Here is a 65,492-nt window from a genome sequence, read left to right on the forward strand (position 1 = left end):
ACTTCATAGTCACACTGCGGAGGTGAGAATGAGTCTTCTGTCCCCCTTGAGGTTTGAGAAATCAACAATAACGAGATGAGGAACAAACACAAGTAAAACTTATAACTTGAGATTCGACGCAGAATTCCCACATCGCCACTTGCTAAGACACTTTTCCGCCTGCTTTCCAGATTCTAGAGAAGAATGGGTCCGTGTTGACCAGAAAACAGATTTAACAGTCAATCCCATTAAAGTATACATAAAGACAATTGCAGCCGACCGTTGAGAAATCACAAGTACCAGCACAATAACGCACACACTGGGAATTAAGACTGCGGAACAACTAGCAGTCTTCTGCTGAGGGTCTGGATATTCACCTCCCCTCTGAGTGACAGGCATTCATTTCTGCCTGGCTTCACAGATGACTTTACAGTTCCTCTGGAACTGACCAAGACTGTTTAGATGTTACCGCATCTAAAAATGTTGTTCTTATTACTTTTTGTCACAACAGCTACCCAGCTGAGACTTCTTAGTTTCATTACAATATTAACTGAGTCTCTGATTGCTTGAAAGGTGGAAGATTTTTTGCACTGTGATATTATTTACGCACATTTCCCTCTGATGTTTCATTAACAATGTAAAATAAACTGTGTAAATGTCTTAGGCAACTAGTGTTTTCACCAACAAAAAATGGTTTAAGTCAGTTATTTCTGTTTTGCTGCAGTGTGTAAGTAGTAAATATCAGTTTATATTTCCAAACATTATTTTTGCCATTAAATGTAATAATCAAGTGAGATTTTTGTTTGCACAAGGAGTCTGACGGAAGCCAGTACAGTCTGTCTGGAATAACATGAAGAAACAGAACAAACTGAGACCAACTCAATCACGAAGAACTGCTGCAATGTCTCCAAAATGCTTCAGGACACCTGCAAAGCTACAGTACTGTGCAAAGTTTTAGGCACTTGTCTAAAAATGCTGGAAAGTGAGGATGCCGTCAAAACTAATGCCATAGATAGATTTTATTAATTAACTTCTATTAACTTAACTAAATTAAATCAACATTTGGTGTGATCACACTATGTGTTAAAAAAAGCTTTTGTCCTACAGTAGGTGCACTTGCGCATTGTTTTTCAGGTAGCTTTGCAGGTTTCTTGAAGTGTCTTGGAGACGTTGCCACATATGAATTACTCACCATCATGTCAATCCAAACCTGTAAGACATTTGCTCACCATCAGAACACAAATTAAGATATTTTTGATCAAATCTAAGAGCTTTCTGACCTTCCATAGACAGCAAGTTAGTTATCCTGCTCCTTGACATATCAGCGTGACCTGCTACACATTTACATGACCTTACAAAACGTCCCAATAACGGTTCAGGTTAATTATGCTTTTTAGCAGGTACTCTCCCATCATGCATTTTAACCTGAAGTGTTTACGTAACTCTGCATAGCTTTCACATCCATAGGGGCGACAACAGGGTTCTTTTTCCTTTCCTTTAATCTTTTCATCTTTAAACTTGAGAAAGACATATGTAGTCTCTAGTTTAACATTAGAGTAAGTATAATCATTTCTAGATTGTTGGATTCTGCTATAAATTATCATCTTTTAATGATTAAAGTTTGCTATTATACAATTTGGACATCATTCTCTAATTTTTGACTAATGCAATATATAGTAAATATAAAAACACAAATATATACATATTTAATTAACAAATACAAAAAAAAATTGTGTGTGTATATATATATATATTTATATGTGTATTATTATTTATATGTATTCACATGCTTGGCACAATGTGAAATCTCACCTATGATCTATTAATGATGTTAAAATAAGAGACATAATAAACCTGTGTTAAGTCTTGAAAATACACACCCAGAGAGCTGCCTGAGGCCTCACACAGACACTCTCTTTTAAAAAGGAAAACAACATGCTAAAATAGACCAATTAAAGGAGAACAAGCATTGCAAGTGCTTTGTCATCATTAAACGGGAACAGTTTTATGGTACCTGCTTGCACCCTCTGGAATTAGCTTTACTGTCACCAGCCTGCTGGGAATGAAAGGGCAGCTCACAGCTCAGGGTCAACGAAGGTCACAGGTCAGCGGCAGGGCAGCGGGAAACCTGTGGACATGCACAGACACGCAAACGCAGCTTCAACCCACCTTGACTTATTAGTGTACCACAAAACCTACAAAAACACACCAAAACAGGCTACAGCTCCGAACGAAATGGAGTGTGAAATGCTGATCATAAACTGGCAGTCATTTTGTCTTTGTCTTGATTGAAGGGGTGAACACATGCCCGAGGCCAGATGCCGTTGACTGACATTTGAGTGTAGAATGACGTTTGTGTCCCGCCCTGTGGCAGAGTCACCACAACTGTCGTCACACTCGCATGCCGTCCCGAGACACACGGCACTCCATGAGAATCAGGTCTGAGGCCTACAAGAGATTAATGGAGCTTCAGAAGCATACATTCAATGATTTAACCCCACAGAGGCAGAGGGGTCAGTTCACAGCAGATCAGCTCTCTGTGGGCTTTTGGCACTACTGTGAAAAAATGATTCACATAAAGGTGAAGGACACCTCCCCCACATAAACACACCTCTTCAACAGTTTGGAATAATCTCTGATTTGAGAGCAGGATAAGAGGTGAGTAACAACTAGAATGGCCCTAAAAGACATTTGACCATATACTAGAAAAAACATTTGATCAGACAAAAATAGCAAGTAGAATTATTTTGTCGGTTTTCCCAAATAAGTCATTTTAAATGTTTATATATCTGCTAGAGGTGTTAAATGGTGTATATACTAATATAGACAGCCTCAAAGCCTAAAAAAAAATCTTTGGAAATCATTGGGGCCTAAAAAATGTTTCACAGCCAGATACCATAGAGGAAATGAAATAAGTGCTTTAAAACCCAGATACCAGATTATCTGGAGCATAATGTAACCATATACCATATATAACACATAAGCCAAATATATACTGCAAATAGTTCTTGATAACAAGAGCGTATAGCATCTAAAGTTAAAAATGTGCAAGAACACATCATTTTAAGTCTGGGGTTTTGATATCAGGTCAAATCTCTACCAAAAAAAAAAAAAAGAACCATGAAATGCATTAAAAAACAAAACCAGATTTTTTGGGGGGTCTTAATTTCATAGGTATAATTTTTTTATTCTGAGAGAGAAAATAATACTTTTATTCAACAGTTGAATTACACTGAAGAATGGTAACAGTAAAAACATTTATAATGTAATGAAGGATTTCTATTTCAAATCTATTAAATCTATTAAATCTTTCTATTAAACAAGAAAAAAAAACATGACCTTTACACACACACACACACACACACACACACAAAGAAAAAGTCATAAAGGAAAACTTTTTGCACAACTTTTTTCAACATTGCCACCAAATCAGCATATTAGAATTATTTTTGAAGGACCAAGTGACACTGAAAAGAGGAGTAATGACTATTAAAAATGTATCTTTCCCATCACAGGAATAATTAACATTTTAAAATATATTCAAAAAGCAAAATTATATTAAACTGTAATATTTCACAATATTACTGGATTTTTGGTCAAATAAAATAAAGCCTTGGTGAACATAAGGGAGTTCAATCTTACAGACCCTAAACTTTTAAACAGTAGTGTATGTGATGCTTTTATGAAATAAATAATAGTTCAAAAACGTTTCTGTCCATTTTATGTCAGAAAGCCACATGCAGAAAGGTTCAAAGTTATTATTCAGTGTACCACCCATAGCTTTAGATAAATCGATCTGCTGACCCCTTAGCATGTAGTCCAATCTTAATGGGATTAATTTGTCTCTGCCGATAAAAGCGAATCTTGACTTTGACGGCAACATTTTAAAGCAGTCCATCTTTGAAGAACTTAAAATTCAAGATAAAATCAGTGATGACGGTAGCAATATTCTGGCTGGTGTGCTGCGAGACTAATAAAGGCCACAGAGGTCAACGTGCTCTCATACCTTAGCGGGATGAGAGGGGGTGAGAGGTCGCCCGGCGCAGGGGCAAACTGTTTCACTTTTTGACTAAAGGGCGTCAAACATTCAGTGGGTCAGAAAGGAGGGCGAGAGGTCGTGACCTATGGGTTCAGATTCCGAACACACCGGGGTTCAAAGGTCAGCGCAGGCATGTGAGGTGCCCGGGGGAGCGATGTCCTCTCCTCACCTCACTCACCTCTTGAAGGGTTATCAGGACAGGAGCCTCAATACACTGAGTCTAAATCTTCCCCTCCAACAGAAAATAACTTTGTGTGATGCCCTTGAGGTGACAGGTGATGTTGTTCCTCAAAAATATTGGTGATGGATTGATGTTTTTTCTTTCTCTCCCGCAGTCCGGCTCACGAACCACAGCTCGAATCATTCCTGCCCATGAATCTTTTTGACACCAGCGCAGATCAAACTGCGGTCTGTGTGTCCTTCTGAAACCATTTCTGCTCCATCAGGATCCAGCTAGACTGTGTAATCCTTCATCACAGAGACTAAACACTGCCAAGGCTCCTCGGAGACATACATTATGTGTGACGGGGTAAAAGAACAGCGTTAAAGAATATAGACTGAGTTAAATCATGAAGCTTAAATCATGAATCATCAGCAAGTTGTAAAAACAACTTTTGTAAAGTTCAAAATGTCTGGTTTTTTAAATTGTCTTAAAAAAGTTTTTCTTGGTTATGCGAATGTTAAGGAAACATTCAGTTTCTTCAGTTTGCAAGCATTATGGAAACATAACTTTTAAATGTTCACCAAACATTCTGAAACAAGTAATAACATTAACACGCAAATGTTAAAAAAAAAGGTTTCAGAAAAGAAAATAAAAAAAATCTATGACCAATTAATGAATTGTTACAAATTTTTAAATGCATATTTTAAATGCATGACCAATAAACAATGTGAGAATATTATTAAAACCAGATAACTTTAAGAAAACCTTGCCAAAATTTCTGACAATATTCCCTGCTAGCTGAGATTCCCTTAACCTTCACAAAATGCTTTTTAAACATAAAGAAATATATATATATATACAAATGTATGTTACTTCCAGAAATAATGTTTATTTTGTTAGCTGGTGATGGCTGGGAAATAGGATGCTAAATGAGAAGTGAGATTCATGTATGTTTTTAGTTGATCTTTAATTTCTAAAATATAGTGAACACCTTTTCATCATCCGAGAGAGAGAATCTGACGCAAACAGACTTCTTCTCGGTTCAGATCTGAGTCAAGGCTGGGGCTAAGGCAAAAAGCAAAGGCCAGACTGAACAATTTACGAATTCTGAACAAGGACAGACAAAATCAATGTCGCGGCGGCTCTGCACATCATCTGTGGCTGTGGGACCACACGCCTGCACATATATCAAACTCCAGAGATCACCTGTCTCACTCTCTCTCACTCCTGATTTTTACTGGCAGAGAGAGAGATTTGACCACCTTTCCTTATTTACCATTCATATTTCATTTTCATGTTTAACAAATAATGGACAACAACTATTTAATAAACCAGCACCAATATATTATCCCATGAAAATTTGATCGAAAGCAGTCATTACAAAAACCAGAACATTAACATGCTACACATATGTGGCTCACATTTCAGAACTTTGATATAAGTGGATCTGGTTTAGATTATAGTAGGAGCTACAGCTCCCTCAAGTGGGAAAGAGTTTAAAAGACAAGGCAGAGTGTGCTTCCTCACACTTGACTGAAAATAATGTTTTGATATATAAGCCATAAAAAGTTTAATACTCATATCTGAAATTATATATTAAGTATATATATTAAGGCTTATTTTAAGGGAATTTAGTTATGTTGATCTTGTAATATAGCCCTATTATTTTCTAGAGACATGTTTTTTTTGTTTTTTTTTTAACAAGCAGTTAATTCAAGTTTATTGTATTCTGAAATCTGGTCTTGTACATTGAAACACAAAATTGAATGCAATGAGTGAACAAAAGAAAACAATTACCAAAATCGCAAGTAAAATCATGATATCAATTTAAAGAGTAAAAATGTAAATATTTTTGGTTCGTAATATTACACAAGAGACACACACACACACCTACACAACCAGAGTATTCTTAGAACATTCACAATTCTACAGTTGTTGTTGTTTTTTAAATTGAGATTATGCAAATGCAAATGATCTGTGACATCACAGCCAGGATTCTAAGCAGAAGCTATAAATAGAGCAGGTGTACCCAAGAGCCTCATAGCAGCATTTGAGACAGATCAAGCAGTTTATGGTTTACCAGTAGATTACCAGACCAGTAGATAAGTTCAGATAAGATTGGACATCTGCACCATTTCTAAATATTCGACGGATTCCCTCAGCTCAAGCTGTTCCAGTTTGAACCTAAATGCAGTTCGTCAGATTGAGATGAGACGGGGTGTTGAAAGAAAAGGGGAGAATTTCAGCAGTCCAGAGATCAGAGAACAGAAAAGGATCAAATTAGTCCTCTGCTCTAAATCTGATTATTCAATGGGTTCCCTCAGCTCAGGCTGTTGTTCTCCAGCATCACCTGGAGACACGTCCAGGTTTCTTCTAAGTGCAGGTCATCAGATTGAGATGAGACGGGGTGTTAAAAGAATGAGGGAGAAATCCGGCAGATCAAAAAGCATAGAAAGGAAAAGGAGAAGATTAGACCACCAGTCTGATTCTGTGACTGATTCCCTCATCTATGCGTTTTCTCACATGTATATTATTGCTCCACCAGCAGCAAGTGAGGAGATGTCTATGGAAACTCCAACGAAGATGAAAAACAGCCTGGACCAACAATAGTGAGGTCAGACCTGGATGATCACAAATGTAAGGGTACAGTGTAAGATGGACAGTGAGCAGTGAATGGAAAAGGGAAAAAAAATTATCCTCCAGCATTACATGGAGACGCACAATAAAAAAAAGACTGTAAATACAGATTTGTAGTTGAATAATCAAATATAAATGGTGCATAAACAAAATGGTGCATAGTCTTCATCATATATTTTTTTTTTAAATAAACTACTAAAAGTTATTCAGTCAAAAGCAGTGATGTGTGTTTTTTGACTAACTTGATGCAGACAGCAGCAGTTTTACTAGGCTGCTGTCAGTTTACAGACAGTGCTGGAGCTTGAGTTTTATACATGGGGTGGCAAAGGCTAATTCAGGGGGTCAACAGACCACGGCATAAAATTGCTTGAATAAATCCTACAATTCCTGACTATTTCACATTCCCCCCTCATTAGCTATACATTCCTACTGTAACTTCTGGAAAATTGGAACTTATTTCTCTTATTTCTAATAAATCAGTAGTTGGAGCAAGAGATCTAACATGAACTTACACAAGTGAATTTTGTAAATGTTGTTTAGGAAACATAACACTTCAGCTTACTTCAAGCAGGTCTGCCAACTTTTGAGTTCGTCCTGGAGTGAGAATTATTCAGGAATAATTAAAAAGCTTTCAATTAAGTGCATGATATTTTTAATCAATAGTCAAACACTAAACTTTAGTGAACCCAGTTGTTATCTCTATGCTGGTAGGTAGATGAACTACTTTTGTAAATGCTGCACAGGATGGAGTCCTGAGTTTGGTTTAAAATAAACACTAATAAGTAAAAATAATATTTCTGGTATTATGTTTTGTCTATTTCTATTTGTTTTGAGCGGATCCTTGTTAGCACTTATTTTGGGTAAACAATTACTGTAATTGGATATTCCTGTTGGAAATAACTTTATTATAATAATTATAATTACTATAATAATAAAAACACAATAATTTCAGGTTATTAATCATCTGATGTATAGAAAATGAGACTATTATACAGTTTTTAATACTATTTTTTTTTAATGCCTTTCAATATTGATATGATTATACCAAAATAACTGTCAGGTCTAGCAAAGAAGGATCCTATCTTACAAAAATATGTTTCTTTGCATTTATTTTAGTTCTATTAGGCTTGTAGATCACCTGACTAGGGTACTTTTTACTATGCTTGGATGACTGTCAGCCACCATCGAAGAACCTGATACAATATCAATAACAAACGGAAATAAATAAATACAAAAATAGTGAAAAAAAACACACCTGAAGCTCCAAGATGGTGGCATGTTAAGGTAAGTTTTAGTAGCTCTGCTGACAAAAACAAATATTATAAATCACGTAAACTGTATTCATGGGCATAGAATGTGGGGACGTGGTAATGTATTTATGTTTAAATATTGTTTTGATTATAAAACTATTTAATACAATTTTAACGATGCATTTTCATATTAAACTATATAAAAAAATCTGATTCATTTATTAATTATTATTTAACTTGTTACCTCTCAATAACCTTGGCTTGAATAAACAAATAATATATATATTTTCTATGTGAATTTGCCCAGAAGGGGGCGCTAACAGCTGAAAAATGCAATGACCTGTCACCAACACTGTCAGAACCATAAAGAGAAGGAATAATTACCACAAACACCTCTCCGACCTTGTTCACACTTAAGCAGGAAACTGACTTTCAGCATCAGCTGTTTTTGTTTGCACTCAGAAGAGTTATCTCACGTGCAAGCATCCAGATTGCAGATTATTGCATTTCAATAAATTATAATGTTGTGGAAAAGTTTATTTATTTATTTCAGCAATTCAACTCAAATTGTGAATTTTGTGTATTAAATAAATTCAACGCACACAGACTGAAGTAGTTTAAGTCTTTGGTTCTTTTAATTGTGATGATTTTGGCTCACATTTAAAAAAATACCCAACAAAAAAACTTTTTTTAGTGAATTGTTGGCCTTCTGGGAAGTATGTTAATTTACTGTGCATGTACTCAATACTTGGAAAGGGCTCCTTCTGCTTTAATTACTGCCTCAGTTTTGTGAGGCATAGAGGTGATCAGTTTGTGCCACTGCTGAGGTGGTCTGGAAGCCCAGGTTTCTTAGCCAGTGGCCTTCAGCTCCTCTCCATTGTTTTTGGTCTCTTGTTTCTCATTTTCCTCTTGACATTACTTTAAGTCTGGTGAGTTTGCTGGCCAGGTCAAGCACACCAACACCATGGTCATTTAACCAACTTTTGGTGCTTTTGGCAGTGTGGGCAGGGGCCAAATCCTGCTGGAAAATAAAATCAGCATCTTCAAAAAGCTGGTCCGCAGAAGAAAGCACGAAGTTCTCCAAAATTTCTTGGTAAACTGGTGTTGTGACTTTGGTTTTCACAATGAAACACAATGGACCAACACCAGCAGATGACATTGTTCCCCAAATCATCACAGACTGTGGAAACTTAACACTGGACTTCAAGCAACTTGGGCTATGAGCTTCTCCACCCTTCCTCCAGACTCTAGGACTTTGGTTTCGAAATGAAATAAAAAAAACTTGCTCTCATCTGAAAAAAGCACTTTGGACCACTGGGCAACAGTCCAGTTCTTCTTCTCCTTAGCTCAGGTAAGATGCCTCTGACGTTGTCTGTGGTTCAGCAAATTCCTTGACACGTCTGTGTGTGGTGGTTCTTGATGCCTTGACCCCAGCCTCAGTTCATTCCTTGTGCAGTTCACTCAAATTCTTGAATCCAGTTTGATTGACAATCCTCATAAAGCTGCAGTTCTGTAAGTTGGTTGTGCGTCTTTTTTTTCCACATTTTTTCCTACCACTTAACTTTCTGTCAACATGCTTGGATACAGCACTCTGTGAACAGCCAGCTTCTCTGGCAATTCATGTTTGTGGCTTACCCTCCTTGTGAAGGGTGTCAGTGATTGTCTTCTGGACTACTGTCAGATCAGTGTCTTCCCCATGATTGTGTAGCCTAGTAAACCAAACTGAGAGACCATTTTGAAGGCTCAGGAAACCTTTGTTTTGAGTTGGTTAGCTGATTGACATGTCACCATGTTCTAATTTGTTGAGATGAATTGGTGGGTTTTTGTTAAATGCCCAAATCATCAAGATTAAATGAACCAAAGACTTAAACTACTTCAGTTTGTATGCATTGAATTTATTTAATACACAAGTTTCACAATTTGAGTTGAATTACTGAAATAAACTTTCCCACAACATTCTGATTTATTGAGATGCTCCTGTACATACTTCAAGAAGCCTACAAGCTCGAAACCTTCATGATCATGAAACATTTCCATTTGAGAAGTGTTTAGGCATTCACTTTCACTATTTCAATCAACAGGACAGATCTTCTGTGACCGACTTACCTTGACTTACCTTACTTACCTTAACTTTTTCCAGGATGAGTATAAGAAAAGTACTTATGGTCCATAATCAAAAATAAACCAGCTGGACCTGACTAATGTTGTGTTGAAAACAATAAGAGCCAAATGCAATTAAGTACCATGGAAATAAAAAAAATCTTTTGAAAATTTTATGGATTCAGTTTTCTTTTTAATACTTACCTTACAATGGTAATATCTTGTTTAACACGTTGATACACCACTGGTCAAAAGTCTCTTATTGTAACCGAGACAGCATTTAATTTAAAGTCATAAAAGTCCAAATATAACTTTGCCAGTAATTTCTCTGTATAGGCCAAACTCACTCTGCAAAATGCACTTTTCAATACTCAAATAATGCAACTACAAACCCAACAGAAATCATGTCAAAGGGCTGTCCACCTCTGCCTCGTGTCCTGCTGTCCTCCACTGACAGCACATGGACAGCACGTTTGCTTTGATGGGAACGTTGGGGTATTTGCAGCTCATTAGCAGGCAGTGCCGGGGCACCTAAAGAGTGACGGCCCACTGCTGCTATTGGATTATGGGAGGGATTTTCAACTTGCATTAATCTGTGAGTCCACAGACAGTACAACAGCCACTCAATCCCAGCGCTCTTTGTGTGTGAGAGCTCACACACTCTCTCACATATATGCAACTCTCTGATTAAAGTGAGTGAAGCCGCAAGGACACAGACTAAGACTTGGAAAATGAACCTCTTCTGCTTTACTTTGGTAAGAGAAAGTTTCTTGCTCATTCTTTTATATGCATTGGACAGTTGGATATGGATATGTTTTTTTATATATATATATATCAGCTATTCTAGAGGATTCAAAGAAATGAGAGTTGGACATCTCATGATCTGAATTGATTCACGCCGGCCGACTGTATGCCATATCAGATTGAACTGATTATCTGTGTCTCTGTCGGTAGAAGAACAAGATTAGATCCTTGATTCCACTGGTGTTGGGTCAACTTGAGCTGTACTTTTACATTTGTGTAACAACAGTGGTTTAATATACTCAAGTAAGTACTTGAAACTTTTATATTACAAACCAGTTTTTCTGAAAAAGTTGCTAAAATGCTAATTTTAGCTGCAGATATCATGACATTATCTTATGCCGAGAGAAAGTGGGATTGTATGGAAACGTTAGGTAAGGATTACTGAGAGACAGAGAGCTCCTTACAGCAGATCATGGATCGGCAGAAAGGAAAATATCCTATTCATAGATCAGGGGCACAACAGCACCTCTGAAGGTCCTGAGAGGCCACTACATTCCCCGAATCCTGATAGAATCATCCAACAACTGACCGTAGCTCCTGAACATGAATGAATAAGGTCTCTGGACAACTCATACCTGGTTTTCATAGCTGTAAAAATCTAAGATCACACATCTATTACATAGTTATTGTATAATTGCAGAAATATTGTGCATATGATGAGTATGTTGGAGATTAATAATAGCAATATGGATAATTGTAAAATAATATAAACAATAATAAACTAAATGTATACAACAATATACTAGTATTACAAATAATACAAACAATAATATATTATAGATATTATTAGAAGTGGAATTGCTAAAAAAATTAATCTAATATTAATAACAATAATAATTAGTGGAGTATGACTTGTTAAAAAAAAAAAAAGGCTCATATTACTTAGAATAAATATTCTTATTTTGTGTTTGGTACAGGATGGTTCTACAGACAGCCTGTACGAGGCGGCTCAGATTGGCCAGAACACTCAAGATTTATTACCAAGAAGGCTGCCCAGTCCCAACCCTGTGAAGAACATTAGTGTGTGGAGTGGATCTGAGCCCTGCATCAACATGGTGGGTTCATCCGCACGTGCCTAGAAATGCAAGGGAAATCACATGCTCTTACATGAGACACCGAGCTGCAGTTATGTCTGATGTGACATTGACGAAAATATTAATATGGAAAAGTGCTGCCTCCTGTATAACTGCTGATTAATCTGTGAGTGACGTGCGTGGGGTACAGCAGGTCGCACTCATTAGGAAATTACCTAAATCCCAGCAGGACTTTTTATCCAGATAAAATACTGCATGAGGTCATGGACATATGATGTGTCAGATATCATGATGCACTAAATATATTCTATTTATACATTTTATTCTAGAAGCTTCCAGAGACTCCCACAAGTAAGACTCAAGAAAATAAGATTTTGGAAAAGGCAAAGAGAAAGTAAGTTCTGGATCTTTTGGTCTGTAAATGATATTTCAAGACCTGTATATCATGTTAATACATTTCTCAAAATTACACTTTAGGAGAATTATAACATAAAGGTAGACTGTCAGTGTGGATTATTTGCATCAGGGCCGTATGCTGTGTTTTATGAGAAAATGAGAGAGCTGGATTAGGATTATATTAATTGAGCATGAGGGATTTAGTTACTGTTTTAACTCACCTGTTTAAACCAATGTCAGACCTGTCCCTGCTGAAGCATCATATACTGGTAATGATTTTGCTTGCAAAATAGCTCAGTTTTGACCAAAACAAGTCATGTAACAGTTACAGAGGAAGAAGAAGAAAATGAATAACAGAAATTGAGAGAATTGACTGAGTGAATCAGTCTGAATTATTTTTTTTTATTATTATTTCTCTCACGCAGTTTCTCTTTTACTTAACAGGTCCCAATTACTATCCACATCTGAAGATGAGACTACAGGTTTGTCAGTTTGTTTTGAGTGAATACCCAGAATTCCTTGCTGCTTTCCCTCACAGTTCATTAAAAATGTAAACCACTTGCCTAATACTACAATATTAATAACACTGCTAGTCATAAAACAAAGTGTCATAGAGTGTAAAGGTCTGTCAAATTCATAATCCTGGGGTCAGTTATTCCATCCAGGACTTCATCTGTCTGGAACCGTAGCATTAAGCATTATGCATTTTTTTTTTATGTGTGTGCCTTGTTTCAGGATTAAGGACTAAACTTTATTGTATTTGACCCACTGAATTCCAGCAAAGCTCTTCTGCCTTGTATTTTTGAGCACTGTTACCCTAATGCCAGTCCTGCTGACCTACTTGGCGGCGGTGCCTCTCGATAACACTGTTTCATTTGCCTTCCATGTTTTGCTTTTAAAATAACCCGTTATTATCTCTGATAGATCATACAGAGTCTGATGCCCACTGGCCGTCCACAAGGAAAAAAGACGGCTTGGTACACAGCAAGAACCATTCGAACACAGGTAACAGGTCTAAAGAAGCTGCAGTGAGTGTGTTTTGTTAGTTTGAGGAAGTGTGGTGGGCTCGAGAGAGTCAGAGAGAGCTGTGTGTGTCAAACGGTCTTAGTGGATTAGATCAGTGACGACACAAAGCAATTCCAAAAGCCCATGTGAAACAGAGGATTTGATGTGGGCTCAGACTGATTCACTGAGAGTCAGATAAAAGTGTTCAGGGTCACTCTCTCTTCCCCAGACTTCCCAAGTTCCAATTTGAATCTGAAGTGTGAATTTTCATAAATCCAGGGCTTGAGCTGAATTGTGCTGTATTTTAATCTAGAGATGGTCAAAGATCACCACCGGTCAAAACACAGTGGAGAAGAGAAAGATGAGCGGATGAATTCAGAGAAGACTTTTAAAAATCCTTCAGTCCAGGTAACATATAGCAGCAATACAGAAAAAAAATAATGTGCAATATTACTATAATTAGACAAACACATCAAACCCTGCCATCCATAAAATGTTTCTCTTGATAATACAGGATACATTTCTCAATGATTAAATTCTCCATTAATCTAATGTGATTCAGTCATCTGTGTATTATTGCACTTAATTCACAGGGTGTGAATTATGAAGCCTGGAATCCCAACAGAGAAAACTCTGAATGCAGACAGCAAGACTTGGTGAGTTTCTTCAATGACGACTTCCTCAACTTTTCAATGGTTATTGCAATTTATTGTGGACAAATGTCTGTTATGATTTTGTGTTGAATACCGCCCTTCACTTTCGGCTGAGTCCAGATTTTTAACATTGCCCATACTAATTTTGAGGGGAAAATATGAAAAATGATGCATAATGGATTAACCTTTTTTTGCAGAAAATTAAATCAAATTAATAAAATAATAGAAATGCACAAGTATTTATGGGTAATAGAAGTCGAATAACGTTACATTAAAAAAGTAACTTTACATTACAATTTCTTTTTTACATAAGTTTTATATTTTAGAAAAAAAGTGACTGATATAAAAATGCAATATTATTTTGTTTAAATATATATATATATATATATATATATATATATATATATATATATATATATATATATATATATATATATATATATATAACAAAAACTAACATTAATCATTTAAAAATAAATATTACTTGGATAATATTACAACTTCATAATTTTGTTTAAAATAAAAATTGTAATAAAACACTAAAATTTAAACGTTATCATTTTAAATTTATCAGTTGTAAAATTCTGTGCTATTTTAAATAAGTTACAAAAAACATTAAAAATAAATTAATAATTAAAAATTTTGGCATAACATTATACTGTACAGAATTAGAATTTTGAGATTTTCTAAAGATAACTTTTTGTGACAATTAATTATTATTTGTAAAGATTACATTTGGGTAATCTAAATTAAAAAATAGAGAAATTAAGCATATACTATTAAACGGTCAATACAAAGATAAAACGAGTGTCTCAGGCTTTACACGGATATTGAGGTCAGATTATGAGGAACTCAAATGACATGTCAGTGTAAGAATGCACATCTGTGAAAGGCTTCTAATAAGGTCAGAGCCTGAGGGCAGAGCTTTAGTATTACCCAGAATCCCCAGCAGTCTGTAGAATCTTGTGTGTGCTGATCTTGAGGCAGATTGAGGCATCTCTGATCTCCTTCATGTGCTGTAATTCCCCAATGCCTCTTCATTTCAGGCCAGAAGGTCAGAGAGTGAAGATGAGGCGCAAGGTACGCTGAAGAAGATCCAGAAACTAGTGGGAGGGAAAAAGGGAGGTCAAAGTGCCACAGAGGAGTCAAGAAAGCACACAGAACCTGATGGTGAGAACCTAAATAACCATTTCCTCGCGTGAACAGAATAAAACAAAAAAGCTGCATCATCCATATTAGTTCCTTTTTTCATAATTTGACAGAATCCAATGGAAAGGGTCACAGTCCTGTTATAACGTGCATCAATCTGACCAAAAAAGCTGAGAAGAAGCACACAAGAGCATCCACACAGCAATCCCAGCAGCCCCTGCAGGATAAAGACATTGATAGAGCAGAAACAGAGGCTTCTTGGAGTCCAGGACTCTTTCAGGAGTACTGGAGCCCCATGGCGTATTCTCCAGCGTGGGACACGTCCACACACACCTGCCACAGGTCAACAGCCGAACAAGTCATGTACAACTTCAACTTCACCCTCCCCAGAGACACGGACTGGGAGAAATACGAGGAGCTCTTCCACCGACTGGACCCCTACAAACGAGAGCAGCAAGACAGGTGGATCACCCACTCCGTCACGGACCTGGACGCTCCGGACCCTCTGGTGAGACGCTGATCAGAGCTGCACTTCCTGTTGAAAGTACACACAAGATTAACAGCATCACATGCTGGAGAACAGGCAGCATCCAATGTTTCATGTGCTGGTGATATGGAGATTTCTAAAAAATACTAAATATGGGAGAAGAGAGCTTTTTAAATCAAGGTGTAGTCTTTTTTTAAAATATATTTTAAATGGTAATGTTCTCCTTGAGCAACAAGATAACAAAATAGGCCTATTTGTGGTGCGTACTTGTTAAAAACAAAAAAGTAAAAAGTAAATGAGAAAATAAACAATACACCTTGGTTTTATATCACAAAAATAATTTTTGAACATGTAACATTAAAATGTTATCAGATATACAGCGTGTAATGTTTCTATTTTGGGGTCTTTGAAACATAAGGACACAATGAATTTATCAAAAGGAACAGTTAGCATAAGAGGCTTCTTCCAAAAATATAAAAAAATCTCACTGACCCCTTTTTTAAATTAACTGATGATAAAAAAAAAAGCTCAATTAATTATATGACTTATTTCTACAGATCATATAAATTACACCAGAATAACCTTAGTTCCAGGTGTTGCTCCAAAAGATTGTCACGGTGATAAGGACGCATTATTTTGTCTTGAAGAGACACTTTAAAGCCACTGATTAGAGATGTCAGAGTAGACGCTCACATCCTGTGTGCGGTTGAGGAAGTGTGTTTAGACACGACTGCATGTGTGAGCTGCTTCAGGCCAGTGCGGGTGACTTCAATAAGAGCTGAGCAGCTTTGTGTCAGGAGAAATTAAGAGAAAAACATTTTGAGATTGTCGGCAGAATGCTTCAAAGGAAACCATCCAACGTCTCTGACAAATCAAGGAACAAACCCAAGGTAAAAGAAAACACCTTGTCCATCTGTTGTGGTGAAATGATACATTACTCAAGTATTGAGTGCGCTCAGCTAACAGTTACTCTTATGAAACATGAAAATCTGTCATCTTTAGTGACCATCAGTGATCTCTTCTGTGACCGCGAGATTATGGTGTGAAAATCGAGATGCAATCAAGACTGTTTACAGGTGCGGACCACTTTAACCTATTTTATCTCTTCATTTTGATTCAGCGTTCCACCAGTTTTGGGATTTTCGACAGACAGCAGCCCACCCAGGTCAAAACAGAAGAGAATGTAGAAAATCCGGTGAGTTTGGTTTCTTTTGTTTTTTATGTAAGCATATATAAAAAGCGGCTCTCTGAAATCTCCCATACCGAGCTCCATGTGTGTCTCTGTAGCCTGTGGAAGCTGCTGAGGTGGATCCCAGTAAATCAGGAGGTCTCGGGAAGAAGATGAAGAACATCTCATTGACCATGCGTAGAAAGATGGGCAGGAAATACACCAAAGCCCTGTCAGAGGAAATGGTGAGCGCTTGCTTGACAGTCAACATCAAAACTTACAGTACCTTAAAGTTTCTTTAGGTTTAGCAACCAATGCTCTTCTAATCAATTAACAATGTTGTACTGGCTTTTGGGTTCTTTAAAGAGATGAGAGTTGGTCATCGTTTCCTCAACCTCATGTCATTCCAAGCTTACATTTCTTTCTCCTGTGGAACACAAAAGAAGATATTTTATAGAATGTCGGTAGTTCCCATTGATTTTCATTGTATACAATAGAAGTCAGTGGGAACTGAAATGAAAGTACTCTCATCATGTTGTTCAAAACCTGTATGCATTTCTTTGTTCTGTGGACCATAAGACCAAATAGAAAATAGAAGAATGTTGGTAACCGAAATGTTTGGGTTTCATAGCACTTTTTGGCCTTATATTGGAAGTCAATGGGAACCAAAACCATTAGGTTTCCAACATTCTTCAAAATGTAATATTTTGTGTTGCAAAAAAAGTCATAAAGGTTTGAAACAAAGTTATTGGGAATAAATGACAGAATTTTTTCTTGGTGGACTATCTCTTCAAAGGTTTCATTCTACAAACACAAAAAAATTTTTTTTTTTATGTTTAATAGTGGGGTCTATGGTTGATGGTGTCCATAAAAGGAGTGTGTGCTATATTCCAAGAGTTATAAAATAGAATTTGTGTAAAGAAAAGACCAATATTCAGCCTTTTTTTTTCTTAGATCCTTTCAAAAGTTTTCCTCAGCAAGAAGACACTATAATGCATGTGAGGTTTTTGGTCATTTAGGGGAGCTGATTCTCTAAACATCAATAAAAAAGACAGAAAATAATTTCTACTATGTTTATCCTGAGTAAACATCTGAGGTACAGTAGTAAAGCAAAAAGCCATAACCTCTCTTTAGTTTTCTCATTTATTTAAAGCTCATTTATAAAGTGGTGAATCTTTATTTTGCTGCTGTACAATAACAAGTTTCTGAGGAGCTCATGTGGGCGGATTACACGCAGGTCTCATGTCTGAGGTAAAAATGGCAGTTCAGCTCTCGCGGATTAAAGACTTTGCTCTCTCGAGCGCCCCGTGGCCTGACACGACCTGATTTGCTACCTGAAGACCTGTCACGTATACGTTTTGGTTGGGACTCTTGCCTGAGACTTTCCCTGATGTTTTTCACAGGCCGAGGATAAAGAAGCTGCGGTGTCTGAAGTCGTGGACGGCACGTTGGCCAAAGGCTGCAACCACTCCAGTAACTCCGTAGAGAGTTTGTTCAGCTTACACAGCGGCCAGAGTTCATCTAGTAAGCTGAATCAAACTAGAAGACCATTTATTATATGGATCACGGGTCTAATCTGTGTTTTAAAGAGCAAAACAGAGCGGTCACAGAATTGAAAATGTACTGCTTACCCAATTGACATTTTGGTGCAGGTGTGCTTTTGACATTTCAGCCACGTGTTTTGAGGTTTACTGGTTGTTTTTGCATTGCCTGATGCTTTAGGTGGTGTGACCAGCGGCTCTGAGGGTTGTAATAACCGGGACAGCCTTCGTTTAGAAGAAGATGTGCCCTACACGGGCCAGTTCTGTGGAAGAGCCAAAGTTCACACCGACTTCGTTCCCAGTCCATATGACACAGAGTCTCTCAAACTAAAGGTAAAAACCAACCTGAGATGTTCAGGAATTAAAAAACTAACTCAGAGCTATTAACATGTGTTTGTTTTGGTTTGTAAGGTGGGAGATATGATTGATATCATCAGCAAACCTCCAATGGGAATCTGGACTGGGATGTTGAACGGTAAAATAGGAAGCTTTAAGTTCATCTACGTTGACGTGCTGGTGGAAGAAAGAGCGCCAGAACCGAGGATTCGTTCTCACCGGAGGAGCAGAAGACCCCGACCCAAAAATCTTCTGGAACTTCTGGAAAGACTCAATTTGGAGGTCCTTGAAATGTCTAATTAAATACTAAAGCTGATGATTAAGCTTATTATACCCACAGATTCACATCCTCAAAAACAGGATGTAAGGTATTATCTGATTTAGTTGAGCTACTTTAACAGACAAAAATGTTTCCACAGGAGCACATTTCATCTTTGATGTTGAATGGGTATCAGACGGTGGAAGATCTTCGGGATTTGAAGGAGCAGCATCTCGTAGAGCTCAATGTGACTGATCCTGAACACCGACACCGGCTGCTGTTGGCGGCAGAATACCTGCAGGACCCTGAATGTAAGTGGGTGAAGAACATCAGAAGTCATCAAAATATTAATAGATTCCAGGAAACGGCACATTGATGGTGCAATCTTGGTTTCCAAGAGCCTTTTTGCATTTTAGCTTTTATAGAAATGTTCACACAGTTTAGACGCTGATGTAGGATGAGCACATCAGCTCGAGTTTTAGAAGCTCGAATACAAACCTCATCAAAGCCACACGGGTGAAGCGAAAGGTTGAAAACACTACTTTTCACACGTTTTTCCTCAGATAAAAATCTACTTCCTTTCCACCCAAGTGTCTGATAACCTTAGTGACATAAAAATTGAAAACAAAACAAAGATGAGATAAAATACAAGTAAGTGTTAAAAAAAAACAAATACATACATTTTTTTTAAATACATTTTACATAATGTAAAATATTTTAATATTTTAGAAAATAAAAATATTCAACATTTGAACAAATGGCCATGACATAAATGGAACACAAAACAAGGATTGAATAAAGAGGACTAGTAAGATATTTTAATTATATTTGAATAAAATTAAATGAATTAAAATGGTTGTCATAATGGGACATTTAATCAAACAAAAGATGTGATAAAAAATACATTTAAACATTTTATATACTGTATATTGATTTTAAATTAGATGTTCAAATGTGTTTAAAAGAAGAAAGGGAGTTGCAAAAAAGCATGGAAAGCCAAGACCGCAATCAGTAATTAGAAAGCAATCCTGCCCTTCGTCAGTGGAAATTATTATTAGTTGGTTTAGTTTCGACTGAGGGCCTATAAAAAGGTGTGTCATGACCAACGTCTCACACAAGAAACTTTTCATGATGGTGAAAAGCAAAGAGCTCTCTCAAGACCTTCACAACTTATGTTGCAAAACATAATGATTTCCATGATCTGAAAGTGGAAAGAACATAATTTCACCATAAACCAGTCTCGACCAGGTGCTCCTCGCAAGATTTCTGACCGAGCAGTGAAAAAGACTATCAGAAGAGTTTTCTAAAAGCCAAAGACCACTTGTGGAGATCTTCAGAAAGATCTGGAGTTAGCAGGTACAATTGTTTCAAAGACCACAGCAAGAAATGCACTCAACCGCCGTGGCCTGTATACACGCTCACCACGATTGCAGTAAGAAAAACTAAAGATCAGAGTTCATTGAAGAGGCACACAGAACCAGAAGCTGTCATGACTAACAAAGGCTTTTGTCCAAAGTAATAAATACATTTCAGTAAGCGTTTTCAATACTGTTTCCCTGAGTCATTCCATTTTATTACACAAAACTTAATTTCTGAACTTATTTGTATTTTTTTCCAGTTGCTACCAACATCTGGTGAAAATTTCATGTGAACAGCACCTTTATAAATATATTTCCAGAGAAAAATGGTGACGTGTTCAATACTTTACCAGTTGTTTGTGTGTGTGTGTATATGTATATATATATATATATATATATATATATATATATATATACACACACACACACACATACTCACATTTAAATGAATACTATATTGTAATATGTTTAAATTAATTATTATATAAAATCATTTTAGACTAGTTTGATGTAAAAACCAAAAAACAACACTGCTAGTGGAAAAAGTGATTGTCATTGAGGCCAGTTTTTTGCATATGAAAAACCCAACAGGAAGCGTGTTGAGCAGTGAGTTTGTGTGGGTATCCGTCTTTTAATTTCAGAAGTTTAGCCGCACCTCACAGACGGCATCAAATGCTGCAATACACAGAAAAAACATTGCGTGTGTTGCATGTTATGAAAACATACTTCCAAGTACTGCATGAATATTCATACACAATCGTCTGATGACATTATCGTGACGTCTGTGTCGGTCTTCTTATTTTCTAATACAGATAATCAAAGCCACAGAGAGAAAGATGAAGAGCCCAAATCTCCCACTGTAGAAGTCCAAGCCGAACTAAACGACTGTCCAAGAGACTCGGGCTGTTATATAGGATCTGACTGTTCAGACAACAGTAAAGAGGACACAGAGACCCAGCCGGCCCCTCTCAGCCCACCTGCAAACCAAGCATAACCACAGCCCTGCATAATGCTGTTCAACTGGCCTCGCCTGCCTCTGGTGGGTGCAAGGACTATTACCCGCCAGCCACAACCTACTGTATATTTGACTGCGTAAAGCAGCCTTTGTGTTTCAAAGCGGTTGCATTAAGGTGTCTCTGACGACACTGGCAGGGGCGTAGCACCAAATTTTGGACCCTGGGTAAAAAACCATCTTGCTGGGCCCCCAAATCATATAGGTTTGGAACAACTTGAGGGAGAGTAAATGACAGAATTTAATTTTTGGGTGAACTATTCCTTTAAAGTTTAAATGTGTACAATAACAATGCACCCATTTTGCTTATTTCTTCTCAACACTTCATTACTAAGTGTTAAAACAGGCAATTCCGCTAAAAGCTCACCTTGTCTCATGGTCACTGCTTTCACCTGGCAATGATGAGGGGTCTGCTGCTGCAGGGTCTGAAACTGAAATATATGGCTTCAAATGGTTGCTAGAATATCCTTTGTCGTCACAATACACCTTTTTTAAAGTGTAGGCTAAGTACAAGTTAATTGCTGATTATTTGTCTGTTTAAAATAAATGCAGACTATAGAATCATAGGGCACACTAACCGCCAAACTAGACATTCAGCCTTTCAATTACGTTTTTAAATAAGTCATTTTCAATCATTAAGATGGGCATTAAACTGAGAACAATCTTGTACTTAATGTAAGAACGTGCGCGAGCTAATTTGCATAACAATGTGGTAAAATTGGCGCTAACGATCTGTGTTTTCGCGGGTGTTAGATTTTGTAAACTTCTGTTCTGACTCTGGGGAGAACTCCTCCAAGAGTAGATATTTATGTTAAAACAACGTCAATGCTCGATGATGCATTCGGAGCTCACCTTTCTTTTTAAAAAACTGAGTAAGCAACTGCTTGCCCTCATTTGCCTTTCTCTCTTTAATCTTCTTTTCGTTTTGAGCCCCTGATTGTCCTTTCTTAAGGAAAGACATGACTGCCCCTGTCTTCGTAGTTCATATCACGGCTAACTCAGCTCCTGTCTCATCTCATTAACTGATTCACCGCAGTTCTGTTGAAGAAGTACCTGAACAGCGGGTCGTACCATTTACATTGATGCGAGAGGGGTGGTGGGGCCCTGCACAGCATGAAAATGACTTTTTTTTTTATTTTATACCAAACCAGTGCCTAACTACAAGTTTAGGTTTGCACAGGAACTTTTTTATTTGTACAAAAATGCTATACAAATGTTAGTGCATGTATATGTATGTATAGCAAACTGACTTCTAAACCTCCACCCCTCCTGCCTCGGTACCCTTTACCCCCCACAGTCCGACGCCCCTGGACACTGGATTATCACATCATGGACACTGATAGATATTAAAGATGACATGTAAATATACTGTAAATATGTTGAAAGTGGTGAAGCTTTGCTCTTGTAAACCGTATAAACTTTGCCTTGCAGATACTAGACGAAACAACAAACTGTTGAGATTACAAATGCATTATTTTCATGCAATAAAAAGATATCTTTGTATCATACTAATTTCATTTATTATATATATATCAGTGGCTTCCATAAACTAAAAGTGATGAGCTCGGTAACACTCAGTTATAACGTGCTGCCATCTAGTGAGAGCACTTACTAACTACAGCCATAAACAATAAGCAAACTCCAACTTTCAAGTGAATGATGCACATGTAACTCAAAAGTGTTGAAAAACGTTTGGCAAAATCTAATCTCACAACTTTTGCTCGGTCTTAAAAATAACAGGTAACACTTCCTAACAACAATTATCAAATTATATAGGTCTTAAAAATAACAGGTAACACTTCCTAACAACAATTATCAAATTATATATATAGAAATTAAAATTTAATTTAATTTTACATTTAATATATGTAAAATATTAACAAATATAACTGGTTCATTAGTCCCACTAAAAATCTAGTTCCTTTCCAGTGTCTGAGAACTTAAAATTGATATAAAAAAAATTGAAAACAAAATTTGGATAAAATATTTAATAATAATAATAAAAAGAATAGAAAATAGAAATCATAACATTTCTGTATGTCTTTAATGACAAGTTTGATCAATTTAAAGCATCCTTGCTGAATAAAGTATTAAAATCGTATTTACCCCAGGGAGCGATTTACACCAGTTTGTTCTGCTTGTGAATAAATATAGCCAATGTTTTACCCAATAAAATACAATCGAATCCTGTGATGTTTTGAATTAGTCCTATCTACTACAGCACAAGATGAACTGAGCTAGTTTGTGCACAAACCTGCCTCATTTTACCTGACTTCACTTGATATACTGCTTCATATCCAGCAATAATTACCTTCAAAAACCCATTTGAACAGCTCATGAAAAACACTTGACGCAATGCAGAGATTTCATTACAAAATAAATCACTTAAAAAGACATCGATACAGCAAGGTAGAAGAAAACTGATCTTAAGCTAATGCAATGAGATATGGATCACCAGCAAGCAAATCATATGTTACAAAAATAAAATAAATAAAAAATAAATAATCATATCAGCCTATAGTCAGGCTTTACAAGGGCTAGTTTGAGGCTCAAAAACCATCTCTGAACCTTTGATTTCTGCATGCTTTAACATGAAATTCATACATCTTCAGTCTGTTTTTCACAAACATTAATAATAGGACACTTTATTACCTGCTTTCATCAGACTGGACTCTAAACTTTACAGTGCACAATAAGTCAGTTCCATTTTAAATACGCTCGATACAGAAAAAATACATTGGTACATAAGGCATCAAAGCAGAACACTGAATCAGCTGAATACAGTCCCAGAGTGTCCGTGAACCAAAGCAAACCATTCAAAATAATCCACTGGAGATGAACAAGCAACTCAGTCTTAAGGAATTATTTTGAGCTCGAGATGTTCGGTCCATAAAATGGACTCAAGTCATCACTAAAGTTTGCTCGAATGAAGTGCGGGCATCATGATGTCATCGCGTGCATAAACGTCCAGACCGTTTCCTGTGTACATGGACAGCTCGTCTGTGCTCCCGACACCGTTGTTGATCTCTGAAACGGGCACAAAACTCATCAGCCAGAGATTCACAGTGCAGAATTCTCCTCTAGGAGTCAATCTGGGGTCTGCATTTAAATGAAGAAACATTGACAGAGCCCACAACACTTGTGATGACATGCCAGTAATAAGACAGGCCACTAGCTCAAAATGTGAATCATTTTGGTTGGCTTCAATCATATAAAAGTTTAACTGGAGTGCCAATAACTCCAGTAAACACCAAGATATTACTAATATTAATATGATATATATATATATATATATATACACACACACACACACACACACACACACACACACACACACACACACATGCAAAAATCATATGCAGATATTAATACAGATATTGATGTTTATTATTATCACCACCAGGGGGCGATGTACCACAGCCACAGAGGTCACAGAGAGTTATATGTCCTGTGGCTTTATCTCCACATGAGTCTCACCTGAGAAGATAAGCTTTTCCTTCATGAAGTTGACGTCACGACTCGGCCGACGTACTACAGCGCTGAGCATGATCTGCTCAGGGTTGTAGCTGCGCATGCCACTCATCTTCCACCTGAGAAAAAAAAAAATACAACACGCCGTCACCAAAACATACTTCTGAGGGTCTGAAAGTGTCAAAAAGTTCTGGTCACTAAGCTTAAGATCTTGAGATATTTGTACAGAAAGTGAAAGAGAACGCTTAAAAGGGTTAAAAAGCACTGAAGAAAAGAGCGGCACTGAATTTAAAATACAAATATGACAAACACACACACAAAAAAATGAACAAATAAAGATCAAAACAGAATTCTGTCCCTAAAATACTCATTCTTATTACCTGATCAGGTGATAGCTGAGCAATTTCAGCGAGCAGCGGAGGACAGGCACATGCAAAGAGCAGAGGATAGAGAGATAATGGAGGGAAAGTTGAGATTGCCAAGAAGAAAAGAGCAGAGCCATCAGTTCAAAAGCACCCGGCCACCCAGCAGAGATATAGCAAGCATGCTAACTACAAAACAACCTAACATTAACGCCAAGGACTGCTCCGAAAATCAAATAGGCTTTCGTGCAAATGTGTGCAATTAAAGCCATTGCCTACAGCAAACAAGCTTCCAGTATTAATAAGTATTAAGAAACACGACATGCTAAAAGAGATTCACTTACTTCTGAAATATGAAGATGCCAATGACAATCGCCACAGAGATTAAATCTGAAGTGATCCATATCAGGCCATATTCATCCGCACTCTACAAAACGTTAAAGCAGCATCCAGCCATTAGATATCAATGTAAATACATTAAAAAAGCAAATGAGGGGAAAACTATACAGGCAGAATCCCAATCAAATAAAACTGCAATATATAAAAAATTATATATGCGACAGATAGATAGATAGTAGTATTCCAAAGTTAATTTTGTCCACAAACTCTTAAACTACAGACATTTTTCTGATGCAAATGTATGCAACCATTTGTATGCAACACTATCTCTCAATACTGATCTTGCATCATATATAAAGCATGCCAATTTAAAATCTACAGTATTCTGTGGAAGGGATGTTAAAATGTGTCAAACAGGGCCAAGATTTACTGCATCCTCCTTGAAAGCTGACAGCATAATCAAATTAACCATTAAATGAGCATCCGGCCAATGAGTGGGACTTCATGAATGACAAGCGTTCCAAATCTGTGGAAACTGGCCTGCTTTTAAGTGCGCACTTGAGCATGGCCAGCAGAGTATGTACTTTGTGCGTAATAGCAGTGTGTGAACTGGGATTCAGCCAGAGAGAGATCAGTACCATGATCCAGATGGGATTAGGCACTTTCTTCAGGATGTGCGGAGCATCAGAAGAGACAGACTGAACCCCGCTGCACCACATGAGCGAATACAGCCACGGCTCGTTCACCGGATACACGTTCACACTCACATTACTGCCAGAAAACTGCCTGCTCACAACACACGCACGCAGAGAAGTTTGCTTGGTGAAGGTATAGCAGAACAAAACCTCATGCCTACTTTCATATAAATAAAACAATAACATATATGTATGAATGCATGTATAAATTTAAACTTCACACATTAAAACATATATTATATATTCTAAATGCATTCTAATATATCATAGTAATTAAAATAACAATAAAAATGAGTTCTCAAAACATTACACAGACCCATAAATTATCGAAGTACATCTATGAAAATGGATAAAATATTTAAATTTGATATTTTTACCTCTTCATATTTCATAGCAGATGTCTGCTGATGTTCTGAATGGTGTGTGTGTGTGTGTGTGTACCTGATATCCTGAGCTCTGGCCTGGCTGTAGTGCAGGGTCAGAGTACTGATCCCTCTTTCTTTCAGCTCAGCCACAGGAAGTTTCTCATCTGACGTCTGCTGAAGGAGAGGAACCGCTGCACGCACCTTCTTCCTGTACCAGTCTGGAGTCCACATCACCTACACACACACACACACACACACACACACACGCACGCACACGCACAGTAGCTAATTAAGCACTTTTTTCTGAATATTAATACCATTTCCTAATGTTATACACTTAAGAATATTGTACTCAATATTTTTCATTTAGAATGAATAATACATTAGACGAGACTTCTAATTTCTTCAAGTCCTATAAATATAAATGCATACATTTTTAAATCTTTTAGATGAATTCTGAATTTATTGGTTATCTCATAAACTAGGTTAGAAAGACCTTTTGTAATATTATACATTTATAAGGAATATTTTATCAATATTTAAGATGGAGTTAGAAGATTTAGATGGAATAATAGGACATATTTCAGCAAAATATATCAGATTAAATACACACGTTTTTAAATATTAAATATATTTTAAATATTTAGAATTTTTGGCACATGAAATAGTTGATAAAGGTCTTAAAACCTTAAGAATATTTTTTTTCAATATTTTAGATTTAGTCTGAATAAGACATTAAACCACAATTCATCAAATTATATAAAAAATATATATTAAAAATATATTATAAATGTAAAATATTTTTAGATGTATTGTGAATTTCTCAGAATTTAAAAGAGCAGCTCATTAATGTTTTTTTTTTTTCAACTGTTAGAAGCTTATCAAGAATATGTCAAGAATATGAATATTTGTGCTCTCACCTGTTCTGGTAGGATGCTGGATCTCTGAATGACCTTCAGTGCATCACTGACCCAGAGCTGATGTCGAGGGTGTTGAGGTGGAGGTCGCCGCAGGCTGAAGATCACCGAGCGGTTTGTTCTAGCAGCCAGACGTAGCAGCTCTGCGAGGCTACACACCGTCTGATTGGCCGTGCGCTTTCGATCTTTTTCAGACATGTACTGCACCGTCCAGTACGGGTCATCCTGAGGGACAAACAACCTCAAAATCTTTATTTACTCTGAAGATAGACCAAAGAAATAAGAAAGGAATCAAATGTAATACCCTGAGGAACCAAAGTCCAGCATTGAGACTGCGAATCTCTGTCCAGTTAAAGAACGAGGCGTCGTGGTCCTGACGGCCTGGAAACAGTTTGTCCACATTGGTGGTCCTGCGTAGTGTGCGGTCCCTCATCAAAAAGGGCACTCCATCCAGACTAAAAAAACAAAAAAAAAAAACACACAAAAAGAAACAGACAAGCATCCAATCACATTAGAGTCAGGTTACTGCGAGCCATTGAGAGCTGCTGCCATTCTTTACTCATATTCAAAAATATACAATAAAAAAATAAAAATAAATAAATAAATATATATATATATATATATATATATATATATATATATATATATATATATATATATATATATATATATATATATAAAATAAATTACAATTAATTCAAACAGGTATAATAATAAATAAATAAAATAGATAAATACAATAAATAAATAAAAATTATAATATCATATAATACATAATGTAATAAAATAATTAAAATACACAAATATGATTTATTCAAATAGATATAAGATATAAACTAAACAAAGGCAGTTTACTACCAATTCAAAAATAAAATAAAATAAATAAATTATTAATTTAATCATTTCATTTTGAAATACAAAAACACACAAAAAATTATGATTACATTATGATTAAAAAAATATTGATTTGGATTCATTCAAAATGATAAAATAAACAAATTCCTATTAATTCAAAAAAGGTATGATAAAAATAAAATAACCCGATAAATACCATAAATTAAAAATAAATAAATGATAAAACAAAACAGAATATGATTCATTCAGTTATGAGAAGTATGTTTCATAAAGTCATAATACCTGATGGTAACATCGGCTTCCAGGGCAGTGACCTTCTGTTGCAGTGCTTTACTGAAGGACATAATGGTGTGTTCTGGAGCGAGCTGAGAAAGAGAGAGAGAGAGAGAGAGAGAGAGAGAGAGAAATTTTACTATCTTAGCACTACTTTGAGGAAGTCAAACAAACAGGTTTGAGCTTCACTGTAAAATCAACTGAATTTTTAGACACAGTGTAAGTGTGGCTCTCTACAGCAGGGACACACAATCCCTCCAGCACTCTCTAACTGTTGCTAAACTTCAGAGAGAAACCTGGATGCCAAACACCCGGCCTGAAAAAACACCATTATGAAACTCACCATTGGAGCTCCACGACGGCCGATGACAGCAGGACGAGGACCGAGCTTGGAGCGGTCCATGATGCAGGGAGAAGAGATGAAGAGAGGAACCAGATACAGAACCAGGAGGATGCTCACATAAATCACCAGCGTCACAACTTGAAGCCCTGGATAAACACACAAACATATGCAAAAGAAGAAAAAAACGGTTTAAAAGGATTGGACCAATAATCTTTTTCTGCACATCTAGGCTACATTTACAGTATTTGTTCAAAAATAAAGTCAAAACACTAATCTTGTGAAACATTATTACTATTTAAGAGAACCCTTTTCTATTTTAATATAGTTTAGGATGTAATTATTTCTCTGATGCAAAGCTGAATTTCTTCAGTTTCATGTAATCCTTTGCCGCTCAAGAAACATTTCTTATTATTATCAGTGTTGATAACAGTTGTGCACTTTTTTTTTTATTAATACAAAGTTCAAAAGAACAGCATTCATCACTTCAGATAAACTGAATACATTCTCACTGAATAAAAGTATTACCTTCTTTATAAAAAAAACAAACAAGCTAAACTTATTGAAGGGTAGTGCGCATATATTATACATTTACATGTTATCAAAGTGTAGGGGCCGTCCTAGCTTTGACCCAGTCTGCCTTTTCCCCTCACATGATGCTCAACTCACTTGATCTTTCCACGCGCAGCACCTGACCGGCGATGAACCACCCTAATGCTGTAACCGCAGCTAAAGCTCCAATGTGTAGGAACGGCCCTGTGAACTACAACAGCAAAAACATACAATTAACTGAATGACTTGTCAAGAAAGATCTCACGACACTGGATGGTAAAATGCTGATGAGGTTGCTTCAACCTGCAGAGAAATGATGACAATGTCCCATTCGTCCTGCCAGAAGTCATCAATGGACACAACTCCTGTTATGGTGGTGAGCAGAATGGCCAGAACGACAATCTGTGGGAAATAAAACTTGTTTTAAAGAACGTCAGTCTAGTTCTAGGCTTGAACAGATTTACAAACTCGCCTCACCTTATGGATCCAGTACAAATTAAGCTGCTGTCCCAGTGCAATGTGACAAAGTGCAAGAATCTGAAAAATAAAATAAAAAATACAACAGCAAATGATAAAAAAAAAGAAAAAAAAAAATACATAAAAAGAGATAAAAAAAAGTCAAATTTTTTTTTTAAATTTTGTATATAACAATAAAAAAATATTTATAAAAAAATTTTAACATATGTGTGCGCACACAATTATTAAGGCTGCAATGGTGATGTTCTGAACCAACAAGCAGTCCATCATGGCTTCAAAATGTGAATGCGACAATTATTAGGCCATAAAAAGTTTAAAGGCACTGCTAACTTTCTCTACGCCACATGTGCATGTGTAAAGAGCGCTCACCATTAAAAATGCAGTGTAAGTCAATCCTGTGAGTGTTGTGGTGAGAATGGGGACTGTGCCATCCTTCCAAACGGCGGAACGATTATATAACAACCTGCCAGAAAAATAAAACCATCAACTTCTCTCACCCCAGCAGGGATTCAAAACAAACAAACAAAAACATGCATCATGCTTTTCATACACAAGGCTTTAAAACACTTTAAAGGGACCGTTTTAATAACAGCTGGCGCCAGCGCAAACCGTCTTTTGGCATTAAAATAGTACTATCAAGATTTAATAAAGACGATTAGTGATGAATTAGCACTGAAAAGATGTGGAGACAGTTATTTTTGCACAAGAAAGTTTATGAGAGGAGAGTATTCAAATGAATCACGCAAAGCGATTTAGCAACTTTTGCACTCATCAAATTACTGGTATTTGCGCCATTATTTAACACAACTATTTTGCTCTTGAAATGGATGCAATTGTTGTCGCTATAGGAGGAGGCACTGCAGAGAACAGAGAAAACGTTATTTGGAATGCCAGAAGAACGCATTATCTGAACATATTCTTTGCTAAGCCATGTTATTTTTAATTTGCTTATAAATAAAAGAAAAGATGACTTGGAACCCTCAACTAGGAGTCACGCAATACCAGGTTCATCAAAACATCTTGCAACCCTACCCTTTTGGCCTCTTGTTCTTTCTTCGTTTTGTGTCTCTATTCTTTATTTGCGATTACAGTAATTTGCGCTGCGCTTGGCATTTTGTGTTGATCGATATGTAAATGAGATGTTGAGATTGCAATTGCACTCTCTCGCTAATTTGTCCTGTTTAGTTAAACTGGCCCTTAGTGTGTGAAATTAATTCAGAAAGTTATTAAGCAATCCATGTTTGAGAATATAACTAATAGTAATGCTTCCAATCAAACAAGAAAACTCCTAAAACATCCTCTAGCAATCAAATGTGCAAACATGGCTTGCTGTCTGCTTCGTGGTGAGGACACACAGCAGGGTTCAGAGTTAATGACCAGCTGATGTCACTGCTAAAACAGCAGGTTCCTCCAAACATCAGACTGAACCCACCAGTTAAACTCATTGTAGTCATTACGAGCCTCCAACCAGAAGTAGGACCAGACGAGGAGAAGAAGAAACGAACAGCAGAGGAGGAGGAACCAAGAACATTCCCACTGAAAAACAAAAACAGGACGTGATGTAAACACACATGTTCTCCAGACAGACATTTATTCTCTTAGCAGACACTTTTATCCCACTGAGGAATGGTACAAATCAGGCAGATGTGTCGAACCAACACTCAGTGACAGTCCTGACAAGACTTCTTTTTTATTTATATGTTCCAAATTTGGACTTTTAATAGCTCTCTTTATATCATTCACAACATGTTCACACCACAAACCCCATGCTTTACAATCAGCACTTCATATCAAGTGTGGCAGGGGATATAAAAGGCCACGGAGATCAAATACGTAGCTTTAAGATGCCTTAAAGTTTTAAAGAGCATGATAAAATGTGAGCTCAAGTAACTAATAAGTTTAAGAACAAAATGACAAGAATTTAATTAAATTCCTTCACCACAGAAACCACACAGCGTTCCACAGTGAATTACAGCAGCAATGGAACATTTTCAGCACAGAGGGATCTTTCAGAAAGAGAGAGAGAGAGAGAGACATTGCCTGGCACCAATGCATGTTTGCTGGGAGGCCAGGCAAGGTCTCTGCAGGAGATCGAGAGGGCGGAGCTTTATTGTTAAAGGGTGATGTAAAAATCAAACTTGTCTCTCACCTGATGCTGAGAGTGAACAGATTTCACTCAGTGAATGACTGTGAATGTATTCAGTTGTTTATGATTTTGAAATGTTATTCAGAAACCTGTGCATTCTACGCCATAAAAGTAATAAAAAAAAAAATACATAAATAATATTAAACTTTTTCCAGATGTACATGTTAAATGACATGAGCTCACAAGCTTGTCCAGAGAAGGAAAAGCAGCAAGCACATGAAACAATGGCAGGAGTTTAAGTACTGTATCAGTCAGATATCACTAACAGTTCATTTGGGCAAGGATGGAACTAATATTTTTTGTTGAATATGCTTTTTTTTTTCTCTCAAGAAAATTTTGTTGATTGGAATTTTCATGAACCGCAGACACTCAACAATTAAACTAAGAATATAATATGTATATGACTTTGAAAGACGTTTTTTTGTGATCATTTTGCAGTACATGAATCTGTTGGGTAACACAAGGTGCAGAGAGACATCTAAGTTGAGTTAGCAGATCAGATGGCTTGCATCCTGCTGGCACTCTCCCTTTCAGAACCCAAAAGACCTTTCGTTCCTGTGGAGGTGTGAAATAGATCTCATGATCTAATGACCACGTCCTGAGATTCGTTCAAATGCAGGGTGAATTAGAGTAACTTTTGACTTCTCACTCCATCACCTCACATTCCAGCCCAACCACAATATCCGAATGTTTTGATTTGCTAAATATATTTTAATGTATTTGAAGAAAGAGGTCTCTTATGCTCACCAAGACTGCATTTCTTTGACCAAACAAATATGGTAAAAAGGGAAATATTATGAAATATTATTACAATCTTGAATAACTGGTTTTCTATTTGAAACTCGTTATTGATCAATGTGTCTTTGTCTAATAAAATTATTAATTTCCTAAATAAAATAACAAGCATTAAAAATATACACATCAGAGCAAGTCATTCCACATCACCCAATGTCCCAGATGACCCTTATTCACCCTACACTAAACTGAAAGATGTAATTGCATTATGAATATGAAGACCAATTACTATTATTTCCAACAAAACACTACTCAACATTTGCACTGATGAAGCTTTTCACCAATTCTGAGATTTCAAAGATCACAACAACAGTCATCTGACATGCCTTGAATACAACTGCCAACAATAACAGCTTGCATATAGCTTTCTAGTGATTCCACACACCCTAACAGAGACCTGAATAATGCACTGACTCATGTTTTCTTAGTCTGTGGATTGTGGTGGAGTCACTCTACAGTGCGGGACACATTTCACTGATCTGTTCATTCATTCTGCACAGCTGATAGCTGCTAATCTCTCAATCCCATCAGCTCCTCCAGACCTGCTCCTGAGCTCATCGGGTAGGACACATTGTCACCCTGCTCTAATTATAGAGTGGGCGGGGCTAGCAGTGATGACACAAAGTTAAGCCAGCCAATGGCAGAGCTTCCGAAGAGTTTGTTCTCAATGCCGAGGTGCTACTTCAGAGAGCCCGTTCAAATGGAAAGATCAACTAATGGACGTGTGTGTGTGTGTGTGTGTGAGTGTGAGAGGTGAAAAGAAAGAACAAAACCCACAAACTAAATCACCACAAGCATTAAACTGGATAGAACATGGAAAAGAATAAACATATCTGAACTGAATACTAGAATACTGCTGACTGCACAGTCAAAGTATATATGGTTTACAATAATAATAATTATAAAAAATTGCTTTAACAAATATAAATATATAAAACATTTCAAACAATACAGTATGCTACATTTTAACCTCAAGTTTCATGTTTGTTTAAATCAGTGAGTGACTTATTTCAGACATTAGTAATACAATTAAGTTGTCTTTTGATTTTTTTTTACTGAATTTCATATAAAATAACTTAACTTTTGGCAACCCGGTGAAATAATGAGTCAAGAAAGGGTTTGTTTAAAATTGAAGTTTGTTTAAAAATAGAATATAAAATATAGATAAAAAATATCTTAAGCCCAGTCAAATAAAGGGTCAAGACAGAGTTCATAAAAAAAATTAAACCTACAGTAATATTGTCAAGTGTAAACACACTACAAATATTAAAGAATCTATGGAATGCGGAGTTTGAAAAAACAACAACACAATGTATATAAAATGAAACACACACACACACAATAAAAACTTAGCAACCCTTGAGAGAAACTAAGTTCAATTTTTATAATTAAATCAGCTATTGTTCTATTTATATCAGTGCTATTCTAAACTTCTGAGGATATTGCTACATTTAAGATTGATACCCTATGAATATTAGAGGACTTTAGGTAAAGATTAGATAAGGGTTGACTTTCAATCTGACTGCGGCTCAGATCAGGTCAGAACATTTGATCGCTGGGCTGGAATGGATGCTTGGTTAAAACAACGGGCATTTCTGCTTGAATAACTTTACTAAATAATGTCAGTATCCAGTTTGGTGTCACCAGACATTGAACGGACAAGTCAAAGAGAGACAGAGAGACATGACTAAGCCTCTTGCTGTGTTGTATACAGATTGGAATTGACCTACAACACGTCCTCCAGGGAATCTGAAACTCTGGCTTGAGTTTCTCTCTGTCTGATAGAGAGGGATTCAGACAGCAGAGGAGAAAGGCTTTTTGCTTCATTACAGACAGCCAAGTTGTCCTTCGGTTCTGCCGTCTGCCTCAAATGAATACAAGATATTCATGACCAGACGCTGACAGAAATTACCAGAGAAAGCCAGAACTATCGTCAAAGTGGATCCAGAAACTATGAGCCACAGGTGTGGGAATCATTGATGACAGTAACATTAGGGTCAATGACCATAGCGTTTCAACATGATTGGTCTGTAAATATTTTTAATGTGGAGCTTAGTGAAAGGTCATTGACTCAACAGATCAGTGTCAATTTTGCCTCTATCAACTTCATTCAGTCTTCGTGTGGTTGGAATACAATGGCTTTTCCCACAAAGGATGATGCTGTGGTTACCTTGGTGCTGTCGTCATGGGAGCGTTGGTACCGTTTCCAGCGGCAGCCGTAGATCCCGGTCAGGCAGGACAAACACAGCTGTCTCTCATACACCTGTAACGGTTGGTGTTTCACCATAGTCAGGCCACAGCTGATCTGCAGACATCCCACTCACACACCGCAGACCTGCAGAAGCGAGACGCATCTGTGAGAAACAACATTATCCATAACAAAACACTCGGTCTTCAACTAAATTATACTGTCTGTGTTGATATTGCACTGAAAAACTGAGCGGAGGATTTAGCCATTTAGCATTTGAGTCTGGGAAACTTGCCTTAGGAAAACATACCAGAGAAAATCCCACCATGCCAGAGAATAAACATTACGTCAGTAATAATTGCAGGAATCTGTCGGTCGACAGTAATGTGACTTGACCATGCCAAGTGAAATACAATGTGAAAAATATTTTCATCACCACACCATCGTGGGTAATACAGGAAATGGCATCAAACGACAGCTGAAAACAATACAACGAAATCTAGATTAAATACAAACTATTAAATACATGTATGTGTTAAATGACAATTATTATTTATGTATTGAATTACTTTTCCTTTAGAAGTATCGTTGATATTGGATAGTTCTTGCTTATTTCACCAATTTTTATATTTAGATTACCTTTACCAAAAAAGTCATAATTTAAGGCTAACTTAAAGTTAAAATATATGACATTGTTAATGTATTTGGTCTTAGTTGAACAGATCTGCTATGCTTCTGCTGCTGAATTGCTGCTGTTTTTTGTTATTGCTGTAGTTGTAGATTATTGCTGCTGCTGCAAAGCAAGTACAGGAACTTGCTACTGCAGAAACATACATCAGTATGGTGCCGTAAGTATTTAAGACAGTACAGTACTGCCGCTGCATAAATAGCGTGCTATAATAAACCAAAACAGATCTATACAGGGGGAGCTGGGGAAGGTGGAGGGTTTCAGAGTAACTCTGAATGCTAACCAGCCATAATAACCTAAAGCAGCCAGCTTACTTATTTATTTATAAAAACTGTTTTAAAATAGGAATGTCCAATAATATCCATTCATGAAAACTACTCCACTTTTAAGTCAAATGTCACGCTTTTAATTCAAAACCATAGGTACCAATTATGTAAAGGCATAACTGATATCCCTCAAATGCATAATAAATAAACCCATAACAAACTCATAAGTCAGCCACTGACCCGGTATTACCACACCAGATGCTCCAATGAAAAACAACAGATTTCAATGACAGTAATTAAAGAGGGCTATCAACACCCGGCCAGCACAGATTTGATCTTTGTCCACCAGAAGCACCCACTCAGACAGATTAGCATATCATTAGCATCTTCGAAATCCCAACTCTCATACACAAACAAGCTACTTCGAGTCCTCATTAGTCATTTCCTTAAAAATCCTGCTTCACATTCCATAATTGTATTCCTTGAACTCATTCAGAACAGACATTAACATATGATCCCTCACAAGCCATCCCATAACCACAGTTCTTTAAGTCACGATGGATGTGTTACAAATCGGTATGAAAATGCTAAAACGAATGCGTGAGAATATGAAAGCATCTGGGTTTTCTCTTTTCCACACTTCCTGCTGCATGATCAAGACTGGTCTGACCCCTTTAGTATCGGTGAATAGATTAGATGTAATGTCCTTTGTTGGGTTTTGTGTAGACAATGTCTACAGCGTCCCGCAGGTCTGCAACACACCGGTTAAATCATTCACATGCATCCTGTGTTCACCTACATAAAGATAATATTGCCTCAAACAAAAGAAGTCATTATCTCCTTCAGACATGTCTTCCTGTTGAAAACGACCCTGTCTGAGTGGGTTTACACTCTGGTGTGACCGTTTGATTGAGGCAGAGCACACACACACACACAGACCTGATGTCAATATCACATCTGTTGCCCTATTAGTGAAGTGACAGTTCAGACAAAGATGACAATTCTGTCATTATTAACTCACCCTGAAGATATTGATGAATGTAGGTGCACCAACAACAAGCGAATCCCACTGATTTATACTGAGACATTTATCATAATTTTTTAGTGAACTATCTCTTGAAGTGAATCTGCATGAACTTCAGATACATCCAGAGGGTACAGTTTTGTTCTCAGCTGGAAAGTAGCTGTGCTAAAGTCCATTCCCAACTTGTATTGAGAGGTTGAGAAAACTTTACACCTGGGGAGTTCAGTGTAAATATACTGATATACAGCAGAGACATTTATAACGTTACGAAATATTTCAAATAAATACTGTTCTTTTTGAAGTTTCTATTCATCAAATGTACCATTGTTTCTACAAAAATGATGAAGCAACACAATTTTTTTCAGCATTAGCAATGAAACATAGAAAACACTTATTTTAAATAGTAATAATAGTGATTAATAATAATGAATATATTACTATTTACAATATTGCTGTTTTTACTTATTCCTGAGCACCTTTTCTGAGCATATAAGACTTGATTTTTTTTTCTTACCAATCCAAACTGGAACTGTAATGTTTTAGATTTTTATTTTATTTTTTATAACTACTAAATTACATACCTAATGAAGCTCAAAAAACTTACCCTCTTAATGCTATTATGTCTTCCCATGACACACTGAGAAGCAGCTACGTGACTTATGGAAGAGCAGAACAGATCCTTCCACCTCAATATTAACGCACATTCTTCATAAATCCATTTAAACTGTATCTCTCAGTGTTCACAGTGGCAGACACACACTCGGGCAGAAGAGAGGTAGAGAGGTAGGCTGTGTTAGTGTGGGGCTTCATGCTCCAGCCTGTTTCCATGACACTGAGCTTTAAAGACTTACAAAAGCCTGAATTCTCTGACATCAGGAGAGAAAACTGAGCCTTATTCCTGTCAGCTCTTACTCCAGACCTCCTTGCTGTTGGTCTTTCCAAACAGGTACGATTGCCAAAAACAGTAAACTACATATTGTCTGCTTAATTTCCTGCCTCAGTCCAGACCGCTTGTCCGACTTGTTCAATAGCCTTGGGTCTTGAAGTGCTTTCCCCTATTACTTTTCTTCGTGCATCTTTAAATCAGATTTATAAGCCAACTTGCTCAATGATGAATTAACCACAAAATTACAAACTTTGATTTAAAATAAAAAGTGTTTGAAATCTGAACTGTGCATGAAGCATCGCAAAATTCATGACTGAATAAAAAAGACAATATAAGTTTACTGACTTATAGTCATTGATTGAATAATAAAATATTTTAATATCCAGTTTCAATACTGTAAAAAATGTGACTATTCAACATTTTTACATTCTTAAAATGTACTGCTTAATATTCAAATATATTGTTGTTTAATGAAAGTTATTTGAGAGCATACAGTAAGGCTTGTTTATGTCATTTGCATTGCTTCATGCAAGTGGGAGGAAGCTACGGAGCTGTTTTGGCGCAGTTCTTATTTCCATGGTAACAGCGAACTCTCTAATTACTGGATCCAAAAGGAATCACTCCTCAAGATTATGAGTAATGTATTTTTTCCCCAATGGAAATATTAAACAACTTGAAATGCAGAAATCACGCTCTCACCTAAAGATAAACACAATTAATGAACAGTCTCTGAGCTCATGGACGATTTGACTTGAAAGGATTTGACATACCATGAAAATTATTTCTTTATTGAAAAAATTATTTGGATTAGTTGCACTTCACATCTAAGACTTCTGAAATACGTGAAAAAATATTCATCATCATCTACACCACCATTAAAAACTTAGAGGATAAGATTAACTTTTTTTTTATGAAATGAAAGATTTCCTTCATTTTAAACTGATCAAAAGTGTAATTTCTATTTCAAATAAATGCTGTTCTTTAAAACATTCTATTAAAACAGTGTTTCGCGGTTCAGACAAAAATAAATGTTCTTTGAGCAGCAACACAGCCTATTAGATTAAGGATCAAGTGACACTGAATACTGAAGTAATGGCTGCTGAAAATTCAGCTTTGCATCACAGAAATAAATTTCATCTAAAAATATTACATTTGAAAACAGTTATTTTAAACTGTAATAATATTTCACTACATGACTACTCTAACTGTATTTTGATCAAATAAATTCAGCCTTGGTGAACATAAGAGACTTCCTTCAAGACCCCACACTTTTGAACAACACTGAACAAAAATGCAACACTCTCTATTCAGCTATTTGGAGGGCTAACATCTGACTGAGACATCCTTGACCTTGAAATAACACTACTTCTAGACACTTCAGCGCAGCATGTGCACATACATACTAATTGTTCATTCCTGATTTTACAGAGAATTTATGGCTAGTGTCCAGTTCAGAAGTCTTGCCAAATGAGTTGGGGACCTGGGGGTCAGTCAGGATCTCTATAGTGATCACTTCAGAATTTTTTAAATAAAAATTGTGTGTGTGTGTTTGTGTATATATGTAAAAAAAAACTTTAGAAAATCATTTTAAAATATATAATAATATTAATATTTAAAATGTTTCTAAGTATAGTAAATTATAATCTCTTAAATTTACTGTAAAGATTATTTAAAGGGGGGGTGAAATGCTTGTTTTCATTCAATATCCTGTTAATCTTGAGTACCTATAGAGTAGTACTGCATCCTTCATAACTCCAAAAAGTCTTTAGTTTTATTATATTCATAAGAGAAAGATAGTCTGTACCGATTTTTCCCGGAAAAACACGACCGGCTGGAGGCGTGACGTGTGGGCGGAGCTAAAGAATCACGAGCGCGAGTAAGCTTTTGCGTTGAGAGAATGTGGAAGCTGTGACATTACCGTGAGGGAAAAACCATCATCCAAAACAAACCATGGCTTACAGTCAGATTCAGCCGTTTATTTATGATCCAGAATCAGATCCCGAGGCTGAAACTGAACGAGAGCAGCAGCAGCAATGACTCACTCCGAGCGGGGCTCGAACCCGGGTCTCCGGCATGGGAGGGGACGCACTAACAAGGAGGCAGAGATATTTGAAGCAGTTTTACTCACCGCCTGCGGTTCCAACACACGATCGTGACCCTTTTTCGTTGGGATTGCATCATCCTTAAGAAATAAACGATACGCAAATCCGGCGTCAAACTGGGCCTTGTTTGTAAAACAAGCATCTTCGAAATGCAGGGAACAAACACAAACACTTGCACAACTCCATTGATGCTCTGTAAAAATAAACTCCATCCACTGGTCCCTTAATGCTTTTTTTTTTTTTTTTGGTAATCTGGGCAGGGTTGTCTTGCCCTGGCAACCAAAAACACACTTCTTTTGTGACATTTCGCGACGCTCTCGCTCTGATCAGTGAATGTCTGTGCTCTGCTATACGGGAGCGCGCTCTTCCGGCAGACATGCCTCAGGACCCATATAAGGAAATTCCGCTCCATCTAACGTCACACAGACCCATACTCGAAAAAAACTTTCCGAAACTTGTGACAAACCGGAAGGAGTATTTTGGGAACAAAAATACTCCTTCAAACGTACAACTTAATTTTGAAACTTTGTCCATGTTTAGCATGGGAATCCAACTCTTTAACAGTGTAAAAAAACTCAGTATGCATGAAATAGCATTTCACCCCCCCTTTAAAATAATTTGGAGCAAAAAAAAAAAAAAAAAGGAAAAGAAATGATGACTACATTGCATATCATTGCACATTACAAATCATGAGAAAAAAAAATGAAGAGAGCAACAGGAACATTCTCCTTTGCTTTTCACTAAAGTCATGCATGTTTGGAAAAAGTGAGTAAATTATGCCAAAATGGCAACAATGTGACAACAACACTTTGGATGCAACACTACCGTGTGTTTTCCAATTACAAACAGCTCATTTCTTCAATGTTTCTTACTCAGATTTCGGGTCCAGAAACTCTCATTAACTTCAGAATGACATTAATAATATAATTTTAAAAAATGAACGCTGTTTCTATTCGAGGATTCATGCATGATTCAAAAGACTTAAAATAGAGAAACATTTAGTCATTGTACAGCTTCTGATTAGGCTGTGCAGAACAGATGTGACACATTGAGGAATGAGTAAAATGACTTTGGGAAGTTTCTGTGGGAAATCATCCAACAGGTTTGATGGATCTACCACAGGGAGGGAGGTTTACTTTCCCAGGGATGAAACGAGCCCTTTGTGTTCCCACTCCTCTGGTGGGCCCTCTGTGGATTTTTCTGAGATCATGTGAGCAAAGACAACCTCGTTTATCTCTCTTCATATGCTGCTTTTGTTTTGGCACCTTATCATAGGCTCTAGGAAACAACAATCTCATAGTTTGGATGTTAAACACTGGTTGTTGTGGAGAGCTCATAATGAGGGTACCTGACGGGGATGTCATAGCATGAGCGAAATATGACACGTAGACCGTACTTTTGCCTCAGCATTACTGCAGACACCAGAATAAAGGTGAATTCAGGCAAAAATCTCTCAGGAGATAACGCACATTGAGAAATGGCTTATTATGAACAAGTCTACAGGCAGAGCTTTGGTCTGGAGGTGTTGAAAGACATCAACATCAAACTCCCTCCGTAGTTCCCGACTTTTGCAAAACACTTCCATTTTGCCCTGCTGTTAGTCTTTTCTCTCTCAGGCGTTTCCTGAGGAGCGGTCTGCACCACTTCCCACAACATTCAGTCCAAAACTTTTGAAGCTTACGAGAAATGCTCCGCTCTCGTGAGATTCTGGCAGCACCATAAACAACTGGCAACCCATAAGCCACTGAGAATATAAGGGGAATGAGACCCAAAATTAAAGCCCAAAATCCACCTTTCTTTAACTCAAAGGATTGCCTATATGTGAAGAAACAGATACTGATTGTGGAGACCCGGGCTAGTTGTCACAAGAACTATATCTTAGTAATTTATAGACTCAAAAAGTCTGTTTTCAGTAGTGATTATTGATTTTAACACCATCACGCTGTTAAACGGCTAATACAAAACAAACTAAATTAGAATAATTGTAGTGAATTTTGTCTGACTAAAATATCAATAATAACATTGTTTTCTATAGCTTCTGGGCAAAAATTTTACATTTACACTACTAACTACATTAGCACACATACAAAGAGTTAACTATAATCGTCAAGCTAGAACTGGGAAGGGCAATTATTTTTCATAGATGTCAGGTCTAGGCACTTAGGATGTATGTCACATGGGTTTAAAAATCCGAAATGTATTCTCTTTAATTTGTTCATTTGTTTTATTCCATTTGGTTATTAATTTTGCTGATTTATTTTCTTAAAATGTCATGCTTTGCATATAATATTAAAAACATATTAACAAATAAAACATTAAACATATATTAAATAAGAAATGTATTAATTGAGTAAATTACAATATTTGTGGATCATTTTCATGCTTTAAAAATGTTTTACTGCTGATATTTTGCTAACAAATTTATACCAGGTATATTCTATTGTGACAAATATAATGTGACAACATGCCCCACTTTAGAATAAAAACTGACAGCTTACCACCTCCGCTGTAATCAGATCATATATATTGAGTAATTATAACTTAAGGTGAAGAGTAATTGTTAGAAAAGATCTACATAATACATTTTTCAAAATTCAAAAGCTTGAAATATAGTAGTAGCCTATATAATATTATACATTCATTTCTATCAAGATTAAAATAAGTTTTAGACATAAAACTGGCATCGTTTACTTATTGGATACATATATGCATGTGTGTTAATAAAAACGACTGAAAATGACTCTAAACGTACTACATTTCTGCATGTGATAGTAAACATGCTTAAGTACAGGCTACTTATCCAGACTCACCTTCTCGTCGGCAAGGTGATCAGCGCAGGTCCTCGAGTTCGTTTTCTCCAGTATTCTCCTTTGAAACTTGCGTTGTAGTTTGTCTTTCTCTTTCTTTAAATGTTAAACACACATTCAGCACTCTCAACTTATCAAGGTAACGTATATGATATTATTGGAAACTACAAACTAAGTTCCGTCAGCGTGCAGCGTTTCGAATACAGTCTGCCTGACACGATCACCAGCGATGGTTTATATGAATTATGTCAATATAACGTATTTACACGGTGTGTTTGGAGGATTGTGGTTCACCGGAGACATTCAGTGAGTAAATTCATCCGATCCGAAAGCCCGGGGGAGGAGCTGCGCGTCTTCATCTCCTCCTCTTCCTCCTCCTCCTGATCAGGCGTCATCAGCGCGCTCCCAGTAATTAACAACACACACACACTAGCCATTCGTGATTAGTGTAACCTTTAGGTTCATAAACGTGATATATATTAAGTTTAAACTTTGATTAAGTAGGCTACTAGTTTAAAATAATAATAATAACTTCCCCAATGACTCTAATCTTTTGAATTTGTTCACTGAAGTGATTTATTTGTGGACTACCTTGCGTCCCAATGTGCATACTATCCACTATCCTGTGCACATTGGGACAAATGCCTACTAGCATTTCCAGGAAGATTTGTTCACTATTAAAGATTATAAAAATCATTAACGAACAAATCGGGTTAGGCCTCTTTTATTTTACAAATGATCAGGGGTAATTTTTAGTTGCTTATTGTTTGGAATGATAAAAATTGTCTATCTTCTAAAAACCTGATGATGGTTGCTGTTTCTTTTGTGAAGTTTTGTGAAACAGTGTTTAGCAAGGCCACTTCTGTCAGGGACAGCGGCTGCTTGTTCAGACCGCAGGCAGAGAGCCAGAGCAGAGCATCCACTGCTGCTATTCCAGGATGCCAGTGAAAGATTAACCTCTGACCTCAGCCAAGCTTGTATCACATCCTAATCTTTAACAACCTACTGGTGGACTGAGGCTGTCTTTCAGCAAGCACTAGCCGGGCGGAACAGCTGTACGAGTTACATGTGTAGTTGTTATGATTTCAGCAGGATTGTTCTGCTCATATCAGCTCTAGCCTGCTAGAATATTTGCAAATCCACTTTAAAGGGCTTGGATGGACAGAAACATTAATTCAGGAACAAAGATTGCTGTCTTAAAAAAATATATAATTAATAATAAAAATAAATAAATGATGTATTAATGATAGGTATGATGGAATATTATATATAAGCCTAATCATTTTTCATGAAAGCATTCTGTCATTTCCACAGTGCTTCCTGTGTGGTTAGGACATGGATCCTCAAATCTGGCCCATGAGATCCACTTTCCTGCAGAGTTTAGCTCTAACCCTAATCAAACACAGCTGAGCATGCTAATCAGTGTGTTCAGGATCATTAGAAAATCAGAGGTGAGTTTGATCAAGGTTGGAGCTTAACTCTGCAGCGCATTGGCTCTCCAGGACGAGATGGAATCTGGAATCTGAGGGTGCACAGAATCAAAATATTGAGAAAACCCAAATTAAGGTTTAAGCGATGCATATTACTAATAAAAAATGTAGTTTTGATATATTTATAGTAGGAAATTTACAAAATATCCTCATGGAACATGATCTTTACTTAATATCCTAAGGATTTTTTGGCATACAAGAGAAATCGATCATTTTGACCTGTACAATGTATTGTTGGCTATTGCCACAAATATACCCATGCGACTTAAAATATAATAGAATTGAATATATTCTAATAATTGTACTTGTTACATTTATTTATTAAAATATAAATTATAATAATTTGTTAATTCGAATGCTTTTATTATGAAATATCTTTGTAGAGAAGAAACCAGTTCCAAACCTCCACGGCAGATTTGGAGTTTTTAGACGTGTTAATCTAGCAGCACCTAGTGGACACATGCATAGTTGCTGGAACATTTAGTCCACACACACACACTGCAAAAAAAGTCTGAACTGCCATTTTCACTCTTGTCCACAAGAAGACGCCCTCATATGTATCTGATGCGTTTAAACCTAGCACATTATTATTATTTTTTTCGTGGTGTAATCACAAAATAAGCATTTTTTCGTGATGGAGTCTTCACGAAAGAGATTAATGTGATATAGAAAATGTTTCTTTTAGCCACTTATTTACTGTAAGATGATATAGTTTCACTATACTCACATTTCACTGCTGGTAATATATTCTATATATAATCATGTATGCTACGAATAAAAATCTTTAATCTTGAATATAATGTTTACCATGGTCATAGCTTCCAATGACTGTTTACAAAAAAAATTAAATAGTTGTAGGAGTAGGCCTATACTGTTGTCAACATTAAAGGGATACTCCACCCCACAATAAAAATGCTGTCATTAATCACTTACTCCCATGTCGTTTCAAACCCGTAAAAGCTTTGTTTGTCTTCGGAACACAGTTTAAGATATTTGGATAAAAAAAACGGGAGGCTTGTGACTGTCCCATAGACTGCCAAGTGAGCCACACACTGTCAAAGTCCAGAAAAATATGAAAGACATCGTCAGAACAGTCCATCTATAAGTGGTTCAACCTTAACATTATGAAGCGATGAGAATAATTTTTGTATGCGAATAAAAGAAAAATAACGACTTTATTCAATAATTAGTCTACTATGTTTCTCTCCACATCACCCTAGAGCCATTTTGTAGAATATGAACTGAACGTAGGCAGCTTACGTTCTTCTGTGACTGCTGCGTCACAAGGTTGCGCTGTTTTCTTTCAAATCATTGTTGGCGCTACAGTGATGTGGAAAGAAACAGAGGAGATCAATTGTTGAATAAAGTCGTTATTTTTGTTTTATTTGCATACAAAAAGTATTGTCATCGCTTCATAATGTTACGGTTGAACCACTGATGGCAGATGGACTATTTTGACGATGTCTTTCATACTTTTCTGGACTTTGACAGTGTAACTTACTTGGCAGTCTATGGTACAGTAAAAAGCCTCCCAGTTTTCATCCAGAATATCTTAAATTGTGTTCCGAAGATGAACGAAGCTTTTATGGGTTTGGAACAACATGGGGGTAAGCGATTAATGACAAAATGTTCATTTTGGGGTGCAGTATACCTTTAAGGTATAGTAGAGGAGTACAAGACACTGTTTTAGTTTACAGTAAAGACACACACAAGACACCACCACAGCATATCGATAATATCTGCTCTGCCTCCAAAGCACAAAGAAGAGCAGACAACAGTTCAAACACGTTCAAAGCTAAATTCCTTTGCCTTCTAAAAGTCACAGAAGAGTTAACAATAGCTGGACAGGTTTCCACCGATCTGAACCTCTGATAGGCATATATTAGTCATAGAGAAATGTGATGTGAATTATCCCACCCAACAGACATATTGAAGTTAAAACTTAAAACCAACAGAAACTCAACTGCAATGTCAGATCAGATTTAGATTTGGTCAAAATAAAGGCTGGTTTTGATTAAAATATACAATATAGGACTTGGCATGCCGGCCGCTGGTAATAGGTTATTTATGAATATGTGGATGTAAACAGGACGGCAGGAAGGGCATCCTGTCAATTCCCCAGTGCTCATTGTGTATATATAGACTACATATGAATTTTCAATTATTGTTACACAGACATTCAATATTACTGTTCAAACATTTGAAGTCGGTAAGTTTTTTCTTTCTTAAGAAATTAATATTAAAACTTGTAATATTGAGCAAGGACTCATTCAACTGATAATTTATGTTGTAATTTTTTTTTTATATTTCATAAATAATATAAAACCATATAATTATTTTATATATAATAGCCCATTAATCTTTAGTTTCTAATAAATTTTTTAACTTTTTTTAATCGGAAAAGAATCCTAAAAAAAAAAAAAAAATCTGATACCTTAAACAATACTTCGTCAAAAGAGAAGATATGTAAATAAAAGTGCAATAAATGTGGTTGTTTCAGGATCTACAGTGATTAAATAACTCTCTAGCTTTCCCTTTTGTTCGCAGCGGTTAATCAGTGACTGTCAGTCTGGGTTAAACCTCAAGCTATGTGGATCTAACAACATGACGAAACACGTTAATCAGCAAATCAGAAAAGAACCGCTGACAACTGAAGCGCAGCATTCTTTCAACATTCTGATGCTGGAGGAATGTCAGTGCCATCAGCAGCATTTTCTCTGATCTTTAAGCTGGTCTGGAGATGAATACTTTAAAAGCTGTGCTGTTAATGGTTTAAATCTTTGAAGAGTGTCCTGTGAGATGTTAATAAGGAACGGCCCATTCAGCCTACATGCAGCTAATGAGACCTGTTTCATCACATCTTAATATCAGAAACTATAGATATGCAAACAAATTTCAAAACATTATTTTAATATACCGAACTTGAAAATATTTGATTAAATTCTTCCAAACCAAATTACCTGAGATCTGCTATTCACATTATCACTCCATACTGCACTCTTACCGCATGCTAACAGTGGTCAAATTTGTCATTTTCATAAACAGTTTTTATTTTGTAATATCTTGCAAAAGTTTGTAAGATTTAATCTTAAAAAAAAAAAAAAAACTGCTGTAAGAAAACATACTTTTATTCATAGACATGTATTTAGCTGAAGCAATGGTTTGAAGTTAAAAACATCTTAATAATGGACTTGTTTCTTTCAGATATGTAGTTTTTCACTTCTCAAAACATTAATTTAGGGGCTGGAGTCGTGTAGATCATTGTGATGTTTTTATCAGCTGTTTGAACTCTCATTCTGATGGCACCCATTCACTGCAGAGGATCCAATGGTGACCAAGTCATGTATTGCATAAAGACATGTTTTAATTTGCAGCACTGAGAGAAGGACACTTATGTGAAACATTCCTGAGATTTTTCCAAGTCTCCTGTGCTTTAAACTTCTATGCAATAAAATGTTCCTCTGGGATTCTTCATGCATTCCAGTGCTTCATGTTTGAACAACAGGATTCCTAGTGCTATAGGAAGAAAATGAAGATACATGGCATATTAGTGCGTGAGGTGTTATGAGGACGTATAGAAACCATAAAGCATCCATTATACCCAACTAGACCGATAAAATCTCTGTTTTGTCTGCTGTCCGCTTGCAGGCCAAGACACGACCCACTAAAACGTGGCACACAGAAGAGAGGGGGAGGAGAGACAGATGGGGAGGGGGTGGAAGTAGTAGAACAACGTCTAAACTTCTTCTTTTTACTGTTACTTTTATAATATACTTTGCATTTTCTGAACAAATTATAAAAATAATAGATAAAAAGTAATTTGAATAAAATTAAGTATCAAACACCAGGTTTTAGACTAACTTCTTAATTCTTAACTTACTTACTAGGATGTTTTTAAATTTGATTCGATTTTAATCAGTAAATCCGATGTCCACATTTCACATTCATAAATCCGATGTCCAATTGTCTTTGCATGAAAAAGCACTTCAGTTTAGCCATTGTGTGAGTGTGTGAGCAGGAAAGGGGTCAGTTCCTGCTGCCTTTAGGACCTCGAGGAGAGAGTCCAGGTCCCACAGTAACTGGATCTGGGGGAGGTCTCACAGAAAAACGGGAACCATTATTATACTCCTTTCCCAACTTCCAGAAGTTTCTATTCCAGTCTATAAAGTCTGCATGAAGGATTTGGTGTCGGGGAAGCTGACAGATCCGAGAGGCTGCAGAAGTTTTTGGGAGCTCTTGAGAGGTGAGTAACAGATACCGTTACAGCTGTGAAAACAAATTTTGCATTCAGGCTTCATCAGCAGTATGAAAAATGTACAAAATGTGTGGTATTCCATAACAGAATTTTTCATTTTAAATTTTGAAATGTTAAACAAAAGCTTGTATGAGACATTGCAATTTTTTAAGTTTTACTCAAAGGTGAAAAGATGCTTATACACAGCTACTGTAAGTGGTTTAATTTACCGTGTTTGTGTGATGATTCAAAAGGTTTCTAGCATACACCACAGTTCCTAATGTTTTCCATTGCTCCTTCAGACTCTGACATGTAGGGATAATAAAAGGCCATTCTTTGAGAGGGTGCGGTGTATGGTGCCTTTGCACGGCCGAAGGCAACATTTTGGGCCATTCACTGGTAGAGGGGTGGGGAAAATCTGCACAGACTCTCTCTGAAGTCTGCTGTTCCCACACTAGTGTCAGAACTTCCTGCCATCCTGGCAGTGCTGATTGGATAACGGTTATCCGGCGTAAGATGACTCTGGGAGCCATGAAATCTGTATATGTGGCTGCACAACTTGTTTTCCAAGCAAAGTTATATGATACTATCCACAACTGTTTAAAAGTTTACTTTTTGTTTTGTTTTGAAAGAAAATATATTTTTATTCGGCAAGAATTCATGATCAAATTGATCAAAAGTGACAGTAAAGACATTTATAATGTTAAAAAAACATTTATATACTAAATAAATGCTGTTCAACTTTATATTTACCAAATGTTGATAATAATAAATGTTTCTTGAGTACCAAATCAGCATATTCGAATGATTTCTGAAGGCTCACGTGGCACTGAAGACTGGAGTGATGATGCTGCAAATGAACCTTTACCATCAGAAAAATACAATTAATTTTCAAATATATTAAAATAGAAAAGAGTTGTAATATTATTTCACAATATTACTGGTTTTACTGTCTTTTTGATCAAATAAATGCAGCTTTGGTGACCACAAGATACTTCTTTCAAAAACATTAACAAATCTTAAAGATTTGAAATGTAGTGTAAACAGTTCTTAAAAATATTTTTTATGTTCAGCAAGGAATAAACAAAAATATGTTATGACAAAGAGAGCTTAGTGAGGTTACAGCTGTGCACGTGGCAGTTATGTAACACTGCTGCCTTAAATGACTGCTGGACTTCCTTTTGCATAGCAGGACTGTCATTAAAGGCTATGGGAATTTAAAATTACAGCTCTAATATATCTTGGCGCTGCTTTCAGTTCTGTGGTCAGGAACACAGTCTAAAGCTCTACACATAAAGAAAACCATCTCATGTTTATCTAAAATAACTGACTAAACCTCTCTACCTTTATAGGCTGTAAACTTACCACCTCCGAAATCATGTTGGTGTCAAGCGTGGTTCTCCTGTGCTTACTGGCTACTGTGAGCGGGGACAAGGCCCTCAGCAGCCATGCCTCCATCCTGGCAGACAACAGCGCTAATTTTGCCTTCAACCTGTACCACAACCTAGCAAAAGAGAAGGACATCGAGAACATCGTGATTTCCCCCGTGGTTGTGGCCTCCTCATTGGGTCTGGTGGCTCTTGGAGGGAAATCCAACACTGCTTCTCAGGTCAAAACCGTCTTGAGTGCCACTACGGTGAAGGATGAGCAGCTGCACTCTGGGCTGTCAGAGCTTCTCACCGAGGTCAGTAACTCAACAGCGCGTAATGTCACCTGGAAGATCAGCAACCGTTTGTACGGGCCCAGCTCTGTGAGTTTTGTCGACAACTTTCTGAAGAGCAGCAAGAAGCATTATAACTGTGAGCACTCCAAAATAAACTTCCGTGACAAGCGCAGTGCGGTGAAGGCCATCAATGATTGGGCATCGAAGTCCACCGATGGCAAGCTGCCCGAGGTGACCAAAGATGTGGAGAAGACAGATGGAGCCATGATCATCAATGCCATGTTTTATAAACGTAAGTCTTGGAAACACTTAGGAATTAGGAGCAATTTGTAGATTCTTTAACTAATATGTGACTCTGTTTTCTCTGCAGCACACTGGGATGAGCAGTTCCATCATAAGATGGTGGATAATCGTGGTTTCTTAGTGCATCGCTCCTACACCGTCTCTGTACCCATGATGCATCGCACAGGTGAGGCCATGGATAAACCAGATGTGATTCCTGAAACACATAATTATATGTAGCTTAGTGGTTCATTATCAAGTATTTTTTTGTTTGTTTCTTTAAGTTTTTATTAGAAATTAATTATCAGGACAGTTTTTTGTGTATTCTATGTTATGTTCTTTAATTTAAGTCAATTTTACTAGCATGGTCCTAAGTCAACAAATATTACATTTAAATTTATAAGAAAGTGCAAAATTAAACTAGATATTCAAATAAGTTACATATTTAGTTTTAAATATATTATGTATTATATCCCTTAAATTTAGCCATTATTAGTACATATTAATTTATTTTAGACAATTTATCTCAGTGAAATGGCATGCATTTTTTATTCAACAAAAAAGATTTAAATTAAACAACAAAAGTAAACTAACAATTTAACTATTTATTTATTCTGTTATAATTAATGAATATTTTATATATTTAAATAAAAAAATATTTTGTTTTTATGACAATATCCAATAAAAGTAAGTCAGTATTTTGACTTCTCATATTCTTTAATTTTAAAGAATATATTTGTTTATCTTAAAGAATATGTCAAATGAGCATGTTCCATTTTACTGACTAAAATGACATGTCATTTCATTTACAAAATTTGTCAATTTAATTTACAAAAAAAGTAATAAAAAAAAATTGTTAGATAAAAAAAAAAAAAAAAAAAAAAAAATATATATATATATATATATATATATATACACACACACACACAATTAATATATAAAATATTGAATTTTTTTTATCATAATTTACATTTTAATGTAAAAAAATATTAACACTGGCAAGTACATAAACATTATAATAATAAAACAAATCTGTGTTCAAAACTAACTAACTTACAATCACTTACATCCAAAACTGCTGTTTGTTTTGGAAGGAAATTTTAGACTTCCATCATTTGCCTTTACATAATTACATCATGCATTCATGCTGTCTTTCAGGCATTTACGGCTTTTTTGACGACACAACCAACAACCTTTTAGTTCTGGACATGGCACTGGCCCATAAGATGTCGTCTGTGGTGTTCATCATGCCGTACCATGTAGAATCCCTGGAGAGAGTAGAAAAACTGTTGACACGTCAACAACTCAACACCTGGATTAGTAAAATGGAACAGAGGGCAGTTGCAGTGTCACTGCCAAAGGTCAGCGTGGAGGTCAGCCACAACCTGCAGGTACGGACAATCTGCAATTCCAACAAGCTAGTACTCACTAACCTGTGAAAATCAGTTACTATTGTAATGGCTTGCTCTCTTGCAGAAACATCTCGCCGAGCTGGGTCTGACTGAAGCTGTGGACAAGGCAAAAGCTGATCTGTCTAACATCTCAGGGAAGAAAGACCTCTATCTGTCCAACGTATTCCACGCCTCCGCCATGGAGTGGGACACGGAGGGAAATCCACCCGATACTAGCATCTTTGGTACCGACAAGCTCAAGAACCCCAAACTCTTCTACGCTGACCATCCCTTCATCTTCCTGGTGAAGGACAAGAAGACAAACTCAATCCTTTTCATGGGCCGGCTGGTCCGACCGAAGGGTGATAAAATGAGGGATGAATTGTAATTTGCTAATTTAAGTGTGATTGTATGTGGTTAATGACTGTGTGTGAATAAAGATTTATGGATGTGTGTAAATGGTACACCTGAGTTCGTTCCATTAGATCTGTGGACCACCATGTGCTATCCGTTACATTTACTTTGAAAAGTGACATTTAAGTGCCTCATGTTTTTTGTTTCAAAAAATGCAAATGTACTTGACAAAGTATAGTAAATGTACACCTGAATCGGTTTCTGAGAAGTGCAGCATGCTTATATTAAGTATGATCTCCATGAAGTTTGCTATAAATCCACACGAACAGCATTTTTTGCTCAGGGGTTTATCTTTTTCCTTTGCGTTTTGATTGCTGGAGCGCATAACTCCATATCCCGAGTTTTAGATTTCTGTGGATTTTGTTACCATGCCATGCTGAATCATTCCTCTCAGAAGTGCACACTTGCGTCTGCACTGAATACTGTGTCTTCACTAGACAGCATGTAATATGAGCCCACGTTTGTACCATTTTAGACCTTGTGTTCACATTGTACCTAACACGGTTGTCTAAAAATGTTGGTTTGTTCCTCGTTTTTTCAATAAAATCAGCATCACTGAGAGAGAATGTGTGTGTGGTTTTTTTTTTTACACTGTTCTTCTTTTAAGGTCAAATAGTTTGTGGCTATGTGTGCTACAATAATACACTTATTATTTCTGAAGTATAAAGTATGTATAATGTACACAGAATGCAGATGCCAAAATATTCAGTATACAATAAGCCTTAAAGGATTAGTTCACCGAAAAATGAAAATTATGTCATTAATGACTCACCCTCATGTCGTTCCAAACCCGTGAGGCCTCCGTTCATCTTCGGAACACAGTTTAAGATATTTTAGATTTAGTCCAAGAGCTTTCTGTCTCTCCATTGAAAATGTATGTACGGTCTACTGTCCATGTCCAGAAAGGTAATAAAAACATCTTCAAAGTAGTCCATGTGACATCACAGGGTCAGTTAGGATTGGTTGAAGCATCAAAAATAAATTTTGGTTCAAAAGTAGCCAAAACTACGACTTTATTCATCATTGTCTTCTCTTCCGTGTCTGTTGTGAGCGAGTTCAAAACACTGCAGTGATATCCGGTTTGCGAACGAATCACTCGATGTAACCGGATCGAACTGAATCGTTTTAAACGGTCCGCATTTCCAATAAGCATTAATCCACAAATTTCTTAAACTGTGAACTTTTTCAATGTGGCTGACACTCCCTCTGAGTTAAAACAAACCAATATCCCGGAGTAATTCATGTATTCAAACAGTACACTGACTGAACTGCTGTGAAGAGAGAACTGAAGATGAACACCGAGCCGAGCCAGATAACGAACGAACGAACGAACGATTGACTCAGCCACATTAAAAAAGTAAACAGCTTAAATAATTTGTGGATTAATGCTTATTGGAGAAATGAATCGTTTCAAACGATTCAGTTCGATTTGATGAACTGGTTCAAGAAGATCCGGTTACATCGAGTGATTTGTTTGCGAACCAGATATCACTACACTGCAGTGAACGCGCTCACAACAGACCCGGGAAGACAATGGTGAATAAAGTCATAGTTGATGCTATTTTTGGACCAAAATGTATTTTAGATGCTTCAAAAAATTCAAACTGGCCCTCTGATGTCACATGGACTACTTTGAAGATGTTTTTATTACCTTTCTTGACATGGACAGTATACCGTACACACATTTTCAATGGAGGGACAGAAAGCTCTCGGACTAAATCTAAAATATCTTAAACTGTGTTCCGATGATGAACGGAGGTCTTACGGGTTTGGAACGACATGAGCCACAATGAGTTATTAATGACATAATTTTCTTTTTTGGGTGAACTATCCCTTTTCATTGCACACTGATCCAGATATTTTGGTCCAAAATTTTGTGTCAATGACGTTGACACACTGCCTCTGAAACTTTCATCCATCAATAAAAACAAAAATTCAGATTAGGTTTGATTTTCTGCGTTTTCATATTCATAGCATTTTGATTGGAAAGGATGATGAATACGAAAAAACGCATACGAAAACAACCATAGGCCCTTTCCACACAAACTTTCAAAACCACAGCCTTTTCTATGCGGTTTGGTCATTCGTCCACACACAAACACAGCACCAGGATGCTGAAATTTCTTTGAAAACTCTCTTGATTTTCAAAAACAAGATTTTGGCTTTTTGTGACATCGAAACATGCACTGTTATCTCTGCCCGCTGGAAAAATTTTCAGGCTTCTGATTGGCCAACATGGTTTAAGAGTTGAGATTATATCGCCACCTGTTGGTGTGGCATGCTCTTGACAGTGCTTCATAACATGCTTTTCCGTTTTCATGTGGACAGAGAATGTTTTAGAAATAGAAAAAGGTAAAACTCCATTTATAAAAGTACTTGTGTATGTGAGGACATGGCCTAAAGTCAGGTGAGACGACATACTGAATTTAACGTGGATGAAAAAGAGGCTCTGAAGGATAAACTATCAGTCTTTTTTATTTTAGGTTATTCAATTTACAGCTAACAACCTCTTTTCCATTTCTCTCAAAACTTAAATTTGGCTTACTGGTCTATTCAGATTTATTTCATTTTATTTTTTATTTTTTTAAATGTAAGATCTATCAAAAGAAAGATTTATTATTTATATGAATTATGACACGTTGACTGTTTTGGCATTCAAACTTTAGACTTCTGTTCTGCACAAAGCTTCACAAAGCATCTAGCATGATTCGCTTAAACGACATACTGATAAGGGAGCGTGAAGCAACAACTATCACTATAATCTGGATTTATCTGGTTAAAAAGAGAATCCGTTCCGCCCTACATAGAAAACAAGAGTTATTTATCGTTTTTTCATCAAGTTTTTGGTGAGACTTTCTATTCAAAAGAAACAGGTTTGTCTGTATTCTCACGTGATCTCTGTCATCTGATTATGTACAGCTGCACACTCATGCTTTACCTTCAACCCACAAAAACTGATAAATGTCATGATAAAACACCTGCATTATTGGTAAAAGCTGAAAAATACAGAAGTCTAATATTCAATGAAAACAGCTAAACAGTCATATTATAATATCAACTTTAAAGGGAAATAGCTATATTTCTAACAAATTATATATATATATATATATATATATATATATATATATATATATACATATACATATATATATATATATATATATATATATATATATATATATATATATATATATATATATAAATAATGGCCAATATGTATTTTCTCAGTTATGGTTAAATGTTAATTTTGCATGCTGTATGATAGGTCAACAGTTTATGTATACACTGGAAATGCCATTATACTTTGACTTTCGATGTTCACGAACTATTCTTTCATTTGTAACTTATATATTTTATGTATTTATATAGTAGTGCGCTGACCTTTCAAAGTGCACTAAACTAGAGAAACAATTTCTTCGTTATATTCAGTTACAGAAGGCTATTGTTTGCAGTGCAACTGTTATCGCACGTAGACCCGTTCAGATTGGACGGGGCTCTGAATCCGTTACCGTACAGGCAACTCCTCCCTCCGCCTGTCAGAGCTAACTTATCTGATCTCCCTCTCAAGGCTCTCATCATGGCTCCGGCGGCGGACAGGCCGGGCTACTGGGGAACACCGACCTCAACTCTCGACTGGTGCGAGGACAATTATGTGGTCACGTATTACATCGCAGAATTCTGTAAGTACTTTTGAACGTCGGGCTTGTGTTCGGTGCACGCGATCCATTGTCGAGTAGGACGATAAACACGGATGTTAAAACGGTAGAGAGTAGCGTTGTCGAACCCTACTATGAAAAGGCGTAATACTTAATATTCATGAGGCAATCGTTCGCTACTGGACGATTATGAGGCATCGTCAGCATAGCGTAATTAATATTGAAAAGACAGGTCTTCTACATTGGAAGGGTTCGAAGCAACGTCAAAGTGACGTAATTAATATTAAAAAGCCACGCCTTGTTCTTAGCGACGTTCCAAAGCTACGTCAGCGTAACCTAATTAAAAATTCATAAGCGTTATCCAGCCATAGTAGGATTCGTAACTTGGCAGCCGAGGCCAGCGACCCCCTGTCCGCGTTTAACTTATATCGTAAAGCTCAATAATAAATACTAAATTTAAATAAATGAAATGACCGGAAAGAGAATGAATGAAACCCAGTGTGTGCCAGTATTTAGGGAGGAGCTCGTGCCTCCGATACTTATTTTCTGTGAAATCAAATAATGTGAACAGAAGAAAATATTTGTTCCCCACCAAGCATATGCTTTCTTATGTTAATCGTTCTTAAATTTGCTTTAATTATAATCTGACTATGAGTAAATGTTCTGAAAATGTGAGCAGTGACTCGAATCAGAGCTATCAGAATGAAGCTAAGTCAGCTGAACGTGGTTATAAAGAACTAAGAGTGTAACTAACAACATATCTTGTGTACTGTAAATATGAATGCCAGATTTAGTGAAGTTGTATATTTGATCATTCTACTCGTACTTACTACAATACTATAGTGATTGCTGCTGACAGAAAAACATTACCAACTGAAAATTGGTTTTCAGGTCTTAGCTTGTAACGTTAGCCTACAGTTAGTCTGAGTAGATGATGTATAATAATAATGTAAAGCTTCATTCTAAGTAAAAACTGAAAATGCAATGATTGTCTAAAACTCAGCTGAATAATTCTATTACAGTCGTATATATGACAGTATGGAAAGGACACAGTGTACGTAGCCATTATATCTCCATTTGTTTGCTGAAGTAGATTTCAGGTCACCCTGATAAGTTGGTCAAAGGGCACAAAGGGATATGCAAACATTAATACTAATAGAGCTTGAATTCCAGCTGTAATTTCCTATAGGGTTTTAGGATAGTGGTGTTTGATTTAAGGATCAAAAAGTCTGATTAGAAGCTTTATTATAAAACATAAATTACACCCAGTCATATTTCAAACATAAGCTTAATCGCTGCTAGAACCAACAGGAATTTCAGTGCCAACGGGAGCCTGTTGTCTTGTGAAGGAATGTGCCATGTTCAGTGTGACAAACCGTATATCCAAAGAGTGAAACAATAGGCCTGTACACACCGCGGTAGGGCTTTCTAGTAGAGGTTTAGTTGTCTTGAACTCAGCAAAGAGGCACAATAGCAAACTGACAGCTGCTGGTGGTGATAAGAAGCCAGTTTGGATGAAGTTCACTTATCTATTGTTCATTTCCATTCAAGGGGAAGTTCAGGGCAGTTTTTGCTGTTATCATTCATGGAATAACTCAAATATGACTTATAAAGGAATAGTTCACCCTCAAAATGTATTCAGTCTCAGGTTGTCCAAGATGTAGATGAGTTTGTTTGTTCAGATTTAGAGAAATTTTGCATTACATCAGTTGCTCACCAACGGATCCTCTCCAGTGAATGGGTGCTGTTTGGATTCTCATTCTGACGGCACCCATTCACTACAGATGATCCACTGGTGAGCAAGTGATGTAGTGCTAAGTTCTCCAAATCTGAAGAAACAGACTCGTACATCCAGGATGGTCTGAGGGGGAGTTCATTTGAATTCAAAAACATTTTTTTTTGGTCAACTATTTCCTAATATTTTAATTCATTAATAAAATTTTTATTTTTTTTGCTTTCTCCAGGGAATACTGTCAGTAACCTGATTATGATCCTACCTCCCATTTATGGAGCCATTCAGACGTGTAAAGACGGTTTGGAAGTACGCTATGTGTGGTCCTTTTTAGGACTTGCTGGTAATGTATCTTTCACGCGATTTTTTAGGAAGTGACCTTTCACCCAGTTATTCCAGACTGCATTTCCTAAACGAGATAAAATGTATGATTTAAATGTTGTCTCTCTTTTCTCTCCAGCCGTAGGTATTGGTTCATGGAGCTTCCACATGACACTACAGTATGAGATGCAGGTAAGCTTGACTTTTCTTCAGCCTTTCAAAGTGTGCATCTTGTTGCCAAGCACATGAAAAGCTTTATTTCACTTCTGTTCTCATAGCCACAAAGCTGGTTCGCTAACGGTACATCCCTAAAGCAATAGCAGTAATTTACAAGTGTCACACAAATGCTGTCAGTTTCCAGATTGTCTTTTGTTTTTAGTTACTGGATGAGCTGCCGATGATCTACAGCTGCTGTGTCTTTGTCTACTGTCTGTAAGTTGACACTTCTTAAACTGTCTGCTTCAACTTTGACCTCTGAACACTCATTATAAGCTTAATGAGGATCTGATGCTGTATGAACAGAAAAATATTTTTTGGATATCTTTTGTCATTCAAAAGTTTGGGGTTGGTGAGATTTTTTTAAGCAAGTCTATGATTAACAAGGATGTATTTATTTGATTATAAATACAGTAAAACAGTAATAATGTGAAATATTTTTAATTACAATTATTTATTTGTTTGTAAATTAGAAATGTCTTTACTGTCACCTTTGATCAATTTAATGCGTCCTTGTTGAATAAAATATTCATTTCTGTCAAAAAAAAAAAAAAAAAAAAATACAAATAAAAACTTTTGAAATAACTTTTTGACCCCAAACTTTTGAAAGGTAGCACATGATTGTAGGTAATTTACTATGGACGTTTTTTTTCTGAATCTGATCTCACATATTACAGATATGAGTGCTTCAAGCAAGAGCGTGCTGTTAACTATTTGCCAATTACACTTTTGCTGACCTTCAGTATTATTGTTAGTGTGGTACGTTTTTTCTTTACTGTCACACACACACACACACACACACAAATAGTGGGTGGGGCGCAAATGTCAGAAATTTCTAAAAAAAAATATATATAAATTTTCTAATAACCTTTTCATTTAAAATAAAATTCAGTAATCAATATAATTTGAATTGAAATAAGAATAAATTAATTTAAATTAAACATTCATATTTCTTAATATGGCATTCATATTATTTAGCATTATTGAGGAATGTTATTTATTCTTTATTTGGATGTCTATTAGGCATAAAGTGGCCATGACACTTTGCATAAAAATGTTTAAAGTAACAATAACAATGGGGAAAAAAATGACCTAAAAAATACCGCAAAATCTTAATAAATATTTCCTCTTTTTCTTATTAAACTTTCATTGTTTTAATTTTTTTAGAAACTCTACTGCATTATTATTATTTTTTCTTTATGAATAAAATTCAATACAGTCTCAGTCCCCACTCTTTATGTACTGTATATATTATTGATATTTTTAGGTGTTTTTTTATCCATGCTCAAGAAGTGCATTTCATTTATCTTTTGCAGATTTACCTGATATGGAAGGAGCCTGTGTTTCATCAGGTGAGGCCTGACTAAACATTTAATGCTGCATTAAGAGCCTCTCTAGTTTGGTTTATCCTATGCTGTCTGGTGTTTTTGAGAGCACCACAATGTAGTGTGAAAACCGCTTCTGCAGTCAGTATTTGTTGTCTGTTTCTGCTGTTGAAAGGCATGACAGGAGGGTGTGACTCTGTTCATGCTCGGGGTATTGAATGGTACATGACTGTAAATAAACACAATGCTGTGATCTCTTTGTTTAATACGACCAGCACAACACGACGGAAGCTAAATTATATTGTATTGATTATATAGCAGATGGTGCTAAATACACAGGTTAACAACAGCTAAATCATTTCCCCCAGGTTATGTATGCCGTACTAGTGGCTTTCTTGGTGTTTCGCTCTGTTTTCATAGTCACTTGGTGAGTGAATAAATCTTTATCTCTTCCAAATCTGTATTCACTGCATTTGAAGCTGGTTTCACTTTCTATAATGTGCAATATTTCCAAGTGAAACAGTTTATTCAACAAGGAAAAAGGGTTGTGACGTTTTGGGAATAGTAGCGTAGGTAGCAAAAGTATTCATCCCATTCATTTTCCCACAGCAATTTAGAAAAAGTTGTCGTTAAAGTGTTATAAGATATGAACCAAACCAACCAGCTATGAGGTAATCACAAATGACAAAAATTTGAAAATAAATTGTGTACCTAATAGCTTTAATGAGAGAAAGAAACACCGTCCTATTAAACATTGTGAATGATTGGTGGAGATTTGTTTTGCAGAATGACGTACAATGTAGTTTTTGTCCAAGAAATTTGCTGTTAAATACAATTATTGAAAAAAAATTATTTAAAAAACACAGGTTGGCAAATAGAATTGGTTAACCAGCTCGTATCTCACATTAAGTCTGATTTTATAAATTATCATTCAAAATCAATTCCCCTATGGAGAAAATGAATGGGATTTTTACATCCAGAAACACACTGTTGCACTCTATTGATTACATTTAAAAAAATGGGTGTTCCATACCAGAATGTAGCCAGATCTGAATATGAGTTTGCTAAAACAATGTCTGTATTAATGTATATTATGATTAATGCTTTAATCTGTACGAAGACAAATAAGTGCTTGTCTGTGCTTTTCAGGGTGTATCCATGGCTAAGAGCCCTCTGCTTTACATCATTAAGCATCTTCCTGTTGGGATTCCTATTATGGAACATCGATAATATCTTTTGTGACTCTCTAAGGTAGATCTACGTGTGCATTACATTACTTTATGCATTAAGTATCATTTTAATTTTAGTCAAATTAGGTAACATTTAAGTCCACAAGAAAGTGCATTGTTTTAATTCTAAATTTAGATATAAAAAATATGATGAATATATGGTGATATTTACATACACACACACACACACACACACACACACACACATATATATATATATATATATATATATATATATATATATATATATATATATATATATATATATATACTCCTAAATATTTTATATTTATATTACTTAAATGTCTTTGTTTTGTGGTTGACCAAGCAAAATGAGAGCAGATGAAAAACATAAGACGTCATTGTTTGTCACTGTTTTTGGTTCAGAGCCACACGGCAGCGGCTGCCCCCTGTGGTCGGAGCGGTTACGCAGCTTCATGCTTGGTGGCACATCCTAACAGGCCTGGGCTCATATTTACACATACTCCTCAGGTACGTAATTATGAAACATTAAATCACTTAATTCAATGATGAATGTTGCATATGGTTCTAATTATTATTATTTTTTTTGTCGTAGCCTTCAGATTCGCTCAACCTACCTCAAGCACAGACCAAAAGTGAAGTTTCTGTGTGGCGTCTGGCCGATGCTGCACATTGAATCTCAGAAGGCGAGTTGAAAAGGACCTGAGAAGAGGAAGATGGACCAATCACAGACCTCAGACAGACAGAGGTCCAGCCAGTGAGCTTCAGCGGCAGCAGGAAGTGACCAGAGGCTGTCGGTTTGGTTCCCCCGTTCCCTTCTTCCCCTTTCCGCACCGTTTGCCAAGTGCATTACTGAGAAAGCTGCCCAAATGAAGGAAAGCTTTTGTCTTTATTATAGGGTAGATGAGAGGTTTGTGGTTTCATGATTTTGCACACTGTAATATGCTTAGAAATTGTCCTAAAAATCAGGGGGTCTAATTAGCGAGAAAGAAGCAGCCAAAACTAGGATTTGGTTCCAGCTGGTATTTTTTGTTGTTGTTGCTTTCATGAGGGAAACTAATATAGCTTTGATGGATCATATCTAGTCAGTTTGGCATCTCATATTTTGTACTTGAACTTAATGTAGATTATGCAAGATTTTACTTTTATCTCTTCATTTTTAGAGGTTATGGAGGTCAAATTAAGCAGTTCTGAAAAATGAATGAATGTTAGTAAGTTGGGAGGCAAGTATGATATTTTCATTCTGAAGATGAGGATGAGGTATTAGTGTAACACATTTTACTGTAATAATGGTCATTGTACTCCGTGTTTTAAGAGATACAGTAGCATGTTACATAATCGCTTCCATGTTACACATATTACATAATAACATTATTAATTACAGTAGAACAGTTTAACAAGTCATTAATTGCTTTGCAAATTAAGTGAGTCACTAAATCAACAATGCCACAATGCATTAAGCCATTCAGAATGAATCAGTGTTTTTGAACAAACTCGCTTCTTAAGATCGTCAAGACTCAAAACACAGTTGATTCAAGGACAAACAAGAACTTATAGTTGTATAAAAATACATAGTTAAGCGTGATTGTGCCCTTCAAAAAAATGTCTAGACCCTCATGTCACCGATATGTAATTTAATTGATTTAATTTAATTTATTCTCATTTTAGGGAAGCTTATTATGAATATAGTGTTAATGTGATCATTTTATGAAGGAATTATTATGAGTGCTAATTTACATTGAGCTAAGATACTTAAATGTTGTTACTCAGTAAATTGATTAAAATCATATTAAACCTTACTATTACTAGTCAATGGGTGTCTCATAAGCTAGATAGCCCTATCCATTCTATTCTCCTCTCTAATATTTACTACTTGATCTGCCACTGGCTGCACTTGCAGTCGAAAACAATAACAGTGAAGTTATGGTTACGTATGAAGATTAATATTAATATTGATTTGTCATTTGTGTTATGTATTGTGACAAATCAATGGTTCAACAAGAACACAATCATCTCTGTGTGAAGCACAGTGGATAAAAAGAAAATCGTACATATTCCAGTGAGGCACAGTGTTCCAGATAAAGCTTCCGTTGGAGTCGTGTTTGTACCACTGAGGGTGCCTTACATTAAACTGTAGTTTATTCCTTGTTGCCTTGATGTGCATTGTACTAAATCACTACAAATTAAATATTCCATCACTTATCTAATGATTCAAATAAAAGAGCTCAGCATTTTCTCAAGGAGTACAAATGAACCAACAACAGGAAAATTATTGCCACTATCACTGCAGTTTAGTGCCTAAATTCACTCACTCATACATTTTTGGACCTCTAATGATGCTTATGACTGAAATGGTGGATTTTAATAATGGAATATTGTCTTGTAAAGGCTGTGTAATGATTTATGTAAGTTATGTGTGTTTAATGATTTTTCATTTCTTTTTTTGGTGCATTATAATGCATGCTGCCAAAACATTAAACATGGTTTTAATTTAACTTGGTGGTCTGTAGCCAAATATTTTATATTCATATGCAACAATCCTATACGATTACGTTGGAAGGAAAGAAAATGTGAAAAGAAAAACATGAATCTTTATTAATTATTTTTAACATAAATTTAACGTGACATTTTAGCCTATGCTGTTTTTTAAACTTAAACCTAAAGGGGTCAGATGATGCGATTTAAATTTTTCCTTTCTCTTTGGAGTGTTACAAGCTCTTGGTACAAGACGTTCTGAAGACGAGAAGTTCTGTAAAGTTGCAAAGACTAAAGTCTCAAACCCAAAGAGAACTGCCACACCTCCACACGTCTACGTCACTATGTAGAAATATTTCCGTGATGCCGCCCAAACGCAAAGAAAGAAGGCATGGTTTCAGTAAGCGCAGTTAGTGTTGAAGCAGCCATGTCATGGAGAAGCTGTGTGTATCTAGGCGAAAGCAAAAACACTTTATTTGGCCTTCTGAAAGTAGATGCATTTAGGAATCCTTAAGATTATTTACAACAGAACAGCAACGCATTTTATGGATGACCATTTCATGAACCTAGGACAGAAAGTAATTCTGACTTTGCTACAACGGCGGCAACAGTGATTCGCTGACTTTATCGATTAGCGATTGGCTCCTTCATTCAGAAGGCGGGGCTTCCTGCAATTGATTGGCCATATTGAGCGTTACATTTTTCCCCATTCAAAACTATACGATTGACATGTCTTGGGTATTCTATAGTCTTTGATCAAAGTGATTGATCAAGTAAGATCAAGTAATTGAAAGACAGACATTATTATCTGTCTTTACATTTATTTTGAAAGATGAAGCTCGTGATTATGGAAAGAGGTGTTACATTTCCAACGATTGCCTGCGGTGATCAGGATGCACTGGGTCAGCTGGCCAATCAGAGCAGACTGCTTTTGTCAGAAGGAGGGACTTTGTAGAAAACCCTGTTTGAGAAAGGCGGGGCATAAAGGACCTACAATAATGTACAGTATTTGAAAAATAATGTGTAAACATTAAAGCATGTCAACATATTCTGTTACACCAAATACACAAAATAATGATCTTGAAAAAAAAAAAAACATCATATGACCCCTTTAACTACACTTCTCAATTATATACAGTGAAATATATATATATATATATATATATATATATATATATATATATATATATATATATATATATATATATATACATACATATATTATAGGCTATTAGGCTATAGACGTTGTTTTAATAATTAAAAAAATTTAATAAATGTAGCTTGATTCATTGAACACAATAAAACCGTACTTCAAAAAAAAACAAAACAACATCTTAGTTAACACCTGCTGTACATTTCTGAAGTTGTTAGTACGTGAGAAGGCTGTCACATTAATAATATTCGTTCAGTTTTTATTCAAAAATATGAAAATGTTTGTGTGATAGAACTACATTTTAAACAGGCTATGAGTTCCTATGATTAATGAGTTCAGGTTGGTATGGTAAAACACACCTGGCCACCGTAAAACCACAGCTGTATCAGTGTTGTAACAGTAGAGGGCGCCACCACAGTGAACTCTCCTACACAGCTGTGCACACATACAGCTGTCACTGAGTCATGTAAGACAGGTGTTCTGTGAGTCATTTCCCGCCTTGGAAAATAAGCATGTATGTACCTCTGGAGCTCAGATGCTCAGGTAAACTGGGAAATTCTTCACGACATCAGAGTTTTCAGGTGGACACTCGTTTTCAGTTGCTTAAATGGCTTCTGACTGTACAGAACTGGGAAACCCCTTGTCATCATCAGTATACAATACTTGACATGAGATGAGATAGTAGTGTTATGACACATTTATTTAGAATAACATTTAATTCACAATTCCTTAAATGTAGTTAAAAAAAAAAAGCGATTAAAAGATGATTAAAAGTAGCGTATAGTGAAAACACTATCAATGACAAGTTAAAATATGCATTTTCCACACAGTATATTCACATTCATTGTGTGGTTTGTCGTTATTTGTAGATTAACTACCTCAGAGCAGGGTCAACTGGGTACATATGTTTAATTTAGGCTACTTTTAAAAAAGATTTATCTCAGCTGTCCTAAGACTGATGAATCATTTATGTCTGAATGAACTCTAGTCATAACCTAATATGGTCTTAAA

The 65,492-nt window shown here is 36.3% G+C and overlaps 5 protein-coding genes and 1 long non-coding RNA gene across 9 annotated transcripts; 4 read left to right on the forward strand and 2 right to left on the reverse strand.

Annotated features, from left to right (window-relative positions):
• Positions 1–10,787: 10,787 nt before the first annotated feature.
• LOC127966686 (uncharacterized) lies at positions 10,788–15,870 on the forward strand. Its single transcript, XM_052567854.1, has 9 exons — positions 10,788–10,923; positions 11,890–12,027; positions 12,336–12,400; positions 12,847–12,884; positions 13,327–13,407; positions 13,721–13,815; positions 14,001–14,063; positions 15,107–15,230; positions 15,323–15,870. Exons 1-9 carry the CDS (start codon positions 10,900–10,902, stop codon positions 15,727–15,729), a joined length of 1,035 nt encoding a protein of 344 aa, XP_052423814.1. The 5' UTR covers positions 10,788–10,899; the 3' UTR covers positions 15,730–15,870.
• Positions 15,871–16,384: 514 nt separating this feature from the next.
• LOC127966688 (SAM domain-containing protein SAMSN-1) lies at positions 16,385–22,878 on the forward strand. Its single transcript, XM_052567860.1, has 8 exons — positions 16,385–16,586; positions 16,817–16,891; positions 16,984–17,109; positions 18,268–18,388; positions 18,587–18,738; positions 18,817–19,023; positions 19,161–19,311; positions 21,171–22,878. The coding sequence occupies exons 1-8, from the start codon at positions 16,533–16,535 to the stop codon at positions 21,350–21,352; spliced, it is 1,068 nt and encodes a 355-aa protein (XP_052423820.1). The 5' UTR covers positions 16,385–16,532; the 3' UTR covers positions 21,353–22,878.
• A 517-nt stretch (positions 22,879–23,395) lies between these two features.
• On the reverse strand, positions 23,396–43,299 carry gdpd5a (glycerophosphodiester phosphodiesterase domain containing 5a). Of its 4 annotated transcripts, XM_052567856.1 has the most exons (18): positions 43,185–43,293; positions 42,922–43,014; positions 35,128–35,292; positions 31,449–31,552; positions 30,386–30,479; positions 30,017–30,076; positions 29,843–29,956; positions 29,657–29,750; positions 28,991–29,136; positions 28,657–28,739; positions 27,824–27,974; positions 27,523–27,744; positions 26,679–26,836; positions 26,181–26,328; positions 25,548–25,630; positions 25,222–25,236; positions 24,848–24,960; positions 23,396–24,397 (listed from the first exon to the last, which is right to left on the reverse strand). In XM_052567856.1, exons 3-18 carry the CDS (start codon positions 35,242–35,244, stop codon positions 24,282–24,284), a joined length of 1,818 nt encoding a protein of 605 aa, XP_052423816.1. In that variant the 5' UTR covers positions 35,245–35,292; positions 42,922–43,014; positions 43,185–43,293; the 3' UTR covers positions 23,396–24,281. The 4 variants fall into 4 exon arrangements, with proteins under 4 accessions (XP_052423816.1, XP_052423817.1, XP_052423819.1 ...); XM_052567857.1 differs by having other exon boundaries at positions 29,843–29,941; positions 42,922–43,286; XM_052567859.1 differs by lacking the exon at positions 25,222–25,236 and having other exon boundaries at positions 29,843–29,941; positions 42,922–43,299.
• A 4,258-nt stretch (positions 43,300–47,557) lies between these two features.
• Positions 47,558–49,999, reverse strand: LOC127966900 (uncharacterized). The gene is made up of 3 exons (XR_008155735.1): positions 48,873–49,999; positions 48,293–48,674; positions 47,558–47,924 (listed from the first exon to the last, which is right to left on the reverse strand). It is a non-coding gene; the product is annotated as an uncharacterized LOC127966900 (long non-coding RNA).
• On the forward strand, positions 48,511–52,958 carry LOC127966899 (serpin H1). Its single transcript, XM_052568250.1, has 5 exons — positions 48,511–48,651; positions 49,995–50,597; positions 50,676–50,774; positions 51,746–51,978; positions 52,064–52,958. The coding sequence occupies exons 1-5, from the start codon at positions 48,582–48,584 to the stop codon at positions 52,364–52,366; spliced, it is 1,308 nt and encodes a 435-aa protein (XP_052424210.1). The 5' UTR covers positions 48,511–48,581; the 3' UTR covers positions 52,367–52,958.
• Positions 52,959–55,908: 2,950 nt separating this feature from the next.
• LOC127966815 (alkaline ceramidase 3) lies at positions 55,909–63,348 on the forward strand. Its single transcript, XM_052568090.1, has 10 exons — positions 55,909–56,072; positions 58,013–58,123; positions 58,241–58,293; positions 58,481–58,533; positions 58,995–59,076; positions 59,634–59,669; positions 60,011–60,069; positions 60,792–60,893; positions 61,259–61,363; positions 61,449–63,348. The coding sequence occupies exons 1-10, from the start codon at positions 55,970–55,972 to the stop codon at positions 61,546–61,548; spliced, it is 804 nt and encodes a 267-aa protein (XP_052424050.1). The 5' UTR covers positions 55,909–55,969; the 3' UTR covers positions 61,549–63,348.
• The last annotated feature ends 2,144 nt before the right edge of the window (positions 63,349–65,492 follow it).

This window comes from Carassius gibelio, chromosome B10, assembly GCF_023724105.1.
Source record: "Carassius gibelio isolate Cgi1373 ecotype wild population from Czech Republic chromosome B10, carGib1.2-hapl.c, whole genome shotgun sequence".
NCBI classification, from domain to species: Eukaryota; Metazoa; Chordata; class Actinopteri; order Cypriniformes; family Cyprinidae; genus Carassius; species Carassius gibelio.

Coding starts and splice junctions, on each gene's coding strand:
- LOC127966815 (XM_052568090.1), top strand. CDS start 55,970: ATGGCTCCGGCGGCGGACAGGCCGGGCTACTGGGGAACACCGACCTCA. Junction 59,077..59,633: donor TCAGTATTATTGTTAGTGTG/GTACGTTTTTTC, acceptor TATCTTTTGCAG/ATTTACCTGATATGGAAGGA. Junction 60,894..61,258: donor ATCTTTTGTGACTCTCTAAG/GTAGATCTACGT, acceptor TTTTTGGTTCAG/AGCCACACGGCAGCGGCTGC.
- LOC127966688 (XM_052567860.1), top strand. CDS start 16,533: ATGCTTCAAAGGAAACCATCCAACGTCTCTGACAAATCAAGGAACAAA. Junction 16,587..16,816: donor AATCAAGGAACAAACCCAAG/GTAAAAGAAAAC, acceptor ATTTTGATTCAG/CGTTCCACCAGTTTTGGGAT. Junction 18,389..18,586: donor CAGCGGCCAGAGTTCATCTA/GTAAGCTGAATC, acceptor CTGATGCTTTAG/GTGGTGTGACCAGCGGCTCT.
- LOC127966686 (XM_052567854.1), top strand. CDS start 10,900: ATGAACCTCTTCTGCTTTACTTTG. Junction 10,924..11,889: donor ACCTCTTCTGCTTTACTTTG/GTAAGAGAAAGT, acceptor TGTTTGGTACAG/GATGGTTCTACAGACAGCCT. Junction 12,401..12,846: donor TTGGAAAAGGCAAAGAGAAA/GTAAGTTCTGGA, acceptor TTTACTTAACAG/GTCCCAATTACTATCCACAT.
- LOC127966899 (XM_052568250.1), top strand. CDS start 48,582: ATGAAGGATTTGGTGTCGGGGAAGCTGACAGATCCGAGAGGCTGCAGA. Junction 48,652..49,994: donor TTTTTGGGAGCTCTTGAGAG/GTGAGTAACAGA, acceptor CTACCTTTATAG/GCTGTAAACTTACCACCTCC. Junction 50,598..50,675: donor CAATGCCATGTTTTATAAAC/GTAAGTCTTGGA, acceptor TTTTCTCTGCAG/CACACTGGGATGAGCAGTTC.
- gdpd5a (XM_052567856.1), bottom strand. CDS start 35,244: ATGGTGAAACACCAACCGTTACAGGTGTATGAGAGACAGCTGTGTTTG. Junction 27,745..27,823: donor CTGGACTTTGGTTCCTCAGG/GTATTACATTTG, acceptor TTTGTCCCTCAG/GATGACCCGTACTGGACGGT. Junction 26,837..27,522: donor CCAGCATCCTACCAGAACAG/GTGAGAGCACAA, acceptor GTGTGTGTGTAG/GTGATGTGGACTCCAGACTG.